The sequence below is a fragment of the Arachis ipaensis genome, chromosome B9 (genome assembly GCF_059453495.1).
Source record: "Arachis ipaensis isolate K30076 ecotype BB chromosome B9, ASM5945349v1, whole genome shotgun sequence".
Classification (NCBI taxonomy): Eukaryota; Viridiplantae; Streptophyta; class Magnoliopsida; order Fabales; family Fabaceae; genus Arachis; species Arachis ipaensis.
Genome location: NC_142444.1, coordinates 85,862,984 through 85,935,072, shown reverse-complemented (window position 1 = coordinate 85,935,072; position 72,089 = coordinate 85,862,984). Strand labels below are relative to the sequence as shown.

General features: G+C 37.1%; 4 non-coding genes across 4 annotated transcripts; 2 read left to right on the top strand and 2 right to left on the bottom strand.

The window, feature by feature from the left end:
- The first annotated feature begins 6,038 nt into the window (after positions 1–6,038).
- LOC148545315 (small nucleolar RNA R71) lies at positions 6,039–6,146 on the top strand. Its single transcript, XR_015901377.1, has one exon. It is a non-coding gene; the product is annotated as a small nucleolar RNA R71 (small nucleolar RNA).
- A 34,412-nt stretch (positions 6,147–40,558) lies between these two features.
- On the bottom strand, positions 40,559–40,667 carry LOC148545314 (small nucleolar RNA R71). Its single transcript, XR_015901764.1, has one exon. It is a non-coding gene; the product is annotated as a small nucleolar RNA R71 (small nucleolar RNA).
- Positions 40,668–55,808: 15,141 nt separating this feature from the next.
- Positions 55,809–55,916, top strand: LOC148545313 (small nucleolar RNA R71). Its single transcript, XR_015900777.1, has one exon. It is a non-coding gene; the product is annotated as a small nucleolar RNA R71 (small nucleolar RNA).
- A 7,893-nt stretch (positions 55,917–63,809) lies between these two features.
- Positions 63,810–63,913, bottom strand: LOC148545312 (small nucleolar RNA R71). The gene has a single exon (XR_015901809.1). It is a non-coding gene; the product is annotated as a small nucleolar RNA R71 (small nucleolar RNA).
- Positions 63,914–72,089: the final 8,176 nt, after the last annotated feature.

Below are 72,089 nucleotides of genomic sequence, written 5' to 3'. Positions count from 1 at the left end.
TGGGGAGTATGGATCTTCTCACTATCTCATACCAACATTTAGCTTCATGTATGAGATCCATTCTCTTCAAGTGGCTTGGAGCTCCCTCTTAGTCTCTTTTCCAGTCCTTGCCTTCAAAGCATAACCCATTTAATATCTCATCAGGATCATTCTCACCCTGTAGTCTTTCCTCAAAGCTGGGTTCTTCCTATGATATCACCCTTATCTGTAGGACTCTCATAATGGATAGCAGGCTGAAATCTACCTCAACCCCCTAACGTAGCTCTTATAGGGAGGGTTGTCCTTGCTTGATCTCATAGCATTTGCATAAAATTCCCTTATCATGACTGCACTGATGTCTGTGAGAGGTTCACATAGAAGTTCCGATCTCCTCTCTGCCTCTATTCTTCTCATGATGGGGTATTCTCCGTCTTTCAACTTGAACCCCATCTCTGGAATGACCTTCTTTGATTCCATTAGCCTATAATATCTTAATTCATGAAATTGAGACTTAAATCTCTTGGTATCATATGTTGGTGGTTCGGCTACGGCTAGTTCCTTTCCTTTCCTTCTTCTAGAACTTGATGAAGCCATAAATTAAGAAGGGAGGAAGGGGGAAGTTGGTTGAGGCACGGTTTAAGAATGTGAGAAGAAGTTGGGTATTGTGTGATGTCCTTGGGTAAGAGTGGGCTGCTGTAACGTGTTTGGGAGGAGTTTATGAATGAAACAAAGGTAAATAGATGAGGAGGTCTTATATGGAGAAAGCAAGGATATGTGAGCTCCGGAAGCATCATTGCCAATTTATAGCCAAGGCATGAAACAAAGCAAAAAGTTGGAGGATTCAGTTGAGTAGCAAGGAAATGTGAGGATTGAGCAAAGCATTGTTGAAAGTTCATGGAATGAATATCTTGGAGAAGAACTAGGCTTGAGTTGAATAGAAAAACAATAGTACTTTGCATTAATTCATGAGGAACAGCAGAGCTCCACACCTTAATCTATGGGGTGTAGAAACTCCACCGTTGAAAATACAAAAGTGATAATGGTGTTCATTGGCTTCGGCCCCAGAGGGGGAACTAGAATGACCAAGATGAAAATACAATAGTAAAAGGTCCTATTTATAGAGAACTAGTAGCCTAGTGTTACAGAAATAAGTAATTAATGCAGAAATCCTCTTCTGGGCCCACTTGGTGTGTGCTTGGGCTGAGCATTGAAGCTTTCATATGTAGAGACTTTTCTTGGAGTTAAACGCTAGCTTTTGTGCCAGTTTGGGCGTTTAACTCCAGCTTTTATACCAGTTCTGGCATTTTGACGCCAGAATTTTTATGCTAACTTGGAATGCCAGTTTGGGCCATCAAATCTTGGGTAAAGTATGAACTATTATATATTTCTGGAAAGCCAGGATGTCTACTTTCCAACGCAATTGAGAGCGCACCAATTGGGCTTCTGTAGCTCCAGAAAATCCACTTCGAGTGCAAGGAGGTCAGAATCCAACAGCATCTGCAGTCCTTTTTCAGCCTCTGAATCAGATTTTTGCTCAGGTCCCTCAATTTCAGCCAGAAAATACCTAAAATCACAGAAAAACACACAAACTCATAGTAAAGTCCAGAAATGTGATTTTTATTTAAAAACTAATAAAATTATAATAAAAAGTAACTAAAACATACTAAAAACTACTTAAAAACAATGCCAAAAAGCGTATAAATTATCTGCTCATCACAACACCAAACTTAAATTGTTGCTTGTCCCCAAGCAATTAAAAACAAAGTAGGATAAAAAGAAGAGAATATACAATGAATTCTGAAAACATCTATGAAGATCAGTCTTAATTAGATGAACGGGGCTATTAGCTTTTTGCTTCTAAACAGTTTTGGCATCTCACTTTATCCTTTGAAGTTCAGAATGATTGGCATCTATAGGAACTCAGAATTCAGATGGTGTTATTGATTCTCCTAGTTCAGTATGTTGATTCTTGAACACAGTTACTTTATGAGTCTTGGCCGTGACCCTAAGCATTTTATTTTCCAGTATTACCACCGGATACATAAATGTCATAGACACATAACTGGATGAACCTTTTCAAATTGTGACTCAGCTTTGCTAGAGTCCCCAATTAGAGGTGTCCAGAGCTGTTAAGCACACTCTTTTTGCTTTGGACCATGACTTTAACCGCTCAGTCTCAAGCTTCTCACTTGACACCTTCACGCCACAAGCACATGGTTAGGGACAGCTTAGTTTAGCCGCTTAGGCTAGGATTTTATTCCTGTAGGCCCTCCTATCCATTGATGCTCAAAGCCTTGGATCCTTTTTATTTCACCCTTGCCTTTTGGTTTAAAGGGCTATTGGCTTTTTTTGCTTGCTTTTTCTTTTTCTTTCTTTTTCTTTTTGCCATTTTTTTTCGCACAAATTTTTTTTTTTGCAAGCTTTGTATTCACTACTTTTTCTTGCTTCAAGAATCATTTTTATAATTTTTCAGATTATCAATAACATTTCTCCTTTTCCATTATTCTTTTAAGAGCCAACAATTTTAACATTCATGAACAACAAATTCAAAAATATGCATTGTTCAAGCATTCATTCAGAAAAACAAAAAGTATTGCCACCACATCAAAATAATTAATCTGTTTTAAAATTCAAAATTCATGTACTTCTTTTTTTTTCATAAAACAATTTTCATTTTAAGAAAGGTGATGGTTTCATAGGACATTCATAGCTTTAAGGCATAGACACTAAGACACTAATGATCATGTAATAAAGACACAAACATAGATAGAACATAAAGCATAATTTTCAAAAAACAGAAAAATAGGAGCAAGGAGATTAAAGAACGGGTCCACCTTAGTAATGGCGGCTTGTTCTTCCTCTTGAAGATCTTATGGAGTGCTTGAGCTCCTCAATGTCTCTTCCTTGCCTTTGTTGCTCCTCCCTCATGACTCTTTGGTCTGCTCTAATTTCACAGAGGAGGATGGAATGCTCTTGGTACTCCACCCTTAGTTGAACCGGCTTCCCTCTTGAATCTCTCTTCCATTGAGCGCCCTCTTCACAAATGTCTATGAGGACTTGGTCCAACCTTTGATCAAAGTTGACCCTTCTAGTGTAGAGGCGTGCATCTCCTTGCATCATGGGCAAGTTGAATGCCAACCGTACATTTTCCGGACTAAAATCTAAGCATTTCCCCCGGACCATTGTAAGCCAATTCCTTGGATCCGGGTTCACACTTTGATCATGGTTCTTCTTGAACCATTAAGATCCCGACTTGTTGAATGGGGTTGGTGAGAATTTCCCAACCTCATCTTCGAATCTCATGTCGAATCTCCGGATATTCACCCTTTTTGAGCTTGAAGGGGACCTCAGGGATCACCTTCTTCTTGGCCACAACTTCATAGAAGTGGTCTTGATGTACTCTTGAGATGAATCTCTCCATCTTCCATGACTCGGAGGTGGAAGCTTTTGCCTTCCCTTTCCTCTTTCTAGAGGTTTTCCCAGCCTTTGGTGCCATAAATGGTTATGGAAAAATAAAAAGCAACGCTTTTACCACACCAAACTTAGAAGGTTTGCTCATCCTCGAGCAAAAGAAGAAAGAAAAGAGTAGAAGAAGAAGAATTAGGGGAGACGTAGGGTGGTGAAAGTTTCGGCCAAGGGGGAAAAGTAGTGTTTGTGGTATATGGAAATGAAGGATTGAAGATTGGTTTATATAGGAGTGGAGAGAGGGGTAGGGTACGGCCATGTATGGGTGGGTTTGGGAGGGAAAGTGGTTAGAATTTGAATGGTGAGGTAGGTGGGGTTTTTATGATGGATGGATGTAGATTGGTGAAGAAATTATGGAGAAGAGGGTAGGATTTGATAGGTGAGGGGTTTTTGGGGAAGAGGTATTGAGGTGATTGGTGAAGGGTATTTGGGGAAGGGTGTTATGGGAAGGTGTGAAGAAGAGAGAGAGAGAAGAGGAGGTAGGTGGGGATCCTGTGGAGTCCACAGATCCTGAGGTGTCAAGGATTTCTCATCCCTGCACCATGTTGGCGTGTAAACGCCCCCTTGATTGCCAATCCTAGCGTTAAACGCCAGGTTCCTACCCATTTCTAGTGTTTAACGCCAGCTTTTCTCCCCTTTCTGGCGTTTAAACGCCAGCTCTATGCCCATTTCTGGCGTTAAACGCCCATAATGGTGCCAGATTGGGCGTTTAACGCCCATTCTGCTACCCTTACTAGCGTTTAAACGCCAGTAAGCTTCTCCTCCAGGGTGTGCTATTTTTAATACTATTTTTCATTCTGTTTTTGCTTTTTCAGTTATTTTTGTGGCTTCACATGATCATCAACCTACAGAAAACATAAAATAACAATGGAAAATAAATAGATATGATTAAATAAAATTGGGTTTCCTCCCAACAAGCACTTCTTTAATGTCAATAGCTTGACAGTGGGCTCTCATGGAGCCTCACAGATACTCAGAGCATGATGATGACCTCCCAACACTAAACTTAGAGTTTGAATGTGGGGGTTCTATTTGACTCTGCATTAAGAGAAGCTTTTCATGCTTCCTCTCCATGGTTACAGAGGGATATCCTTGAGCTTTAAACACAAGGGAGTCCTCATTTACTTGAAGGACCAATTCTCCTCTGTCAACATCAATGACAGCTTTTGCTGTGGCTATGAAGGGTCTACCAAGGATGATGGATTCATCCATACACTTCCCAGTGTCTAGGATTATAAAATCAGCAGGGATGTAGTGGCCTTCAACCTTTACCAAGACATCCTCTACAAGTCCATAAGCCTGTTTCCTTGAATTGTCTGCCATCTCTAGTGAGATTCTTGCAGCTTGTACCTCAAGGATCCCTAGCTTCTCCATCATAGAGAGTGGCATGAGGTTTATACTTGACCCTAGGTCACACAGAGCCTTCTCAAAGATCATGGTGCCTATGGTACAAGGTATTGAGAACTTTCCAGGATCCTGTCTCTTCTGAGGTAATCTCTGCCTAGTCAAGTCATCCAGTTCTTTGGTGAGCAAGGGGGTTCATCCTCCTAAGTCTCATTACCAAATAACTTGGCATTTAGCTTCATGATTACTCTAAGGTACTTAGCAACTTTCTCTTCAGTAACATCTTCATCCTCTTTAGAGGAAGAATACTCATCAGATCTCATGAATGGCAGAAGTAAGTTAAATGGAATCTCTATGGTCTCTGTATGAGCCTCAGATTCCCATGGTTCCTCATTAGGGAACTCCTTGGAGGCTAGTGGATGTCCATTGAGGTCTTCCTCAGTGGAAATCACTGCCTCTTCCTCCTCTCCAGGTTCGGCCGTGTGGGTTATGTTGATGACCTTGCACTTTCTTTTTGGATTCTCTTCTGTATTGCTTGGGAGAGTACTAGGAGGGAGTTCAGTAACTTTCTTACTCAGCTGACCCACTTGTACCTCCAAATTTCTAATGGAGGACCTTGTTTCAGTCATGAAACTTTGAAAGGTTTTAATTAGATTAGAGACTATGGTTGCTAAGTCAGAGTCGCTCTGCTTAGAATTCTCTGTCTGTTGCTGAGAAGATGATGGAAAAGGCTTGCTCTTGCTAAACCTTTTTCTTCCACCATTATTGTTGTTGAAGCCTTGTTGAGGCCTCTGTTGGTCCTTCCATGAGAGATTTGGATGATTTCTCCATGAAGGATTATAGGTGTTTCCATAGGGTTCTCCCATGTAATTCACCTCTTCCATTGCTGGATTCTCAGGATCATAAGCTTCTTCTTCAGATGAAGCTTCTTTGGTACTACCTGTTGCTACTTGCATGCCAGACAGACTCTGAGAAATCATATTGACTTGCTGAGTCAATATTTTGTTCTAAGCCAATATGGCATTCAAGGTATCAATCTCAAGAACTCCTTTCTTCTGAGTTGTCCCATTATTCACAGGATTCCTTTCAAAAGTGTACATGAATTGGTTATTTGCAACCATTTCAATGAGTTCCTGGGCTTCTGCAGGCGTCTTCTTCAGATGAAGAGATCCTCCAGTAGAGCTGTCCAATGACATCTTGGACAGTTCAGACAGACCATCATAGAAGATACCTATGATGCTCCATTCTGAAAGCATGTTAGAAGGACACCTTCTGATCAATTGCTTGTATCTTTCCCAAGCTTCATAGAGGGATTCACCTTCCTTCTGTCTGAAGGTCTGGACTTTCACTCTAAGCTTACTCAATTTTTGAGGTGGAAAGAATTTGGCCAGAAAAGCACTGACCAGCTTTTCCCAAGAGTTCAAGCTTTCCTTAGGTTGTGAATCCAACCATATTCTAACTCTGTCTCTTATAGCAAAGGGAAAAAGCATAAGCCTGTAGACCTCGGGATCAACTCCATTGGTCTTGACAGTGTCACAGATTTGCAAAAATTCAGCTAAGAACTGATGAGGATCTTCCAATGGAAGTCCATGAAACTTGCAATTCTGTTGCATTAGAGAAACTAATTGAGGCTTCAGCTCAAAATTGTTTGCTCCAATGGCAGGGATGGAGATGCTTCTCCCATAGAAGTCGGGAGTAGGTGCAGTAAAGTCACCAAGCACCTTCCTTGCATTGTTGCCATTGTTGTTATTTTTGGCTGCCATGGCTTCTTCTTGTTTGAAAATTTCTGTTAGGTCCTCTCCAGAGAGTTGTGCTTTAGCTTCTCTTAGCTTTCTCTTCAAGGTCCTTTCAGGTTCAGGATCAGCTTCAACAAGAATGCCTTTGTCCTTGCTCCTGCTCATATGAAAGAGAGGAGAAGAAAGTATGGAATCCTCTATGTCACAGTATAGAGATTCCTTGAGATGTCAGAGGAAAAGAAGAATAGAAGGAGGAGGTAGAAAGGAGAGAATTCGAACTTATAGAAAGAGGGAGTCTGAATTGCACATTGAGAAAGAGTGCTAGTCCCTTAAATAAAAGAAGGTGAGAAGGAGGAGAAGAATTTTTGAAATTAAATGTTTTTAATTAAAAGAAATTTTGAAACTTTGGTTGATGATTTTCGAAAACTAAAATTGAGAAAGTAGTTAAGTGATTTTGAAAAAGATTTTGAAATTAGAAATAAAAAAGATATGATTGAAAATCATTTTGAAAAAGATGTGGTTGAGAAGATATGATTGAGAAAATATGGTTTTAAAAAGATATGATTGACAAACAATTAAAAAGATTTTATTTATAAAATTAAAGACTTGGCTAACAAGAAATTTAAAAGATATGATTCTAAAATCCAATTATTGAACCTTTCTAAACAAGGAAGAAATATTTGAATCACATATCTGATTATTAGCAAGGATTTTCAAAAATAGTAAAAAAAAATAAAAAATGGAAAGAAATTGTTTTTGAAAAGATATGATTGAAAAGATATGCTTTGAAAAAGATTTGATTTTGAAAAAGTATGAAAATTTGAAAAAGATTTGAATTAAAAACAAAATCTTCCCTCTTGTGCCATCCTGGCGTTAAACGCCCAGAATGGTATCCATTCTGGCGTTTAACGCCCAAAATACTACCTTTTTGGGCGTTTAACGCCCAGCCAGGTACCCTGGCTGCCGTTTAAACACCAGTTTTCCTTCTTCACTGGGCGTTTTGAACGCCTTGCTTTTTCTGTAAATTCCTCTGCTGCATGTTCTGAATCTTCAATTCTCTGTATTATTGACTTGAAAAGTCATAGTTTTGAAATTTTTTTTTTGAATTTTTAATGATGAGAAACAATCAAAATGCAACTAATCATGGAAAACTAAGATCAAACAAACAATGCATGCAAGACACCAAACTTAGAAATTTTCATATTAGAGACACTAATAAATTGAGAATGCATATGAAAAACAACAAAACACACAAGACAAGAGAATTTAAAGATCAGAGCAAGGAAATCATCAAGAATAACTTGAAGATTAATGAAGAACATAATGCATATATTCGAAAAATGCAAGAAGATTAAAGACATGCAATTGACAACAAACTTAAAAATTGACACTAGACTCAAACAGGAAACATAGATTATTTTTGGTTTTATGATTTCATAAATTTTTTTGTACTTTTTTTAAAATTATTTGGAAAAGAAAATAAATATTTCAAAATTCTTAATAAGAATTCCAGGAATCATGCAATGTTAGTCTAAAGCTTCAGTCTAAAAAGATTAGACATGGCTAGCCAAGCTTCAGCAGGACATTACATACAACAGCCAAATTGATGAGAATCAATCAGCTTTTGTAATGATAAAAACATCATCTGAAACTCTAGAATTCATTCTTAAAAATTCTGAAGAATAAAAATAAAATAAAGTTACCTAATCTAACCAACAAGATGAATCGTCAGTTGTCCAAACTCGAACAATCCCCGGCAACGGCACCAAAAACTTGGTGCACGAAATTGTGATCATCAATGGTGCCAACAACTTGCTACACACAATTGTAATCTCAACTCTTTATCACAACTCCGCACAACAAACCAGCAAGTGCACTGGGTCGTCCAAGTAATAAACCTTACGTGAGTAAGGGTCGATCCCATGGAGATTATCGGCTTGAAGCAAGCTATGGTCACCTTGTAAATCTCAGTCAGGCGGATTCAAATGGTTATAGAGAATTGATAATTAAAAGATGAATAAAATATATAATAGGATAGAGATACTTATGTAATTCATTGGTGAGAATTTCAGATAAGCGTATGAAGATGCTTTGTTCCTCTTGAACCTCTGCTTTCCTATTGCCTTCATCCAATCATTCATACTCCTTTCCATGGCAAGCTTTATTTGGGCATCACCGTTGTCAATGGCTACCTCCCGTCCTCTCAGTGAAAATGCTCCAAATGCGCTGTCACCGCACGGCTAATCATCTGTCGGTTCTCAATCATGTTAGAATAGGATCCATTGATCCTTTTGCGTCTGTCACTACGCCCAACACTCGCGAGTTTGAAGCTCGTCACAATCATCCCTTCCCAGATCCTACTCAGAATACCACAGACAAGGTTTAGACTTTCTGGATCTCAGGAATGGCCGCCAATGATTCTAGCCTATACAACGAAGGTTCTAATCTTAGATTAGAAACCGAAGAGATACACATTCAAGCTTGTTTGCATGTAGAATGGAAGTGGTTGTTAGGCACGTGTTCATAGGTGAGAATGGTGATGAGTGTCACATAATCATCACATTCATCATGTTCTTGAGTACGAATGAATATCTTGGAGAAGAAATAGACTTGAGTTGAATAGAAAAACAATAGTACTTTATATTAATTCATGAGGAACAGCAGAACTCCACACCTTAATCTATGGGGTGTAGAAACTCCACCGTCGAAAATACAAAAGTGATAATGGTGTTCATTGGCTTCGGCCCCAGAGGGGGAACCAGAATGACCAAGATGAAAATACAATAGTAAAAGGTCCTACTTATAGAGAACTAGTAGCCTAGGGTTACAGAAATAAGTAATTAATGCAGAAATTCTCTTTCGGGCCCACTTGGTGTGTGCTTGGGCTGAGCATTGAAGCTTTCACATGTAGAGACTTTTCTTGGAGTTAAACGCCAGCTTTTGTGCCAGTTTGGGCATTTAACTCCAGCTTTTATGCCAGTTCTGGCATTTTGACGCCAAAATTTTTATGCTGACTTGGAACGCTGGTTTGGGCTATCAAATCTCGGGAAAAGTATGAACTATTATATATTAATGGAAAGCCCATGATGTCTACTTTCCAACGCAAATGAGAGTGCGCCAATTGGGCTTCTATAGCTCCAGAAAAGCCACTCCGAGTGCAGGGAGGTCAGAATCCAACAGCATCTGCAGTCCTTTTTCAGCCTCTGAATCAGATTTTTGCTCAAGTACCTCAATTTCTGCCAGAAAATACCTGAAATCATAGAAAAATACACAAACTCATAGTAAAGTCCAGAAATGTTATTTTTATTTAAAAAATAATAAAATTATAATAAAAAGTAACTAAAACATACTAAAAACTACTTAAAAACAATGCCAAAAAGAGTATAAATTATCCGCTCATCAGTGTTCCTCATTCGTGAATAAGCAATCATGCCTCTTAGAGATTGAACAAAATTTTGGTGAACACCAAACTTGTTTTCTTCTAAGTAATCCATATAAAATCCAATGAATATCTATCATAATTAGTATATTCATTATAAGGAACATTTTATTTGCTACCATGCTACCATAAACTCATAAAATGATGCAGTGTATCGTTTATCTATTCATGAATTTGAGCCTTTGAGTAAAATTGACTTTCTTGAAATTCATAGCATATACAGACACCAAGCTTAAGGTTTGGCTATATACTTAAACAAAATGAATGAATATATATCCCATAATAGTTCTATGATCAATTATGCATGAAAAGCTATTTTAAAGTGCCTTTATGCACACCAAACTTAGGAATCAAACATATGCTTCAAAAATGATGTGTGTAGTTATCAAATCTACTCATGAGAGCTCAAATTTATGCTAGAAGAACCATCAATTATTGAAGTTAAAACAAAAGCAAGAATATTAAATCATGGGTTGCCACCCATGGAGCGCTCTTTTATTGTCACTAGCTTGACATTAGTCCCTTGTTAGGGTGGCTGATGATTGTGGTGCCTCAGTTTGTCTTCTCTCACTATGAGCCTTCTTTCTGTATGTTGATGGTCAATCTCCACATGCTCCAGTGAAAGTATCTTGTTGACAATGTAGTAATCATCATTTTGTGGATCTGTCTCCAACTGCTGGTATATCAATCTTACTCTGTTCCCTTTTGGGAATCCTTCAGTTGGTATTCTTTTGTTCTTCTACCCTTTTGGAATTATTTTCTTACTCTTCTTTCCTTTCTTCAATTGTCCTTCTTTCTTTGTAGCAGGTTTTACGTCAGGGACCTCCTTCTCAATAATTAAATCTTCAATCCCTTCCTGTCTTCTCTTCTCACCCTTCACCTGTTCTTTACCCTCTTTTTCTTCTCCACTGTCCATCTCTTGTTTTACAAGTGAGCTGATGAGCTCTTCATTAGGTTTTTCTTTCCACTGTAACTCTTCTTCTTCAACTCTCATGCAGCTTGTTTCTTCAACAGTATGCTGTACTTCCTGGAAGACATTTAAGGTGATCTTCTCATCATTTACCCTCAAGGTCATTTCTCCTTGTTCAACATCAATGATGGCCCTTGCTGTCACCAGGAAAGGTCTTTCCAATATGATAGAATCATTCCCCTCGTCTTCTAAGTCCAGGATTACAAAGTCTGCTGGAAATATGAATTTCCCTACTCTGACCAAGAGATTTTCAATCACCCCCTTGAGAATTACCAAAGATCTATCCACTAGCTCCAATGACATCTGTGTAGGCTTCACTTTTTCTATAGATAGCCTTCTCATCATGGACAGAGGCATGAGGTTAATATTGGATCCTAAATTACACAGTGCCTTGTCAATGATTGTGTCACCAATGGTACAAGGTAAGAAGAAGCTCCCAAGGTCTTTAAGCTTTGGTGGGATGCCTTCTTGGATCACTGCACTGCACTCCTGGGTTAGGATCACTGTCTCTTTCTCATTCTAGCTCCTTTTCTTGTTAATGAGCTCTTTGAGGAATTTTGCATATAGAGGCATTTTTTCCAGAGCTTCAGCAAGTGGGATGTTGATCACTAGCTTTTTAAACACTTCTAGGAACTTGGGGAACTGTTGATCTTTAAGCTCTCTGTTAAACCTTTGAGGATATGGAATGGAGGGAGTTTATGGCTTCTCCTCCTTCCTCTGTTCATGTGATTGTTCCTCAATAGCTTGCTTTCCCTTCTTTGAAGCTTGAGGTTCCTCTTGTCCCTTGAGCTTCTCTTGGTCTTGCTTGTCTTTTTCTCCTTCTTGCTTTTTGTTGCCAACATCATTCTCCATAAGCTTCTTGTTAGTTTCTTTCTCAGCTGGCCTTTTGTCGTTTACCAAGGTTCTTCCACTCCTTAATTGGATGGCTTTGCATTCTTCCTTGGGGTTGGGAATGGTGTCACTTGGTAGTGTATTTGTTGGTCTCTCAGCCACTGTTTGCTTTGATAATTGACCAATTTGCCTCTCTAGATTCTACAGTAAAGCTTCATGGTTTTTGTTGGCCAATTCTTGGTGCTTGATCATCTTTTCCATCATCATCTCCAACTTGGAGATCCTCTGAGATTCCTGGGGTGGTTGTGGTTGATTATGTGATGTTGAGGTTGAATGATAGTTATTTTGGTAAGTGGATGAGTTGTTGGGTGGATAGTAGTTGGGTTGAGGTTGATTGTTTTGTGATTTTCTATATTGGTTTTGGTTAGTGTTTTGATGGTTTTGATGGTTTGTGTTTCTGGAATTGTTTTGGTTTGAGTTTCTTTGCCAAGGTTGCTGGTTTTGACTCTCTCCCCATTTCAGATTGGGGTGGTTTCTCCAAGATGAGTTGTAAGTGTCTCCATGGAAGTCATTTGATCCAGAACCTTGATTTTGCATGTACTGCACTTGCTCTTGCTGCTGCTCTTCATAACTTTCCTCCTGCTGTCCCCACACCACTGATGGTTGGTTAGTTGTGCTCACTGCTACAAGTTGCAATCCATCTATCCTCTTTGACATTGTTTCAATTTGCTGTTGGAGCTGCTGGTGCATGAGTTTGTTCTGAGCTAATATGGTATCAACTCCTTCAAGCTCAAATACACCCTTCTTTGGAGCTGCTTGCCTTTCAGAGGAGTAGAAATACTCATTGTTAGCCACCATGTCTATGAGATCATGTGCCTCTTGAGCAGTTTTCATCATTTGCAAAGATCCTCTTGATGAATAATCCAAAGCTTTCCTTGAAGGTAAGGACAAGCCTTCATAGAAATTCTGTAACTCCACCCATTCACTAAACATTCCTTCTTAACACCTTCTGATTAGAGCTTTGTACCTCTCCCAAGCTTCATACAATGACTCTCCTTCTTGTTGTCTGAAGGTTTGTACATCATTTTTTAGCTTGATGACTTTTTAGGGTGGATAGAATTTGGCTAGAAATTTGCTAACCAAATCATCCCAGCTGGTAATGCTCTCTTTAGGGAAGGTTTCTAACCAATGTGTGGCTTTGTCTCTCAGTAAAAATGGGAATAAAAGAAGCTTATAGATGTCAGGATTGACTCCATTAGTTTTGACAGTATCACAGATTCTCAAAAACACAAAAAGGTGTTGGTTTGGATCTTCAGTAGCACTTCCTCCATATTGACAATTGTTTTGAACCAGGGTAATTAATTGAGGCTTGAGTTTGAAGTTATTGGCATGGACATTGGGGGTTAGGATGATACTCCCACAATTCTTTGGGTTTGGGATAGTGTAAGAGGCTAATACTCTTCTCTGAGGCTAGCCATTATTGTTGGCCATACCATCAGGTGGATCTGGAATGTTATCATCCATTACTTGATCTTTCTCCTCTAATTCCTCTTCACCAATAACTCCCTTTCCTCTTGCTTCTCTTCTCAATCTTCGGAGGGCTCTCTCATCAAGGTTAAAAGATGTGGATTCACCTCCTCTTTCTCCCGATATAAAACAAAAAAAACCAGAAACCAAAAGCAATTCACTCTACTGCTAGAGTGAGGTGAATGTTAGCTTAAACAAAAACTCAAACAGTTAGTGTGCTTAGTAAAAATAAAAAGAAAATGCTTAATCTAGATTATCACCCTACTTAATCATTGTCAATCTAAATCAATCCCCAGCAACGGCGCCAAAAACGTGATGAGGGAAAAATGATTCCACACAAACTCACCGGCAAGTGTACCGGGTCACATCAAGTAGTAATTACTCACAAGAGTGAGGTCGATCCCATAGGGATTGATGGATTGAGCAATTTTAGTTAGGTGATGAATTTAGTTAAGCGAATATTTGATGATTTGAGTGATTTTGATTAACAGAAGCTAAATTGCAAGAAAATAAAAGTGCAGAAGGTAAATTGGGTAGAAAAGTAAAGTGAAGAAGAGGTAAATTGTAGAAACTTAAAGAGCAAAAAAGTAAAAGAGCTGAAACTTAAATTGCAAGAAAAGTAAATAACTGAAACTTACAGTATAAGAAACTTAAATTGCTGAATCTAAATTGCTGGAAAATGTAAATTGCTTGAAGAATAAAAGGGATTTGGGTATTGGGATTCAGAATTTAACTAGGAAATGTAATTTGCAGTAAATCAGAGAGCTATGAGATGAAGAGATTCAGCTCAGTAGCAAAATAGAAATGGAAAATTTCTTAAAGAAACAAACAGCAAGAAAACTTAGCTCAATTATAAAATTTTAAAAGAGAAATTTAAGATCGAAGAAGAGCAATGAGATCAGAAAGCAGATCTAGATCTCAATTACTCCCTTGACCAAGCAGAAAAGAAATTGCAGAAGAAAATGAAAATGAAAACAGCAAAGGAAACTTAGATCCAATTCTCAAATTCCCAAAACTATATGAAAGAAAAGCAAAGATGATTCTCAGATCAAGAATCAATGGAGCTCTTCAATCTCAATTTAATATACCAAACAAAAAAATAGAAGTTGAAGAAGAAAAGAAAATGAAATCAGAAAGCTAAACTCAAATCCAATACCCAATTTCCCAAATTCAAAACAAAATGAAAATTTAAAAGTCAGAAAACTAAAATGAGCTAAAGGTCCTTTACAAATCAAATTAACTCCTATTTATACACTTTCTATTTTGGTCTTTAAAGCTTAGAGTGGGCCTTTTGATTTTTGGATTTGAAGAAATGTGGATCCGGGTATCTTTGGTTTAAATTGGGTTGGAGACAAGCTCTAGTGGAGCGCTCCGTTGGGTTTAGTGAACTTGGCGTTCACTTAGCATTGTGTACCTTCCTCGTGCCAAGCCTTCTTGACTAGCATTCACTCTTTGAACGCTACGTTCAAATTATGAATGCTACACTTGATATTGAGCCTTCCTCCCCATGAGAAGCACGAAAATGTTGGCTATAGTGAACGTAGCGTTCACTTTGCTGCACATGGCTTCTTATGTTGCTTGGTGCGCGAGTTTGGTTCCTTGGTGCTCCCTTGTTTCCAAGCCAAAAGTCACGAGGAAGTTCACAAGAGTGAACGCTACGTTAGGACTTTTGAGCACTCCTCTTGTTGTTTTGCTTTGAGCCCAGCTTCCCTTGCTAGCAATCCACGAAAAAGGTAGAAGGAATGAACGTGGTGTTCACTATTTTAAACGCTACCCTTGTTGCTTTGCTGCACCATTTGGTGCATCTTGATTGAGCGCTCGAAAACATTCACTCAAGTGAACGCCAAGTGAACGTGGCGTTCACTTGTTTGAACGCTGTCTTTTGCTCCCTTTTGAACGCAACACTTTAATGTCATGGGCCACACTTTTAAAAGCGTCGCCTAAGATCCAAAGCGTGCTCAAACTTCAAAGTGTGTTCAAAAATTCTTCTTTCCTCTATTTGGGCTTAATTTGTGCTTTCTGCTTCTTTTCTTTTATCTTTTTACCTATCATCAATCAAACAAATACATCAAAGTCTCACCAAAATCACAAGATCTTGCCTCTTTTATAAAATCAATTAATTATAGCATAAAACTTATAATTTTGTGTAAAATAAATGATATTTGATTAATTCAAATCCCACGGAGATTGTTGGATTGAGCAAGAAATGGCTATCTTGTAGATCTTAGTCAGGCGATTAGAAAATATGGTTGTTTGTTTAAAAGCATAAATAAAATAGTAAAGAATGAAATACCAGATTGATGTGAAAACAGTGATAAAGATTCAGTTAAGGCTTCGGAGATGCTTATTTTATCCGGATTAACTTTTCTTACTGTCTAATTCAATGACGAATGATTCCGTCAATGGCAGTCATAAGTTATTAACTCATGTTCTTTCATCAAGTTAATCTCTTCTAACCCATAGCAGTCCACCATATCTGAGCAACTCATGTCCTCTCATCAAGTAAACTCATGGCTTCCTACTATGGCCGAAGGTGAAGACCTAAACAATCCACTCCCCTTCGCGATCCAACTCAAAATGCCACAGACAAGGTCAGATCTTCCGGATCAGGGAATGCTGCTTCTCTGAATCGAGCCTTAACGCCATAGAGACCTCAGTAACCCATGGTCAACTGGATTTTATGTCACTTATCCAAAGTTGCCCAGGTACGCTCTTGGAATCTGCAGTGCACTCTCTAGCTGTGGTTCAATGCTATCCGGGTTAGGACTCACACGGAACCCATGTAGAACAAGGATGAATGTCACGGTTCACCTTTAATTCATGAGATGAATGTCATGCTTCATCCATGGAATCAAACGTGTATTGGAATAGAAACAGTAGTATTATTAATCCATGAGAATTAGCAGAGCTCATAACCCTAACTTATGAGGTATAGTTGCTCATAGCTTACAGAAAATAGTGTATTCGAAAATAGGGTGGAAGAAGATGATCCTAAATAAGGGTGATCTTCTCCTATATATAATAACCTAATAACTATGAAGTACAAAAATATGATAGACTAGATTAGAGGTGCGAAAGTCCACTCTTGGGCCTACTTTGGTTGAGTGCTTGGGCTGAGCTTGGCATCCAGCTTGAGGGATGGGCATTGAACGCCCATTAGGGGGTTGATCCACACTGCCTTGTGCTTCTTGGTGGGTGTTGAACGCCCCAAAGGGGCTGATTGGGCGTTCAAGGCTAGAAAGGGGATAGTTCATGGGCGTTCAACTCCTAATATGGGCAGGCTTCTTTGAAGAAAAGTATAGACCATTATATATTTTTGGAAATATCTGAAGTTAGCCTTCCAACTCTGTTGAGAATGCGTCATTTGGACCTCTGTAGCTCTAGAAATTCCTGTTCGAGTGCATGGAGGTCAGAATCTAATAGCATCTGCTACGCTTTCCTCACCTCTGAATCAGACTTTGCCAAAACTCCTCAATTTCAGGCAGAATTTATCTGAAATCATTAGAAAACACAACAACTCAAAGTAAAATCCAAAAATATGAATTTTTCACTAAAACCTTTGAAAATATAATGAAACTTAAATAAAACATAACTAAAACAATATGAAAATGATGCAAAAGAGTGTATAAAATATCCGCTCATCATCTTCCTAGGATTATGGAGACATTTTCATCCTCTTCCTTTTCAAGAATTACAAAATCCGTTGGGAGGAATATCCGCTCATCATCTTCCATGTGCATGCTTCAAGGATTTATCTGCCATTTGTAATGCTATCCTTGTTGGTTGTTCCTCTTTGATTTATAGCTTCTTCATCATAGTCAAGGGCATTAAATTTATGCTTGCACCCAGATCACATAGGGCTTTCTCAAAGGTAGTGCTCCCAATGATACATGGAATTTGAAAGCTCCCTAGATCTGGCATCTCCCTTGGTAAGTTACTTTGAATTATGGCACTACATTCCTTGGCCAAGACCATTGTCTCATCTCCCTTTAAAGGTTTTTTCTTTGACAACAACTCCTTCATGAATTTAACATAGAGAGGAATTTTCTCCAAAACCTCAGCAGAAGGAATATTGATTTGTAACTTTCTAAAAACTTCCAAGAACTTTGAAAACTACTTGTCCTTGGTCTACTTTTGAAGCCTCTGAGGATATGGCATTTTGGTCTTGTACTCAGGTGCCTTTGGCAATGTCGGATGTGTGTCAAGAGTGACCAGAAAGGGGTTGTCTGCACGCCTAGGAGGGGATGTTCGACCTCCTCATTTTTCTCCTCCAGAGCTTCTTTTTCAACAGGCTCCTCACTAATCTTTGCCTCTAAACCTACCACTGGTCCACTTACCAAGGCGATAACCTTGCACTCCTCTCTTAGATATGGAATTGTGTTACTAGGAAGGGTATTGGTGGTTCTCTTATCAATCTCAGCAACCTTTGTGGCTATTTGGCCCATCTGAACCTCCAAGTTCCTAAGTAAAGCTTTGGTTTCCTACATAAAACTACGTTGATTCTTGGAGAGTTCAGCAACAATAGCTGCCAAGTCTGGAGCATTCAGAGTCTGAGCCTGGGGTTGTTGTGGTTGAGAGGGTTGGAACTTGTAACGACCCACAATTTTGAAAATATAAATATAAATAAGTTATAATTCATTTTAAAAATTGGAGTTCTTTATTTTAGAAACTATTTTATTATAAGTCATTAAATTAATTTTATAACTATTTGAGTTCAATTAAATTCAGATTCTTATTTATATTTTTATTATGATAAAATATTTTACATAATTAAAACTATAATTTTATTAATTTATAAATAATAAAAATTATATATATTTTTAATTTAAAAAAAATTTAGTTAAAAATATTATTATCAAGTTTGATATCCGCCGATATGAGTAAATATCGGTACTACTTCTCGGTGAACGTAACCTTGCTAATGCTTTACTGTATATCTTTTATTGTTAATGTTGCTAATGTCATTTAAATTATTAACTCATATATATTATTACTTGTGTTTTAATATATCCAGTTTTCATAAGTATCCGTTTAGGATATTTATAACTTGAATCGCTGACTCGACAGCTCCAAACTGTGACACATCCCCCTCCCTTGCCACCACATTATCACCACTTTATTCTTTTATTTCATTCAGCTAAACCAAGAGGGAAAAGAGGGGGAGAGACCGTGAGTGGGAGAAGAGAGATTCCATGGAAGCCACAAACCTTCAGCATCTGATTTCTTGATATCTGTAACTCTAATAAAAAATCTAATCTGATAAAAGTGTTTTTATCCTCCTCCTCTATACATTGGCATCACTTTTTTCGGTAGAAGTTGACGGTGACGTAGCTCCCCTTCCCCTTGAGTTTGGAGGCACAGACATTTTCTTCTTCAGCAGCTTGACCAAAAAGCTTCTCCGGAGTTTCCGTTGTTTTGATTTCATATAGAGGTAGGGTTTTGATAATTTCTCACTGATTAAATTGATATTGTATAAGTGAATTAATGTTGTGATTGATTTTTGATTGAATTTAACTGAATTTATTTTGAATTTTTGTGATACATTGATATTTATGATTAGTTTAGGATTTGGTCGATTTAAGTGTAGCCAAGAACCAAATTATTTTGATGAATTCAGGGCTGGAATGTTGTTGGTGATCAAGTGGAATTAGTGAAATTTAATGATGACATTGAGGTTTAATAAGAAATAAATTGATGACATGATTTGAGATACGAAAATGGTTTGATATTGGAAGTGTTTTGATTTTTAATTGGTTTGATTTTATAAATGTTTTGATATTAGAAATGGTTTTGATTTATTGGAAACGATTTGAAAGAGTTTGAGAAATGATTTTGATGGGACCCGGAAAGGGTGGCAAAGTCCGAGTTTTAGGGGAGATGCTGTCGAAATTTTGTTATAAAATTTAAGACTTTGTTTGAAATGTTATTTAGAAAAAAATTGGATTTGAGAAATTGTATTATTTGATTTTTGATTTATTAAGAAAATAGTTATATTTCGAGTTTAATTCATTTAAGAAAAGTATATGTTTTGAGTTCGATTTATTGAGAAAAGAATTATTTTATGACTTTAAATTATTTAAGAAAAGTATTAAGTTTTAAGGTTGATTTAAATATGAAAGGTCTTATGTTTTGAATTTGACTTAAGAATTTCATTCGGAGGAGTTTTAGTAAACTTTAAAAGTAATTGAATTTTAATTGAATGATTTTGTTTTGCGACCTCTTGGAAAAATTTAAAGAACTAGTTTTAAGGATGAAACTCGGATTGGTTTTGGTTTGAAATTGGTATGGAACTTCTGAATTATATGATTTGGTTTTGATTTGATTTAGAAACTTTATTTGATTGAATTCAATTTAAGAAAACAATGATCGTTAAGGATTTATAATGAACTTAAGAAAATGAGATTGGTTGTCACTCCCCTAAAGTCTAGAGGCCTTGTTGAGGGGTTTAACTAATAAATGGTTTTTCTTTGTCTTTGAAAGAAGAATTGGTTTAAGTGAAATTGTTTTAAAGGTTTTGGAGAATGTCACAAAGAGGTGGTTTTGGTTTTAAAAGATAAAGAGAAGATAAATCGACATGTGTGATTATGCGAATGATTGAAAGGTCACGAGAGTGTGACAGAAAGTAACTAGTTATGGTGCCGAAGTGAAAATGTTAAGCCATGGGCTTTGTATGTGAATAATTGTGCGGGGACGCCCGTAAATATGGAATGGCTTCTAGGAAAAAAGGTCACATGCTTCAACTGGAGAATCAGTGCCTGCAAGTACCTCAAGAGGTCATGTTCAACATGCTTCAGTTGGAGAATCAGCACTTGCAAGAAGTAGAAACTTGCAGAGGTTATGTCGCTGGAATGCCTTATCCGACTTGCGATTGTATTGCGTCGGGTGTAGGTCAAAACCGACAAATGAGCTCATTACCTGTGATAGTAATAGGCATGCATCATCTCTGTTTGCATATTTTGCATTTGGTTCGGTGTTGTGAATTGTTTGTGATTGCTTGAGTGTTTTTGTGATTTTCATTGCTTGTTAATTTGAACTTCTATGACTGGTTATTGTTCTGGGTCCTTGTGCTGGGCTGTGAATTAAATTGAGCTGTGATAATCCCGACTTAACTAACTACCCTGACTCTACTAAGAACTCCCCAGTTCTTACCCCCTATTTCTACCTTTTTCAGCTACAGGTGCAAAGGTTTAGTGCGGAGCTACAGGAGCATAAAAGATTATGTTAACGAGTTAAGTTGTTAGATTTTATTTTTCCCTCGTCGTTTATTGTTTTTAGTTTTTAGAGGGGCAGAATTTGCTTTTGAGAATTGTGGAATAAGTTTATGTGTTAATGTTATGTGAATATATATACCTTTATGGTTCAGTGATTTAAAATAAAGGTTTTTCATTTTCTTAATTAAAAGTTTCACTACGTATTCGCAAAGGCTCAATATTAAATAAATATAGTATGAAAATAAAAGAGTAAAGGTATGTGACACTCGAACTTTTAGTGTGATCATGAGGTGCTAAAAGTTAGAGTGTTACATTATGGTATCAGAGCAGTCCTTCATGTAGAGCCTTGGGAAATGGACTAACTATGCTTCATTGTATACTCTGAGTGTCTGTCATGCAATAGGACTTGTCTTAATTATTAGAATTTGAATTTTACATGCATGACTATCTGTTGATTAATGCTATTAGTCTACCGTTGCATACTCCACGGTATTAAGTTTGGCCAACTTAAAATTAATGGTTTATATATATGGGGACACTAATAGATTATCATAGACGAAACAAAAGTAATAGGTAATACGAATCATGAGGTTTTGGGGACGTTAGAGGTTACTTTTGAGGGTTTACTCCATTTCAAAGTATGATCTTTGTTCGTGCCGTGCAACTTAGTGCTCCATTTTCTTCTTTTATCATTTACATTGAAGTTTCTTGCTTCAGATTTTCCTTTTGGAATATGATTTGACTATATTTCAACCATTCCTTATCACTCCTGTATATCTCTGCTCGATTGTAATTCTAACTATTCACTTGATACATTTGAAACATTCATACTTGATATTGCTCATATTCCTCTTTAATAACCATGTGTTCTTTGATTTGGCTTTGAACTTGGTTTCTTATAATAATGATTCTTAAGTCTTTGAAGACGTTAGATGTTCTTTCTTGATTAGTTTGCACTAAAGCATGTACTCTTACCGTGCTACGTAATAGGCATACTATTTATTCATTTATTTTTCATCTCTTTCGTCCCTTGTTTTAATTCCTTTCGAAACCAGATTTGATTATCCATCTTTATCATTATTTGTATACTTCTTCACAAATCCTTTACCCTTCGATCTGATTTTGAATTTGTTTTGACGCAACGCATAAATTCTCAATATCTTCCTTTATTTTGTATTCCTTTGATTAAGCTTGAGTTTGTTTATGCCATGAGCAATTTCTGGATGTGACAAGCAATACGTTAGTTCAGCGAGATACGATTGTCATGAAAAACATACTGTTCTCTTCATCGAGATGGCCTAAAGGAAATAGATTACTTGTAGATGGATCCTTTCTGAACTTTTATCCTTGGCATTGCTTATATTCTCCTTCAAGCATCTTGTACCCTTTGATCTTGAGCTAGATTTGGGGCAATAATCAATCTTTAATTCTTCGAAAACATTATCATTGAGCTTGGTTATCTATATTTATGAACCTAGTAATTTAGCTTGAATTTGCTTCGACTTATTCTACTACCTTTTCTTTTATTGTTCCTATCCAAGTTCCTTTTCTCAGATTTCTCCTTAGGATACAATTTAACTCTCTTCTTGACGAATTTTGTATTTTGTGCACTCCTGTTTAATTTTGATCCTACTCATCTTCTCGAATTCTTGTAACTATTATCCATGATGTTCAACCTTTTTCTTTCTGGATTTTGGATTTCTTTGTTCAAACTTGAGCTTATTTGTTAAAATTACAAGTCTTCGGATCCTAAGTTTAATTTGCATTAAACCTATCATACAACTTCTGCACCACACTAAACTTTTTCAATCATTTTTACACTATATTATTTTCCTTATGTTTGAAAACTTAACCTGTCAAATCTTTCAGTTTATCTTTGACATAATTGAAAGAGAAGTTAGTATGAATCTTTTACATCTTGTATCAATTTTCGAGGGCGAAAATTTTTGTAAGTTGGATAAAATGTAACGACCCACAATTTTGAAAATATAAATATAAATAAGTTATAATTCATTTCATAAATTGGAGTTCTTTATTTTAGAAATTATTTTATTATAAGTCATTAAATTAATTTTGTAACTATTTGAGTTCAATTAAATTTAGATTCTTATATATATTTTTATTATGATAAAATATTTTACATAATTAAAATTATAATTTTATTAATTTATAAATAATGAAAATTATTTATATTTTTTAATTTAAGTAATTTATATTTTTAACTTAAAAACAAAGTTTAGTTAATAATATTATTATCGAGTTCGATATCCGCCGATATGAGTAAATATCGGTACTTCTCGGTGAACGTAACTTTGCTAATGCTTCACCGTATATCTTTTATTCTTAATGTTGCTAATGTCATTTATATTAGTAACTCATATATATTATTACTTGTGTTTTAATATATCCAACTTTCATAATTATCCGTTTAGGATATTTATAACTTGAATCGCGCTGACTCGACAGCTCCATACAGTGACACATGCCCCCTCCCTTGCCACCACATTATCACTACTTTATTGTTTTATTTCATTCAGCTGAACCAAGATGAAAAAGAGAGGGAGATACCGGGAGTGAGAGACGAGAGATTCCATGGAAGCCACAAACCTTCGGCGTCCAATTTCTTGAGATCCGTAACTCCAATAAAAAATCGAATCCGATAAAAGTATTCATATCCTCCTCCTCTACATATTTTCGTCACTTTTGTTCAGTAGAAGTTGACGGTGACGTAGCTCCCCTTCCCCTTGAGTTTGACCAATTGGAGTTCTAGGAGGCACAGACCTTTTAGTTCTTCACCAACTCGATCAAAAAGATTCTTCAGAGTTTTTGTTGTTTTGATTTCATATGGAGGTAGGGTTTTGATAATTTCTCACTGGTTAAATTAATATTGGATAAGTGAATTGATGTTTTGATTGATTTTTTATTGAATTTGACTGAATTTATGTTTAATTTTTGTGATATATTGATATTTGTGATTAGTTTGGGATTTGGTCGGTTTAAGTGCAGCCAAGAACCGAATTATTTTGATGAATTCAGGGCTGGGATGTTGTTGGTGATCAAGTGGAATCGGTGAAATTTGATGATAACATTGAGATTTAATAAGAAATGAATTGATGATATGATTTGAAATATGAAAATGGTTTGATTTTGGAAGCGGTTTGATTTTTAATTGGTTTGATATTATAAATGTTTTGATATTAGAAATGATTTTGATTTATTGGAAACGATTTGAAAGAGTTTGAGAAATGGTTTAGATGGGACCCAGAAAGAATGGCAAAGTTCGAGTTTTAGGGGAGATGTTGCCGAAATTTTGTTATAAAATTTAAGACTTTGTTTGAAATGTTATTTAGAAAAAGATTGGATTTGAAAAATTGAATTATTTGATTTTTGATTTATTAAGAAAATAGTTACGTTTCGAGTTTAATTCATTTACGAAAAGCATATGTTTTGAGTTCAATTTATTTAGAAAAGAATTATTTTACGACTTTAAATTATTTAAGAATAGTATTAAGTTTTAAGGTTGATTTAATTATGAAAGGACTTATGTTTTGAATTTAACTTAAGAATTTTATTCAGGGGAGTTTTAGTAAACTTTAAAAGTAATTGAATTTTAATTGAATGATTTTGTTTTGTGACCTCTTGGAAAAAGTTAAAGAATTAGTTTTGAGGATGAAACTCGGATTAGATTTGGTTTGAAATTGGTTCAGAACTTCTAAATTGTATGATTTGGTTTTGATTTGATTTAGAAACTTTATTTGATTGAATTCAATTTAAGAAAATAATGATCGTTAAGGATTTCTAATGAACTTAAGAAAATGAGATTGGTTGTCGCTTCTCTAAAGTCTATAGGCCTTGATGAGGGGTTTAACTAATAAATAATTTTTCTTTGTCTTTTGAAAGAAGAATTGGTTTAAGTGAAATTGTTTTAAAGGTTTTGGAGAATGTCACAATGATGTGGTTTTGGTTTTAAGAGAAAAATATAAGATAAATCACCACGTGTGATTATGAGAATGATTGAAAGGTCACAAGAGGGTGACGGAAAGTAAATAGTTATCGTGCCGAAGTGAAAATGTTAAGCCATGGGATTTGTATGTGAATGATTGTGCGGGGACGCCTGTAAATATGGAATGGCTTCCAGGAGAAAGGGTCACATGCTTTAGCTGGAGAATCAGCGCCTACAAGAAGTAGAAACTTGCAGAGGTTATGTCGCTGGATTGCGTCAGGTGCGGGTCGAAATCGACAGATGAGCTCATTACATGCGATAGTAATAGGCATGCATCATTCCTGTTTGCATATTTTGCATTTGGGGTTAATCTCTGATAAGCGGATATTTTATACGCTTTTTTGTATCATTTTCATATAGTTTTTAGCATGTTTTGTTTAATTTTATTAAGTTTTCTGATGTTTTAGTGTTAAATTCACATTTTTGGATTCTACTTTGAGCTTTTGTATTTTTGTGCAATTTTAGGTAATTTCTGGCTGTAATTGAGGAGCTAGAGCAAAAGTCTGATTCAGAGACAGAGCAAGCACTGCAAATGCTGTCCGGATCTGACCTCCTTGCATTCGGAAGAGCTTTTCTGGAGCTATAGAAGTTCAAATGAAGCGTGCTCAACGGCTATGGAAAGCTGACTTCCAGAGCTTTCTAGAAATAAATAATAGTTTATACTTGGCTTCAGATTTGTAGGCTCAAAACTGGCGTCCAACGCCAGCCTCCTTCCCCCTTTCAGGCGTCCAACGCCCAAAGAGGATCCCCTAGCCAGTGTTCAACACCTTAGAGGCCTCCTAGCACATGGATCTCATCAAATCTCAGCCCAAACACTAACCAAGTGGGTCCCAAAAGTGGATCTTAGCACTAAAAAGATTGTTTTACCCTTACTAGTCATTAGTTTAGTATTTAAGGGATTAGATTTATGTTATTCAGACATCATCTACCATATTTTCATTTTATCATTATATTTTCTTATCAGTATGAGTTTCTAAATCTCCTAGGTTGAGGGGAGGAGCCATGCTGAGTTCTATGAATTAATTAAAGTATTACTATTTCTCATCAATCCGTGTTTGATTTAATTTAAAGATGTATATTCGTTCTTCAACACGGTGAATGAGATGATCCATGACAATCAACTCTGTTCATCATACTGAGACCGCGTGCCTGACAACCACCCGTGTCTACTTGGGTTCGTGTAAATACGTGACTGGAAAGCATCAAACCGCTAGCTTGATTATACATCTCTCAGACGGCTAATCCACGACTTCGTTAGGGACTTCTCAAGACACCAGTTTAGCCGAATTACGGGGAGATTAGGGTGTCTGTGTTAAAGGCTAGAACCCAAAGGAGCAGCATTCTCTGATCCGGAAGATTCGACCTTGTCTGTGGCGTTTTGAGTAGGATCACCAAAGAGAATGAACTGCTAGAGCTTCACCCTCATTCAGATTGGATGACCGTGGCCATACGGCATCACTACTAGAAAAATAGTTACTATAGATGGATATTTCCAGCAGATTTTATCCCACGGAAATTCAGACGGAATTTGCGAGGAATTTTTTGTTGGAAACAAAAAAATGAATTACCATAAATTACAGACGAAAAAGAGAATCTGATGCATATTTTCAGAAAACGAAAAACGAATTCCAAATACACAAAACTAACCGGCAAGTGCACCGGGTCGTATCAGGTAATAAAACTCACGGGAGTGAGGTCGATCCCACAGGGATTGAAGGATTGAGCAATTTTAGTTTAGTGGTTGATTTAGTCAAGCGAATCAAGAGTTGATTTGAGTGGTTTGTATTCGACAGAAGCTAAATTGCATGAAATTAAAAGGGAGAAGGGTAAATTGTAGAAAATTAAAGAGCAAAGAAAGTAAATAAGCTGAATCTTAAAGAACAAGTAATGTAAATTTCAGAAACTTAGATTGCAAGAAATGTAAATTGCAGAATCTTAAAGTGCAAGAAATGTAAATGGCTTGAATGGTAAAGGGAATTGGGAAGTGGATTTGCAGAAATTAAACAAGGAACAATAAATTGCAACAAACAGGAATGTAGAAGATGGATTCAATTGAACCGGATCTTGATAAAAATGGAAATCAGCTTGGTGTAGCAACGAAACAGGGAAATTGAAATTTAAAGCTGTAGATCTCAGGACCCAAGAGACTAGATAACCAAGTCTAGATCTCGCTGCCTTCCTAGATCCAGCAAGAACAATTGCAAGGGAAATGTAAATTGCAGAGAGAATAGAAGAAGAAGCAATGAACAGAAATTGAAATTTGATTATGCATAAAATTAAACAAGATCCAAAGGTGAGATTGAAACAGAAGTTCTTCAATTCTCCACCTAAGATCCCAAGCAAGAAATGTAAAGAGTGCTCAACAAGAACCAGGAAGAAGAGAGATCAATTCTCCTCCCCAATTCTCTAGAATTCTAAAAAAAACAATTCAAAAATGTAAAGTGAGTTCTCTACTGTAAGTGTTACCAAAATTCTAAAAGGAAGCTCCCCTAAAACTTAAATCCTAAGCTATTTATACACTTTCTTCAAATGGTCTTCAAGCCTTGAATTGGGCCTTTGTTCTTGATGGAATTGGGTTGATAAAGGCCTTGGTTGATTGCTCTTGGAGTTGGAGAAAGATCCATTGTGAACCGGGTTGAAAAACATAAAAGCTTGAGTAAAAGTTTGAGTAAAAGTTTAAGGCAAACTTTTACTCAAACTTTTTATACCAGATTGCTTAAACTTGCTGCTACCAACGTTTGAGCCAAAGTTTGAGGTCAAACTTTTGCTCAAACGTTGGCCCCCTTGTAAATGTGTGTGTCGCCAACGTTTGAGCAAAAGTTTGACCTCAAACGTTGGCGCAAACTTTTTCCTCCAGGGTGTGCAAGTGTGGCGCCAACGTTTGAGCAAAAGTTTGACCTCAAACGTTGGCGCAAGCTTTTTCCTCCAAGGTATTGATTTTGTGATGCCAACGTTTGCCAAAAAGTTTGAGGTAAACGTTGATTCAAGCTTTTCTGCCAAAAGTTTGAGCTAAAGTTTGAGGTCAAACTTTTGCTCAAGCTTTTTTCCTCTGGAGTGTTTTTCAATTCTTCCAAAAGTTTGAGCTAAAGTTTGAGGCAAACTTTTGCTCAAGCTTTTTGTTCTCTCTTGCTCCTAGCCATTCCTTCTTCCTTCAACCTTCTTCAAAACTCTTTTCACCTATCATCAATCAACCAAACACATCAAAGCTTTGCTCAAAATCATGAGTTTGTTATTCTTTCATAATATATGACAATTATAGCATAGAATCTCATGAAATTGCATTAATTCATCCATGGTTGATTAAATCAAAGGAAACATGGAAATTTACCCAATTGGCTTGCTTATGGCTCAAGAAAGTGCATAAATCAATTGAAAACAAAAGAAAAAGGCTAGTGAAACTAGGCTAAGATGACTTGTCATCACAACACCAAACTTAAAGCTTGCTTGTCCCCAAGCAAGAAAAGAATTATGCTCAAAGGTTCTTTCAATCAGAATGGATTTGAAAAATTACATGTACTATCCTGTGAGTGAAGTGATCAAGTGACAGTGTGGTGAACTCTAAATTATATGCTCATGCAAGGGCTTCAGTGCTTACTAGTCCCCACATATTGGAAGTCTTAGGTCTTAGGACTTTCATCCAAATGGTATCATGGAGATCTCTTTATATGTAATCACCTTGAAGCAGCTAATAGTTTTTGTGCTTTGGCCTTGACTCTAAGTGTCATGTCTCAAAGCGGCTCTTTAGATAAACTTTCAATCAATACTCCTAAACCAGTTGGTTTTAAGGTATTAGGTGTTAAAGCACCCCTAAGGATTTACTTGCTCAAGCCTCTTTCTTTGACACAATTCAACCACAAGCATTTACTAGGATAACAACTCTTTGAGTTTTTGTTTCTCTTTTCTTTTCTGCCTAGTAATTGATGCTCAGAGCCTTGGGCCATGTTCTTTCATTTTTTTTTTGTATTTTCTTTCTTTTGTTTGCTGCTTCTTGGATCAATAAATGTTTGAGAATCTCCACAACACTTCTTTGAACTCTATGTCCCGCCTATGAGCTCCCATGCAAGTTTTCATAAGCATGCAACCTCAATACATAATTATACAACTAGAACCACCACTTCTCCTAATCTTTTGCTTGCCTTAAAATTGTTTAATTCCTCAATCCTTCTTTTCAAAGAACTTTCATGTGATGCATTTTTTTGAAAAATTGAGTGCAAACAAGTTTTGGAGAGTATGATGTTGTAAATGATCAAGCATCTTGCTTATTAAATTTTAGAAAAAAAAAACCATACTAAACAGACAGATAATCAGGGAAACAAAACCACTCTCAATCATAACAGTGTTTGATGTAATATAATCACTTAACAATACAACCTTTTGGAGTTCGCTTGCTTTACTCCTCATCATCATCATCACTGATCCACACATTCCTCTTTCATCTCTTTGGTTGATGATGCTTAATCCTTCCAAAAACTTGTATGGACCTATGCAATGATATTAAGAGTTGCTTGTTCCCCAAGCACTTAGAAACAATGATTAGCATGCATGATTTATTTATGGGCTTTTGTACTTACTTTGGTGTGGGAACACCAAACTTAGTACCTTGCCAATGGTTCTTGTTCATCAAACTAACCAGATGTGAAACTCTTTTTCTTTGCTAAAAGTAGTAAAACTGAAAACTAGGAAACAACAGAATAGTTAACTAGTTTATCTAAATGCTTGAAGCTAACATTATGCAGAAAGTGAGAATGCATTTTATGATGAAATTTTGGTGGAACACCAAACTTAGAATCCTTCATTCTCCCTTAAATTGTTTTGGTGTGAAACACCAAACTTAGCTCCTTATAATATAGATGAAGTTAATTAACCTTTTTATTAAAATAACTATGGAAAGAAAACTACCTCAGGTTGGGTTGCCTCCCAACAAGCGCTCTTTTATTGTCATTAGCTTGACATCCTTCATCTTCTGATCATGTAAGTTGAGGCTTCTGTTGCCTTTGGTTTCCCCCTCTCACCGTGGGCTTTTCCTTGATGATTGTTTCTTTTCCCGTAGCCTTCTCACTTTTTTCCATAACTGCTTTCCCTTTCATCCCAGCAGCTTTTTCACTGTTCTTTGGGTCATCTTCAGTGGCCCTTAGAGATATATTTGCCTCTCTCTCGCCCAATTCAGCAAGGTTTTGAACCAGTTGTTCCATTTGCCTTTCAACTCTTCTGAGTGATGCCTCTTGGTTCCTGCTTATCATCTCTTGATTTTTCCTTATTTCTTCCTGCTCTATTGTTATCATTTCTTGAACTTTCATGAATCTTTCCATCATCATTTCTAGAATATAGAGTCTTTGGGAGTTTAGAATCAGTTGTGGTTGTGTCAACTGTGATGGTTGATGAGAGTCATTTTGGGCGAGTGGTGAGATAGGACGGGGTTGGAAGTGTGTGTATTGGGATGGTGTGTGATGATTGTTGTTGTGGGGGTGGTTTTTATGTTGGTTTTTGAAGTAGGGGTTGTTACAATTAAAGTCCCTTGGTTTTTTATTTTGGTTTTCAACCCCTCTCCAGTTAGATTGAGTTCTCCAGGGTGGGTTGTACACATCATTCTGAGTCCTACGTTGGAACATGCTTGAGGAGCTGTCTGGAGAGCATGATCGCTCATGACTTGGTTGCTCATAGTTAATTACTCCAGAACCTTTTTCAGGTTGATTCCAACAATGGGAATTTTGAGGTGAGTTCTGTGCATTTGCCACAGCATGTTGCAGTTCATCTACTTTTCTGTTAATCAGCTCCAATTGTTGCTTAAGCTGTTGATGTATCTGCTCGCTTTGGGCCATGATTGCGCGAATACCTTCAATTTCCTTCTCTTGTGCGAATGGTTGCACTCCTGCCTCTGGTTTAACAGTTCTTTGAGGTGGCTTCAGCTTGACTAGGAGTTCACTCATTAGTTCTTCCCATCCGATGATGTTTCCTTGTGGGAAAGCTTCAAACCATTGAGCAATGTCGTTCATGGTGATGAGTGGTTGCTTGTCATCTAAGGTGGGGATATCGCTCCCATGATTACTGGCATTCATTGAGTTCCCTTCCATGGTCTGCATAATCACATACAGTTCAAATGAAGATAGAGTATATTTATGCCAGGATATGATTAAAGGGTTAGTTAACGCAATGTGTCAAACAGTTGGTAAACTTGAGAGATTAAAGATCGAAAATCACTTCTCTCGTTGATTTATCAAGCTATGAGAATCATACTCAGCAAGTTAAACCAAGAGAACTTCACTCTATTGCTAAAGTGAGGTTTCAATTAGGTCAGGTAAAAATTCAAACAGTTAGTGTGTCAGTCAAAAATTAGAGAAACAGAAAAGAAAAAGTGCTTGATCTAGATCTCCACTTCACGTAATCATTGTCAATCTATTTCAATCCCCGGCAACGGCGCCAAAAACTTGATGCGTATTTTCGGAAAACGAAAAACGAATTCCAAATACACAAAACTAACCGGCAAGTGCACCGGGTCGTATCAAGTAATAAAACTCACGGGAGTGAGGTCGATCCCACAGGGATTGAAGGATTGAGCAATTTTAGTTTAGTGGTTGATTTAGTCAAGCGAATCAAGAGTTGATTTGAGTGGTTTGTATTCGACAGAAGCTAAATTGCATGAAATTAAAAGGGAGAAGGGTAAATTGCAGAAAATTAAAGAGCAAAGAAAGTAAATAAGCTGAATCTTAAAGAACAAGTAATGTAAATTTTAGAAACTTAGATTGCAAGAAATGTAAATTGCAGAATCTTAAAGTGCAAGAAATGTAAATGGCTTGAATGGTAAAGGGAATTGGGAAGTGGATTTGCAGAAATTAAACAAGGAACAATAAATTGCAACAAACAGGAATGTAGAAGATGGATTCAATTGAACTGGATCTTGACAAAAATGGAAATCAGCTTGGTGTAGCAACGAAACAGGGAAATTGAAATTTAAAGCTGTAGATCTCAGGACCCAAGAGACTAGATAACCAAGTCTAGATCTCGATGCCTTCCTAGATCCAGCAAGAACAATTGCAAGGGAAATGTAAATTGCAGAGAGAATAGAAGAAGAAGCAATGAACAGAAATTGAAATTTGATTATGCATAAAATTAAACAAGATCCAAAGGTGAGATTGAAACAGAAGTTCTTTAATTCTCCACCTAAGATCCCAAGCAAGAAAAGTAAAGAGTGCTCAACAAGAACCAGGAAGAACAGAGATCAATTCTCCTCCCCAATTCTCTAGAATTCTAAAAAAAACAATTCAAAAATGTAAAGTGAGTTCTCTACTGTAAGTGTTACGAAAATTCTAAAAGGAAGCTCCCCTAAAACTTAAATCCTAAGCTATTTATACACTTTCTTCAAATGGTCTTCATGCCTTGAATTGGGCCTTTGTTCTTGATGGAATTGGGTTGATAAAGGCCTTGGTTGATTGCTCTTGGAGTTGGAGAAAGATCCATTGTGAACCGGGTTGAAAAACATAAAAGCTTGAGTAAAAGTTTGAGTAAAAGTTTGAGGCAAACTTTTACTCAAACTTTTTATACCAGATTGCTTAAACTTGTTGCTACCAACGTTTGAGCCAAAGTTTGAGGTCAAACTTTTGCTCAAACGTTGGCCCCCTTGTAAATGTGTGTGTCGCCAACGTTTGAGCAAAAGTTTGACCTCAAATGTTGGCGCAAGCTTTTTCCTCCAGGGTGTGCAAGTGTGGCGCCAACGTTTGAGCTAAAGTTTGACCTCAAACGTTGGCGCAAGCTTTTTCCTCCAAGGTATTGATTTTGTGATGCCAACGTTTGCCAAAAAGTTTGAGGCAAACGTTGGCTCAAGCTTTTCTCCCAAAAGTTTGAACTAAAGTTTGAGGTCAAACTTTTGCTCAAGCTTTTTTCCTCTGGAGTGTTTTTCAATTCTTCCAAAAGTTTGAGCTAAAGTTTGAGGCAAACTTTTGCTCAAGATTTTTGTTCTCTCTTGCTCCTAGTCATTCCTTCTTCCTTCAACCTTCTTCAAAACTCTTTTCACCTATCATCAATCAACCAAACACATCAAAGCTTTGCTCAAAATCATGAGTTTGTTATTCTTTCATAATATATGACAATTATATCATAGAATCTCATGAAATTGCATTAATTCATCCATGGTTGATTAAATCAAAGGAAACATGGAAATCTACCCAATTGGCTTGCTTATGGCTCAAGAAAGTGCATAAATCAATTGAAAACAAAAGAAAAAGGCTAGTGAAACTAGGCTAAGATGACTTGTCATCAGAATCCGTCGATAATTCTGTCAAGAAAATTAATTTTTTTCGTGAAAAATGATTACCAATGAAAAATTCATCTATAATTAAATGAATAAAAATACTGTGTTTTAATAAATTATTACAGACAAAAAATCTGTCTGTAATTTAAAATATGGGAAAGTCTAGGGGGCCAGCAAATTTATTAAAATCTAGCCAGCACTTAGCCAGCAAAAAATGAGTGATTCTCCACCATTAGATGAAATCTCACACCATTAAATAGACTATTGATAACTAATTGATAACTACAACTCACAAAATCTGCTTGCCCTTAGCACTCTTCTTAAAATATTCCATTGGAAATGTTAATATTCTGCGTTTATGATGGTTGTGGTCAAGTTTGTGCCCAAGCTCCATTCATTCACAGCACACAAATCAAACCAGCTAAACCTAGCATTGCCCACAGTGCCACCGCCGATTAGCTGCTTCTTCTCTTTTCCTCACCCACAGCGCCACCACCAGCCACCCTAACTGCGGCAGCTACCTTCTCCTTCTTCTCCTCTTCTTTAAACACTGAACAAGTAGAACACAGCTCCTGTCTCTCTTGTTCTTTCTCGTTTGCAGAACAAAGCAAGCTCAAGCTCCACCACCGCCGTGCCTCTCTCTCTCCTTTTATCTCCCTCAGTTCTGGCTCGCATATCTTCTCAGCGCTATAGCCATCATCTCCTACGGTCAATGCCGCGGTTCTACTTCTCTCTTTCCCCCTGTTTGAACCGTAGAGACCTGGGCATCCATCTTTCCCTCTGCCCTGTTTTGATTGTCTCTGCTTCCAGTTTTTGGTTTCAAAATTTTTTTAATTTCTGTTGAGTTCAATTAATTTTGTTTAGTTAGTTTGATTTTAGTAATTAGTTTAGTTAGATTTGTTTTCTGATTAATAGATTTTTAGGTTGTTAAAATAGGATTAGATTAGGTTTTGATTTTGAATAGCTGAGAAATGTTTAAATTGATAATTTGGATTGCTGAACATTGTTAATATGAGCTTGATGAATGCTATCGTTGTCTAGAACAGAAATTTAATTCAGTTAATGGCTTCTTCTCTGGTAATGCTTCTTCTCGGTAGTTTTATGTTTGAAGTATTAGCAGAATTTTCATTTCACTTATTTGATTATTTGATTTGTGTTTGTGATTTTGTGACTATGTGTGTCCCATGAATGGTGAATTTGTTCCCCTTTGGCCAAAGTAGTTTTGTTCCCCCGATGCTGGTAATTTATTGCTTGTAATGTTTTAATATATATTAGAGAGTAAAAAATATGTGAGGTTTTTTCAATGTGCAGTGTATTCTTGACCAAAAGCATGCATAAGTTGTTCTTCCTTGTGGAATGCTTCTTTCAATTATGTGAACCTGTATTGCTGTTGGTGAAATGGGTGGAGTGAAGACTACTGTATGCCGGTTACTAAGTGCCTATTTGTAGTTGAAGTTACATATTTTGAACTATCATAAGCATACAGAAACATCTGACTTCATCGGGGTATATATTTTCCCCCTTCAATTTATTTAGTTTTTAGGACACTTGAGCTCAAATACTATTATTAGCTGTGGTGCTAACTAGAATAATGTCTTCCAGGGTGCCGTCCTCTAAGAGAGAGATCTAGACTGATTTCTAACTATAAAGAGATCGTTGAACAACTGAAGAAGCTAGAGGGATTTAGATACTTTCCTGAAAAGCCCATGAGTGCTATTTTTCTATTATTGTTAACCACTTGGCTCAGATGATAAATTTCAAAGTTTTGTTTTAATTATGTAGTAAGAGACCTGAGACCTAGTTTTGCTGTATTCACATTGTTTTCTGCAATAGTTTTATTTTCTATACCCATTTTTCTTAATCCAAGTCATTTGTAGCATAAATATTGATTTCTTGTTCTCTTCTATAGTTAGTTTCTTCTAACATAGAGCAAGCTGCCTCAACCCTTGATATGCTTAATGGCATGATAAGGAAATATAAAGAAGGTCAAACTCAGATTCCTGATGTTAGCAGGGATGATCTTTGTGCTTTTGAGCAGTTAAAGTTTGAGCTCGATGTCTTGCACAAGAAGTGGCAGAGCATATTTAAATGGCAGGATGGTCCACTTGTAAAAGCAATGAGAAGGGGTGATCTCTTTCTTGTTGATGAGATATCTTTGGCTGATGATAGTGTACTTGAGAGACTGAATAGTGTGTTGGAGCTAGAAAGGACGCTAGTAAGTTAACTCATACTGATATTCTGTTTTTAACTTCCTTTTAGACTCATGATGTATCAAGTAGCACCACCTTTTTCTTTATATAGGATTGATGATCACTGTTTTCTGTTCCCTACAAAGAAAATTAGGTGTGTTTGGTTTGTGTTTTCATTTTCAGTATTTTCTATTTTTAGAATTTTGTGAAAATAAAAGATACCTCTCTAAGGCTTTACTAAATGAGCTTGAAGGCATTGCGCTAAGAAGGTACCTCTCTAAGCCTTTACTGTTACAGGATACAAATTTAGATATGTAGATATTTAATATTTGGTTTATTTGATTTATTTACAGAATTTCCAAGCTTAAAAATGCGGGAAACGTAAAGGAAGATTATCGTGTAAGGCTCCTGGAAGTTGTTAATGATATGATAAGTTTTTTTGAGGTATATTATCTTGATATATACAGTTAATTTTGTTAATGGTGTTTATGCCTTTTTTTCTCCAATCAATTCCATCAGATCAGACTTATATATAGTGTTATTTAGCTTGTATTCATTTCATAACTTTTCTTTTCAGTGGTTCCACCAATTACATCCTAGCAGAAGGCTTACTGTGAGAGATCTCATTTCTTGGGTTGACTTTTTGGATGTAATAGAAGAAAACTGAGGTCCTGAATATGCACTTCTTCATGGAATCTTTCTTGTGTTGTTTGATGGATTAAGTCTAGGTATAGCTTGCCACTTATTTTATGCATTCAACTTTCTCTGATTTCTCATTCAAATATATTATTGCCATATTGAATATTTTTGTGCTGCTTCTTTTCTTTTAATGTCTCTGCTGTTGTTTGACTTTTATCCTTTTAGAAATTCCATCTAGTATGACAAGCCTTGAGGGGTTATTTTTTTTTTTATGTTGGTCTCATTTTAATCTCTTAATATGTTCTTATCTGTATAATTGAAGTTCCTTTCGGTTATAATGCAATGCTGATCCATGGATGCTATTATATATTTGAGTTGTTTACTGCTAGTTCATGACCTTCATTATTAAACATTTCTTTTTCCGCTACTGTTACACTGTTTGATCGATTACATTCCACCAGTGTTTGGATAAATCTGAAGATGGAAAGTTGAAGATATACTTGCGAAGTCATCATGTTGCAGCTGTTCTTGAATTTTGCAAGGTATGGTGGATGATGTATATTCTAGCAGTGTTTATTCAATTGTTATGAAATAAATATTATATTTGTATTGCTTGAAAATAGATGTTAAATTGGATTTTACACTTTCTATACCAATGATGAGAAACGGCTGGTTGTTCAAGTAGTATCCTCTGTTGTTTAAAAAATGATCTACTTTCCTTGTCAAGTGTTCTTGTTTTGGAATTTCTGAAATGATTGTGCAAGATTACTTTCCCTGTGACTTCGACTTGGACCAAAAAGCCAAAATACACTTTCCCATCATTGTTTTATTTTATTGTAAATCCCTCTTGAAGGAAGCATTAGTGTGTTTTACTTGACAATGAATTGCTTTAAAATACATTTTTAAGAACAATTCAATGGATTATTATTTACTAATTCTTTTGTGGATTTTGTTGGCTAATGTAACTTTTAAAGTGCCTAATTATGGAAATAGTTTTCTCTTAAAGTGCTTAAGCAAGTGGCCTTACTGCTTGCTGTGTTGCTGTTCCATGAGTTTAGTATAATCAACAACAGTCAATCTTTTGTGGCTTAGATCAGATTTAACGTGTGATATAATGGATTAATATAGCTAATGCTTGGTTTTCTTTCCTCAGATTTTTTATGATGCTTTTCTGTATTTCTTGATTTGGCTTTTATTTTTATATTTTTTGAATTTCATCCAGGTGTTTGAGTTCCTGGAGGATCTATCCACCAGTTTAACTAAGTTAGCCATGAAGGAACTTGATACATTGAAGAATTTGAAGGTTTGTTCAAGCTTGGTATATGCTTTTTGTCTGAATTTATATCTCCATTAACAGATTTGGTGTGATCATTTCAGAAGAGGGAGGAAGGGGAATTCCCATTTGGAATTGAGGACCTGCTGTATTATGTAAAACGGGTTGAAGACCAGAATTATGATCTTGACTTCGGCGAGCTCAATTAATATTTACCAATAAGTTTAGTTCTATCTGGGATCTTCAAACTTCTTCAAGATATATTTGGTAATTTTACATCTGACAATTTGTCTATCCTTATGTTATTATTGCCTTGACCATCAGACATCAGACATCCAGTTCATGTGGAATTAACTGGAAACGAATTTCGGAAAATAAAAAGTATTAGCTATCAAGTTTTCAATAATGTTTTTAAAGTAGTTCATTCATGGGTATCCATTTGTTTGACTTAATTAACCACTTGAATGGTTATGTAATTTTTCTCAAACTAAAATAACCTTCTTTGGATCTCCCAATTTTTTAAAATTTCTATTTAGTAAATAACTACTAAATATACATTGAGACTCTTTTTTCTGTGCAGGTTTAAGGTTTGAGGAAATAGCAGGAGCTGATGTTTGGCATTCTGATGTTCGAGTGTTTTTAGTACTTGACTTAGGTTCTAGTGAAATCTTAGGTTACTGCTACCTTGCTTTGTTTTCAAGGTTGATACTTTTAACTACTTAAAATTATAGTTGTGCATTGTTTGTTGTTTGATAATCTGTTGAAGAAATTAATATTCTGGGGTACATAGAAATTAATATTCTAGAGTGATTATACGAATGTTTCTGAGACATGGATGTAATTTTTACTCCATATGTATGTATAACTGTACATTATTGAATGAGTTGAATTATATGCAAAGAAATATTATATAGATAATCTATTTTTCATATACCTCAAAGGAAAATATATATATATATATATATATATATATATAAGTTGAGTTGAGTTTTTTTATATTTATTTTGTATGAAAATTATTTATTTTGCAATGAAAAAATCTAAAAAAAATCTATTTTATCTTCCTGAAGGATTTACAGACAAATTTTTTGTCTGTATTCAGAGTTTGGAATGGTATTCTAAGGCTCAAATTACCGACGGAAAATGTGTCGGAAATATGTTTCTAATTACTGATAGAAAATCTGTCTCTAATTACCGATGGAAAATCCGTCGGAAAGTTTGACGCCCAAGGGAAATGGAGGGCAGAATTTACCCAGGGAAAATTTGTCTGTAACTAATAAAAATCCATCGGTAAATTACTGACGAAAAAAATCTGTCGGTAAATAATTTCCGATGAGGCTTTTACAGAAGGACGAAATCCGTCGGTAACCAAAAATTCGTTTGTAATAAAGACGAAATCTGTCTGTAAATCTGTCTGTATTAAGCAATTTTCTAGTTGTACGTTTGATCTGAAGCGGAGGAGATTAATGATTGCGGCCATACGGCATTGATCACATACCGCCTGCCGTAGAAGAAATCATTCATAAGCAAATGAGACAATAATACCAGAGTTAATTCAGAAAGACAAAGCAACTCCAACCCTTAACCATCTTCTTATCACTGGTTACATTTAAATTCACAAAGTATTTTATACATTATTCCTCATATGCATTCAAACCAACAACTTCTTGATTTCGCCTTACTAAGACCTGCAAGATAACCATAGCTTGCTTCAAACCACAATCCTCGTGGGATCGACCCTGACTCACTCAGGTATTACTTAGACGACCCAGTGCACTTGCTGGTACAGCTGTATGAAATGTGGGGATTCATGAACCAAGTTTATGGGGCCGTTGCAGGGGATTGTTCGAGTTTGGACAACTGATGGATTATCTTATTCCCTAGATCAGGTATTTTACTTTATGTTGTTTGGGTCTTTTATTTTTATTTTTCTTCTTCCTTATTTTCGAAAAAAAAATTCAAAAACTTTTTCAAAAATATTTTTCTTTTCTTTGTTTAATCTTTGTTTTTGGTTTGAGTCTTTTATTCTTGTTGAGTTTTTTTTTTGATTTCTTTAAGTCTTTCTTTCTAAAAATTTTTAAAATTAGTATCTTTTGTTTAAATCTTGTGTCAATCTTTAAGTTTCGTGTCTTATGTTTTTCTTTATAGTTTTCAAAAATCTTGTGTTTGGATTTCAAAATTTTTAAGTTTGGTGTCTTTTGCATGTTCTTGTGCTCTTTAAGTTCTTTGAGTTTTGTTCTTGGTGTTCCTTTTAATCTTCAAAGTGTTCTTGTGTTTTCTTTTTGTTTTGATCTTAAATTTTTTAAGTTTGGTGTCCCTTTGTGTTTTTCTTTAAATTTTCGCACACTAGGAGTCTTTAGATCTAAAAATTTTAAGTTGTGTCTTTTACTTGTTTTTCTCTTTCTTCGTTAATTTCAAAAATTAAAAAATATCTTTTCTTATCTTTTATTCAATTTTTCGAAATTTTTAATTAAAAATTCAGATTTTAATTTCAAAATTTTTATCTTATCTTATCTTAGTTTTAAATTTCAAAATTCAAATATCTTCAAAATAAAAAAAAATCTTATCTTTTTCAAAATCTTATCTTATCTTTTTATCTTTCTTCAAAATTCAAAATGTTTTTATCTTATCTTATTTCAAAATTCAAACTTTAAAATCAAATCTTTTTCAAAAATCAAATTTCAAATTTTATCTTTTTCAAATCTTTTTAATTTCTCATCTTATCTTTTCTTATCTTTTCTAATTTCAAATTTTAATTTCAAATCTCTTACCTTAATTTCAAATCTTTTCATAATTAGTTATGTTTTCTCTCTCTTCTTTTCCAAAATTTCCTAACTAATTCCTCCCTCTTCTTATTTTCGAAAATTCTATTCTTCTTCTCTCTCTTCTATTTTCAAAATTTATTAACTAAATTTCAATTCTTTTTAATTTATTAACTTCAATTTTTGAAAATAATAAATAAATAAAACAAAAAAATATTTTAATTCTTATTTATCTTTTTCTGTTTCTGATTCTTCTCCTATTTACTTCTATTTATTCGAAATCTTCTCCTCTCTCATCTTCCATCTTCACTTTTCTATCTTCCTCTTCTTTCTTCACATTTCACAGGGAGTCCTCTGTTCTTGAACATAGAGCTCCCATTTTTTTTCACTCTTGTTTCTTCTTTTCTTGTTTATGACCTGGAATAGGGATAAAGAACCCCTTTTTAATCTTGATCCTGAACCTGAAAGGACTTTAAGGAGGAGCTTACAACAAATTAAAGCACAACACTCCGGTAGAAACCTTTTCGAAAATTTTGAACAAAAAATTGAAGACATGGCCGAACCTGAGGGAGATGCAAGAAAGGTTCTTGGTGACTTCACCATGCATACATTTGACTTTTATGACAGAAGCATCTCTGTACCTGCCATCGGAGCTAACAACTTTGAGCTTAAACTTCAGTTAGTCTCTCTTCTGCAACAAAATTACAAATTCTATGGACTTCCAATGGAAGATCCACATCAGTTCTTAGCTGAATTATTGCGAATCTGTGATACTGTTAAGACCAATGGAATGAATCCTAAAGTCTATAAATTTATGCTATTTCCCTTTGCTGTAAGAGACAAAGCTAAGATATGGTTTGATTCTCAACCAAAAGAGAGCCTAGACACTTGGGAAAAGCTGGTTAATGCTTTTCTGGCTAGATTCTTTTCCCCTCAAAGGATGAGCAAAATTAGATTGGAAGTTCAAACCTTCAGACAAAGAGAAGGTGAATCCCTCTATGAAGCTTGGGAAAGATACAAGAAACTGATCAAGATATGTCCTCCTGACATGCTCTAAGAATGGTCTATGATAGGCATGTTCTATGATGGTCTGTCTGAGATGTCCAAAATATTATTGGACAGCTTTGCAGGTGGATCACTCCACTTGAAGAAAACGCCTGCAGAAGCAAGAGAACTCATTGAGATGGTTACAAACAACCAATTCATGTACACTTTTGAGAGAAATCCTATGAAAAATGGGATCCCTCAAAGGAAAGGAGTTCTTGAAGTTGATACTCTGAATGCCATATCAGCTCAGAACAAGATCTTGACCCAGTAGGTCAATATGATCTCTCAGTATTTGACTGGAATGCAAACTGTAGCTGGCAATACTCAGGAAGCTTCTTCTGAAGTGGAAGCTTATGATCCTGTTCGACCCACCATGGAGGAGGTGAATTACATGGGAGAACACTATGGAAACACCTACAACCCTTCATGGAGGAATCATCCTAAGCTTTCATAGAAGGATCAACAGAAGCCTCAGCAAGGCTTTAATAATAATCAAGGTGGAAGGAATCAGAATAGGTTCAACAACAGACCACCATTCCCATCTTCTCAAGAACATATGGAAACCCCTAAGCAGAGCCTCTCTGACTTAGTCACTCTGGTTTCCAGCCTCTCCAAGACCACTCATAGTTTCATGAGTAAGAGGATCCCTGAGACTCCTCCTGACACTCTTCCAAGCAACACTGAGGTGAACCCAAGAGAAGAGTGCAAGCCCATCACGATTGAGGCAGAGGCCAAATCAGGAGAGGTTGGGAAGGCATTGAACACCAATGAGGAAGCCGTCACTGGGCGTTCAATGCCCATCCTGGCAGCAGTGCTGGCATTGAACGCCAGCCATGGAGCACTAGCTGGGTGTTCAATGCCCAAATAGATAGGGGGAGCTGGTGTTGAATGCCAGCCAGGACATCTATGCTGGGAATTTAACGCCCACAATGGTAAGGGAAATGGCATTTAACGCCAGTAAGGGTGCACAACATGGGCGTTTAACGCCCAAAGAGCCATCGGAGCTGGCGTTGAACGTCAATAAAAGCACACCCTCTGAGTGCTCAATACCCACTCAATAAATCCCTATCCAAGAACTAAAGGAAGCCAAGGCTCACATAAAGACCATAGAGGTTCCTTTGCATGCACTTTTGCAATGTGGTACACAGAAATCGTGATTCACACTTTTCACATCTCTGCACAACTAACCAGCAAGTGCACTGGGTCGTCCAAGTAATAAACCTTACGTGAGTAAGGGTCGATCCCATGGATATTGTCGGCTTGAAGCAAGCTATGGTCATCTTGTAAATCTCAGTCAAGCAGATTCAAATGGTTATGAGGTTTTGATAATTAAAATACAAATAAAACAAAATAAAATAAAGTTACTTATGTAATTCATTGGTTGAAATTTCAGATAAGCGTCTGGAGATGCTTTGTTGCTTCTGAACCTCTGCTTTCCTACTGTCTTCTTCCAATCATGCGTGCTCCCTTCCATGGCAAGCTATAAGATCCTCTCAGTGAAAATGGTCCTCTACGGTTTCTGCACGGCTAATCAACTGTCGGATTTCTCGTCTCGGATGAAAAATACCAGGCACAGCTACCGCATGGCTAATCATCTGTCGGTTTCTGCTAGCATCGGAATAGAATCCATTGATCCTTTTGCACACTGTCACTACGCCCAACATTCGCAGGTTTGAAGCTCGTCACATTCATCCCTTCCCGGATCCTACTCGGAATACCACAGACAAGGTTTAGACTTTTCGGATCCCAGGAATGGCTGCCAATAATTCTAGCTTATACCACGAAGATACTAATCTCACGGACTCGGTCCGTGTATTAGATATCCAAGAGAATATACTCCGGCTGTTGTCCGATGACTACGTTGAACATCATGTAGACTGCTTTGTGGTTGTCAGGCACGCAGATCTTGGCTAAGCGAGTAACGAAGATTGGGTGATTGTCACGGGTCACCCCTTCATTCTGACTTAACTGAATTAAGTACGAGAGTATATCTTGGAGAAGAATTAGGTGTGAATTGAATAGAAAAACAATAGTACTTGCATTAATTCATGAAGAACAGCAGAGCTCCACACCTTAATCTATGGGGTGTAGAAACTCCACCGTTGAAAATACATAAGTGAAAAAGGTCTAAGCATGGCCGAATGGCCAGCCTCCAAAACGTGAACAATGGTCTCAGCTCCAAAGTTTGAAAAATGGATACGAATACAATAGTAAAAAGTGCTATTTATACTAAACTAGTTACTAGGGATTACAGAAAATGAGTAACTAAGTGCAGATAGTGCAGAAATCCACTTCCGGGGCCCACTTGGTGTGTGCTTTGGTTGATTTTTGCAGAAATGTGATTTTTGCATAAAAACTAATAAAAATATAATAAAAAGTAACTAAAACATACTAAAAACTATGTAAAAACAATGCCAAAAAGGGTATAAATTATCCGCTCATCACAACACCAAACTTAAATTGTTGCTTGTCCCCAAGCAACTAAAAACAAAATAGGATAAAAAGAAGAGAAAATACAATAAATTCCAAACTTATCAATGAACTTAGTTCCAATTAGATGAGCGGGGCTAGTAGCTTTTTTGCTTCTCAACAGTTTTGGCATCTCACTTTATCCTTTAAAGTTCAGAATGATTGGCATCCATAGGAACTTAGAATTCAGATAGTGTTATTGATTCTCTTAGTTCAATATGTTGATTCTTGAACACAGCTACTTTATGAGTCTTGGCCGTGACCCTAAGCATTTTGTTTTCCAGTATTACCACCGGATACATAAATCCCACAGACACATAAATGGGTGAACCTTTTCAGATTGTGACTCAGCTTTTCTAGAGTCCTCAGTTAGAGGTGCCCAAAGCTCTTAAGCACACTCTTTTTGCTTCGGACCACGACTTTAACCGCTCAGTCTCAAGCTTTTCACTTGACACCTTCACGCCACAAGCACATGGTTAGGGACAGCTTGATTTAGCCGCTTAGGCTAGGATTTTATTCCTATGGGCCCTCCTATCCATTAATGCTCAAAGGGCTATTGGTTTTGGTTTAAAGGGCTATTGACTTTTTCTGCTGGTTTTTTCTTTTTTCTTTCTTTTTTTTTGTTTTTTTTTCGCAAGCTTTGTCTATTCATTGCTTTTTCTTGCTTCAAGAATCAATTTTATGATTTTTCAGATTATCAATAGCATTTCTCTTTTTTCTTTATTCTTTCAAGAGCCAACAATTTTAATATTCCTAAACAACAAATTCAAAAATATGCACTGTTCAAGCATTCATTCAGAAAATAAAAGGTATTGCCACCACATCAAAATAATTAAGCTAATTTCAAGATAGAATTCGAAATTCATGTACTTCTTGTTCTTTTGCAATTAAAAACATTTTTCATTTAAGAAAGGTGAAGGATTCATAGGACATTCATAGGTTTAAGACATAGACACTTAAACACTAATGATCACGTAATAAAGAAACAAACATAGACAAAACATAAAGCATATAATTCGAAAAATAGAAAAATAAAAACAAGAAAATTAATGAACTGGTCCACCTTAGTGATGGCGGCTAGTTCTTCCTCTTGAAGATCTTATGGAGTGCTTGAGCTCCTCTATGTCTCTTCCTTGCCTTTGTTGCTCCTCCCTCATGGCTCTTTGGTCCTCTCTGATTTCATTAAGGATAATGGAGTGCTCTTGGTGCTCCATCCTTAGTTGCCCCATGTTGGAACTCAATTCTCCTAAGGAGGTGTTGATTTGCTCCCAATAGTTTTGTGGAGGAAAGTGCATCCCTTGAGGCATCTCAGGGATTTCTTGATGAGGAATTTTCTCATGCTCTTGTTGAGGTCCATGAGTGGGCTCTCTTGTTTGCTCCATCCTCTTCTTAGTGATGGGCTTGTCTCCTTCAATGAGGATGTCTTCCTCTATGACAATTCCAGCTGAATTGCATAGGTTACAGATGAGATGAGGGAAGGCTAACCTTGCCAAAGTGGAGGGCTTGTCCGCTACCTTGTAGAGTTCTAGAGGTATGATCTCATGAACTTCTACTTCCTCTCCAATCATGATACTATGGATCATGATAGCCCGGTCTATTGTATCTTCAGACCAGTTGCTAGTAGGAATGATAGAGCGTTGGATGAACTCCAATCATCCCCTAGCCACGGGCTTGAGGTCAAGCCTTCTTAGTTGAATCGGCTTGCCTCTTGAGTCTCTCTTCCATTGAGCTCTTTCCACACAAATGTCCCTAAGGACTTGGTCCAACCTTTGATCAAAGTTGACCCTTCTAGTGAAAGGATGAGGATCTCCTCTCATCATTGGAAAATTAAATGCCAACCTCAAATTTTTCGGACTGAAATCCAAGTAATTCCCCCGAACCATTGTGAGCCAATTCTTTGGGTTCAGGTTCATACTTTGATCATGGTTCTTAGTGATCCATGCATTGGCATAGAACTCTTGAACAATTAAGATTCCGACTTGTTGGATTGGGTTGGTGAGAGCTTTCTAACCTCTTCTTTGAGTCTCACGTCGGATCTCCGGATATTCACCCTTTTTGAGCATGAAGGGGACTTCGGGAATCACTTTTTTCTTGCCCACAACTTCATAGAAATGGTCTTGATGGACCTTTGAGATGAATCTTTCCATCTCCCATGACTCGGAGGTGAAAGCAATTGCCTTTCCTTTCCTCTTTCTAGAGGTTTCTCCGGCCTTAGGTGCCATTAATGGTTATGGAAAAATAGAAAAGCAGAGATTTTTCCACACCAAACTTAAAAGGTTTGCTTGTCCTCGAGCAAAAGAAGAAAGAAAGGAGTAGAAGAAGAAGAAATGGAGGAGATGGAGGGGGTGATGGTTTCGGCCAAGGGAGAAAGAGGTGTTTGTGATGTGTGAACATGAAGGTAGTGAGGAGGGGTATTTATAGGGTAGGAGAGAGAGGGAATTCGGTCATGAAGGGGTGGGTTTGGGAGGGAAATGGTTTGAATTTGAATGGTGAGGTAGGTTGGGTTTATGATGGATGGATGTGAGTGGTGAAGAGGATATAAGGAAGAGGGTAGGATTTGTTGGGTGAAGGGTATTTGGGGAAGAGTTATTGATGGGATTGGTCAACGATATTTGGGGAAGAGTGTTATGGAAAGGTGTGAAGAGGAGAGAAGAAGAGGTGGGGTAGGTGGGGATCCTGTGGGGTCCACAGATCCTGAGGTGTCATAGAATTCTGCTCCCTGCACCATTCTGGCGATCAAACGCCCTCCGTGTGCCAATTCTGGCGTTAAACACCAACTCTGCTACCTTTCCTGGTGTTAAACACCAGTCTACTGCCCCTTTCTGGCGTTAAACGCCAGTCTGTCTACCATTTCTGGCGTTTAACGCCAGCCAGATGCCAGACAACCTTTTTTGGCATTAAACACCAAGAGTGCTACCCATTCTGGCATTTAATGCCTAGAATGCTGCCAGGCTTAATGCCCATTCTGCTATCCTTACTGGTGTTTAAACGCCAGTAAGCCTTTTGATGATCGGACTTTTCTGTGGTATAGAATTTCTCAAATAAATTCTCGTTGCAATATAGTTTCTAAACTAACAATAGTCCTTTCAATAAAAATTTTGAGTTGTCACATGTAACAAACCCCAAATAAAAATTAATCGAAGTATTTGAACTCCGGGTCGTCTCACAAGGAATTGCAATAAAGTGCTCAATTATTGGCTATAAAGGGGTAAGCGGTTTTAATTTTGTGTTTTGGCAAGAAAAAAAATGGCAAGAAAAGTAAATGAACAATGAACTAACAAAGGAGATGGAAAAGAACTCTTGGCTAGACATAGGTAATTTGGATCACCATCCTTGTCTACAAACCATATATTGACAATTATGAGGAACCAAGCTCATTAAGTCTACTTCCAAAAGTCTTAAGTACGTAATATCTACTCCTAGACTTGAATTACATCAAATGGCTTTGATCACATCAACCCATAATTCCAACCTATCTACTAATTAGATTAGTAGTGGGTTGGTGTCAATGAGTATCAAATTGATCACCAAGGGTTCTCAAATCACCAATTCATTGAGACCCAATGACTCCAGGTCACTCAATTCCCTTAGCCTAGGCCAAGACTCAAGAGAACTACTCAAAAACTAAAGGAAACATTTTAACAAACACCTAGAGTGCAAGGAAAGTAAACATCACAAAATTTTAGAATTAATGAAACCCATAACTACCACAAGCAAGAAATCAATAATAACAACTAAGATAAGCAATAAAAGATCATGGAAACATAAAATTGCATTAGAGAAAATTAAGATCCAATAATGGTTCATCAACATAAAGGAGAGCAAAATAAGAAATTAACAAGAGAAACTAAGAAGATTAAGACAATAGAACACTAAAATATAATGAGAATTAAAATCAAAATAAGAATTGAAAGAGAAATTTGAGAGTGATTAACCTAACTTTACCCTAATTGCTATCCTAAATCTAGAGAGAGGAGAGAGCCTCTCTCTCTAGAATTCTACCCTAAAACATGATGAAAACTAAACTATGACTACTTGGTTCATTCCCCTCTCAATCCTTGGGTTCAATAACATCAAAAATGAGTTGGATTGGGCCCAAAATGAGCTACAAATCGCTGGTCACAATTTCACTTTTAATGGGCCATGTGCAGCATCGGCGCGCACGCATACATGGCACGTGCGCGCCCCTGAACGCGAAGCAATATATGGCAAATTTTTACATCATTTCGAAGCCCCGGATGTTAGCTTTCCAACACAACTAAAACCGCCTCATTTGGATCTCTGTAGCTCAAGTTATGGTCGATTGAGTGCGAAGAGGTCAGGCTTGACAGCTTTACGGTTCCTTCATTTCTTCATGAGTTCTCCCACTTTGCATGCTTTTCTCCTCACTTCTTCCATCAAATACTTGCCTTATAAACCTGAAATCACTCAAAAAATATATCAAGGTATCAAATGGAATTAAAGTGAGTTAAACTTAGCTATTTTAAGGCCTAAAAAGCATGTTTTCACATTTAAGCAGAAATCAAGGGAGAATTACAAAACCATGCTATTTCATTGAATAAATGTGAGAAAAGTTGATAAAACCACCCAAATTAAGCACAAGATAAACCACAAAATCGGGGTTTATCTAATCTCCCCACACTTAAACCAAGCATGTCCTCATGCTAAGAATAAAGAAGGACAAGAAAGGGGTATGAACATTTATTCAATGCAAATAAACTATATAAACCTATCTACATGCATGTAACTAACTGCAAAATGATTCTACCTACTTGGTTAAAAGTAAATCAATCTCCAAGAACATATATAAGCAAGTAGGGCTAAGATCATATGATGATTCATGAATCCTACTAATTCAAATATCAAAATGAAGTTCAAATATACTTACAAGAAAAGAGCTCATGAAAGTCGGGAACAAGGAATTGAGTATCGAACCCTCACCGGATGTGTATCCGCTCTAGTCGCTCTAGTGTATGGGGTCGATCACTCAATTCTCTTCTAATCATGCTTTCTATGATTTGTTTTTCATCTAACAATCAACAATTATTCAATGCATGCATACACTCATTATAAGGGCTTGTTCATAGGTTGTAATGGGGCTAGGGTAAAGGTAGGGATGCATATGGTCAAGTGAGCTTGAAATTTGTATCTTTGATTAGCCTAAGCTCTCACCTAACACATATAACAACCTATACAATTCTAATACAATGCCTAGCTACCCATGATTCCCACTTTTTCACATACTCATGCATTCTCTTTAATTCACATTCCATATGCATTGATTTTTATTGAACTTTACTTTGGGGTATTTTTGTCTCCTTTTTATTTCTTTTTCTATATATATTATTTTTTTTCTTTATCATTTTTTTTCTAAAGTATATACAAACATATCAATGCATATGGTTTTACATATGGTGCATGAATATGTACCCAATTCCCAATATTTTTAACAAAAATAAAAATTACACTTTTACCTCAACCAATGTCCCAAGTTTCCCATACGCAAATGATATATACCCTCACTAGCCTAAGATAATCAAAGATCCAAATTAAGGGACATTTATTATTTTTTACTTAGGGGTAGTGATGTGCTAACATTAAGAACAAAAGGGATTAATTAGGCTCAAAATTGGCTAACAATGGTTGATGAAGGGTAGGCTATTTGGGTAAGTGAGCTAAATGAAATGATGGCCTCAATCATATAAATGCATGTATACATGGAATAATGGGCATAAAGAATCAAACAAATCACAGATTACAATCATAGAAAGAGAATGATACACACAAAAATAGAAAATAAGTGGTTATAAGATGTAACCACACAATTAGGCTCAAAACTCACATGCTTGTGTTCTTAGCTCAAAAACCATGTTCCAAAATAAATTCTTCAAGCAAGTTCACAAAAAAATTTTTTTTTTTCAAATTGGTAGGGTACCCTAAAAACATTTTTTCTTGGAAAAGAAATCATCACCCTAACCAAGTAGTCCTAACATAAAAAGAAGTGGTAAGGTATGTACAAATTCTAATAACATGCAACCTATCATGCAATGCAACAGCTAACTAGCAAAGAAAATCAAGAATTGGTGTTGAAAAAGGAAATTGTTACCCATGGAGATCGGTCGGACGACCTCCCCACACTTAGAAATTTGCACCGTCCTCAGTGCATGCAAAGAAGAACAATGTGGATGGGTTGCTACAATTGATGAGCTCCTTCAAAAGGTTGTGCGGGTGAACTTGTTTGTTGCCCCATTTGAAGCTTTTCCATTCCTTTCCTTCTTGGTGGCCAACCTCAAAAGAGAGAAAAAGAAAGAAACTTAAGCCTACAACAAAGATATGAAAGCAATAAGAACATAGGCAGGGGCTAATGCCAAATAAAAGTATGGTTCTCAAATACATGGTAGCTACAACATATAAGTGAGAAAATAATTCAAGCAAAGGCATATTAACTAATACTTGATGCAAGGGTAAAGTCAAAGCATAAGTACATGACATGAAGAGCATGTTGCATCAAGTTTAATGAATAATTGACACAAACAAGATTAGTGATAAGCATGAGAGCATTTGGTCCCATCCTAACTCACTGATGATGAGGTATAAAAACAAGGGGTCATGAGTCAGGAAGGACTAAAGCACTAATCTTGTATGTAGAGCAAATATTACAATTAATGTCAAACAAGTCACAAAGCATCAAGATTAACCAAGAAATTCTCAACAATTGAATATAAGAATCCAACACCATTATTAAAATAAGAAACTTAGAAAAGAAAATAAGAACAAGTTATAAAAAACAAAATTAAAATGCAATAAATGAAAATAAGCAAATGCAATAAAAGAAATTGGAAGAAATTTTTTTTTCCGATGCAGACGCGTCACACACGCTTCCGCGCCAATGCGCAATTTGGCCAAAGGACGCGAACGCACCGTGTACGCTTACGCGCAGATGTGAAGATGGCGATCGACGCGTACGCGTCATGCACGCTTGCGCGTGGGTTGCAGTTACAGAATAGGCACAAACTGGGCATGACTCTCTGGTTTTAGGATGGGGGTGGGATTTTTTTGCATCCACGCGTACGCGTACGTGGCGCGTTCACGTGGATGGTCGAAAATGCCTGAGGCGCGCGCACGCGCGGGTTGGTGCTCTATTTTTCAAAAATTTTTTTCAAGTTCTTGCACCAAACCAAGCATTCTAAACCTCCAAACAGCTACGCAAAACACATTAAAACCTTATTTAACATATCAAACTACCAAATAAACTCAATAAACTACTCTAAATATGAATTTAAACTAATGCTAACAATATTTACAAAAGAGAAAATGAAAAGATATTACCATGGTGGGGTGTCTCCCACCTAGCACTTTTGTTTATTGTCCTTAAGTTGGACTTATGGGGAGCTCCTCTTAAGGCGGCTTGTGCTTGAAGCTATCCTTGAACGTCCACCAATGCTTGAATCTCCAATAAGCTCTAGTCTTCAAAGATGATAACTCCAAGCCTTGATGGAGTTCCACACAAACCATGGGCTCCCAAATTTGATTCTTCTTGTGCGATCCGGGATCCCACACTTTGTTTTGACACCCATCTTCAAATTGATCATCATGATTCCAATTGGGTGGCATGACCATAGAATTCTCAATTGAGCACCCAAACATTCTCCTAGACCCATGCAATTTGGTTTTACACCAACCATTGCCATTCAACTTCGAGCATGCAACCATCATGAACTTAGAGTGATGTTTCCAACCACTACACAACTCTCTCCTACTCTTAACTCCACAAAGAGCTCTAAGTTGACTATCATTTTCAAGAAAACCATATTCAAGTGAGAAAGTAAAGCTTAAGGATAAAAATTTTACCCACTTGAATGTTGTGTAGGATGGTGACTTAGGAAGGGGGACCTCTCCACACTTGGACAATGCGAGGTCTACTCCCTTGTGCTCTTTCTTGACTACCTCCACCTCTTGGCAAGCTTCTTCAATTTCAACCTCTTCCTCTTGGTAGCTTCCTTCCAATTCAATCTCTTCTTCATTGCTTACTAAGGGCATGGGAGGTTGTGCATCATCTTCTTTGATCTCAATTTCGAGCCCAATTGGAGAGGATTCAATTGTAGATAGGAACTCCTCAATGATTGAATCCATCTCTTGATCAACCTCTTCAAAGTTTTCCACCATGATATGCCTTGGAGGTTGTACACCCTCCTCAACATCAACATCAAGCATCTTGGAAGAGGACTCTCTAATTCTACATTCCCATGGACTTCCAACATCTCCTATGTTTTCAACCACTCCTTCTGGCTCAATTGTCTTAACTTCCTCCCCTTGTGACAATTCTTGCTTCAACTCCTCTTCTTCACCTTGAAGCTCTAAGCTCACTCCCTCACTATGCTCCTTAATTGCTTTTCCATATTCAACAACGGGAGTTCCTTGATCGCATAGGCTTAGGCAGGAGGAGACCATATTGTTAACGGCTTCCGCTAGGATAGCCATCTTGGCTTCTAGCTCCTTAAACTCCTTTTGGTTCTCTTCTTGCCTTCGAATGTAAGAGCTAACACATTCTTGGAGAGAATCATCCATTGGAGGTGGTGTGGAAAAAGAAGGTTCATTGTTTGGGAGGAAAGTTTTATAATTGGAAGTTGGTCATCTTGGTAAGGGTATGGAGGTGGTGTATATTGAGGTGGTTCTTGAGAGTAATTGTGTTGGAATTGGTGGTTCTATGTATGGTTCATATGGTTCATAAGGTGGTTGGTATGGTGGATAAGGATTAGGATCATAATGAGGTGTTTGGTGGTAGGGGGCTTGTGAGTAAGGTGGTTCAAAACCATGTTGAGGGGGTGGTTCATAGGCATATGGTGGTGGTTGTTGACAATTACAATAAGGGTCACCACATCCATTAGATTGATATGCATTAGGATTAGGATTATACCTATAAGAATCCGGAGGAGGTTGTTGCCAAGAAGGGTGATCACTCCTTTGGGGCTCCTCCCACCTTTGATTGTTCCATCCTTGATGCATATTGTCATTATAGTTCCCATTTCCTACAACATAATTTGAACCAAACTCATAGCCAAAGTGAGGATGAGAATTCATAATAGCAAATAAAAACAAAAGCTACAAAAATAAGCAACAAGTCCTAAGCCTAACAAAAACTAACAAATAAGCAAAAGGCAAACATATTCACAATATTTACAATAGCCAATAATGTAACACCATTGCAACTCCCCCGCAACGGTGCCATTTTGATGATCGGACTTTTGTGTGGTATAGAATTTTTCAAATAAATTCTCGTTGCAATGTAGTTTCTAAACCAACAATAGTCATTTTAATAAAAAATTTGAGTTGTCACATGTAACAAATCCCAAATGAAAATTAACCGAAGTATTTGAATTCCGGGTCGTCTCACAAGGAATTGCAATGAAGTGCTCAATTATTGGCTATAAAGGGGTAAGAGGTTTTAATTTTGGGTTTTGGCAAGAAAATAAATGGCAAGAAAAGTAAATAAACAATGAACTAACAAAAGAGATGGAAAAGAACTCTTGGCTAGACATAGGTAATTGAGATCACCATCCTTGTCTACAAACTATATATTGACAATTATGAGGAACCAAGCTCATTAAGTCTACTTCCAAAGTCTTAAGTACGTAATATCTACTCCTAGACTTGAAGTACGTCAAATGGCTTTGATCACATCAACCCATAAGTTCCAACCTATCTACTAATTAGATTAGTAGTGGGTTGGTGTCAATGAGTATCAAATTGATCACCAAGGGTTCTCAAATCACCAATTCATTGAGACCCAATGACTCAAGGTCACTCAATTCCCTTAGCATAGGCCAAGAGTCAAGAGAACTACTCAAAAACTAAAGGAAAAATTTTAACAAACACCTAGAGTGCAAGGAAAGTAAACATCATAAAATGCTAGAATTAATGAAACCCATAACTACCACAAGCAAGAAATCGATAATAACAACTAAAATAAGCAATAAAAGAGCATGGAAACATAAAATTGCATTACAGAAAATTAAGATCCAACAATGGTTCATCAACATAAAGGAGAGCAAAATAAGAAATTAACAAGAGAAACTAAGAAGATTAAGACAATAGAACACTAAAATATAATGAGAATTAAAATCAAAACAAGAATTGAAAGAGAAATTTGAGAGTGATTAACCTAACTTTACCCTAATTGCTATCCTAAATCTAGAGAGAGGAGAGAGCCTCTCTCTCTAGAATTCTACCCTAAAACATGATGAAAACTAAACTATGACTACTTGGTTCATTTCCCCCTCAATCCTTGGGTTCAATAGCATTAGAAATGAGTTGGATTGGGCCCAAAATGACCTACAAATCGCTGGTCACGATTTCACTTTTAATGGGCCATGTGCAGCATCGGCATGCATGCGTACATGGCGCGTGTGTGCCCCTGAACGCAAAGCAACATATAGCAAATTTTACATCATTTTGAAGCCCCGGATGTTAGCTTTCAAACGCAACTACGCCTCATTTGGACATCTGTAGCTCACGTTATGGTCGATTGAGTGCGAAGAGGTCAGACTTGATAGCTTTACGGTACCTTCATTTCTTCATGAGTTCTCCCACTTTGCATGCTTTTCTCCTCACTTCTTCTATCCAATACTTGCCTTATGAACCTAAAATCACTCAACAAACATATCAAGGCATCAAATGGAGTTACAGTGAGTTAAATTTAGCTATTTTAAGGCCTAAAAAGCATGTTTTCACATTTAAGCACAAATCAAGGGAGAATTACAAAAAAATGCTATTTCATTGAATAAATGTGAGAAAAGTTGATAAAACCACCGAAATTAATCACAAGATAAACCACAAAATCGGGGTTTATCACCTCTCCTCCAGGGTGTGCTATTTTTGATGATGTTTTAGATTTTGCTTTAATTCTGCAGTTGTTTTTATGACTTCACATGATCATCAACCTAAAGAAAACATAAAATGATAATGGAATATAAATAAATATAGTTAAATAACATTGGGTTGCCACCCAACAAGCGCTTCTTTAATGTCAATAGCTTGACAGTGAGCTCTTAAAGAGCTTCAAAGAGACTCAGAGCTTAATGGTGGCCTCCCAACACCAAACCTAGAAGTTGAGTGTGGGGGCTCTGTATTGAGAGAAGCTTTTCATGCTTCCTCTCCATGGTTACAGAAGAAGATCCTTGAGCCTTAAACACAAGGTAGTCCTCATTCAATTGAAGGACTAACTCTCCTCTGTCCACATCAATCACAGCTCTTGCTGTGGCTAGGAAGGGTCTTCCAAGGATGATGGATTCATCCTCATCCTTCCCAGTGTCTAGGATTATGAAGTTAGCAGGGAGGTAAAAGCCTTCAACCTTCACTAAGACATCCTCTACAAGTCCATAAGCCTGTTTTCTTGAATTGTCTGCCATCTCTAGTGAGATTCTTACAGATTGTATCTCAAAGATCCCTAGTTTCTCCATTACAGAGAGTGGCATGAGGTTTATACTTAAACCAAGGTCACACAGAGCCTTCTTAAAGGTCATGGTGCCTATGGTACAAGGTATTAAGAACTTTTCGGGATCCAGTTTCTTCTGAGGTAATTTCTGTTGAGCCAGTGTATTTAGTTCATTGATGAGCAATGGAGGTTCATCCTCTCAAGTCTCATTACCAAATAACTTGGCATTCAGCTTCATGATTGCTCCTAGATACTGAGCAACTTGCTCTTCAGTAATATCTTCATCCTCTTCAGAGAAAGAATACTCATCCGAGATCATGAATGGCAACAGTAAGTTCAGTAGAATCTCTATGGTCTCTGTATGAGCCTCAGATTCTTTTGGTTCCTCATTAGGGAACTCCTTAGTGGCCAGTGGACGTCCATTGAGGTCTTCCTCAATGGAAATCATTGCCTTTCCCTCCTCTACAGGTTCGGCCATGTTGGACGTGTTGATGGCCTTGCACTCTCTTTTTGGATTCTCTTTTGTATTGCTTGGGAGAGTACTAGGAGGGATTTCAGTAACTCTTTTACTCAACTAACCCACTTGTGCCTCTAAATTTCTAATGGAGGACCTTGTTTCAGTCATGAAACTGTGAGTGGTCTTTCTTAGATTAGAGATTATGGTTGCTAAGTCAGAGAGGCTCTGCTTAGAATTCTCTGTTTGATACTCAGTAGATGATGGAAAAGGCTTGCTATTGGTAAACCTATTTCTCCCACCATTGTTATTATTGAAGCTTTGATTAGGCTTCTACTGATCCTTCCATGAGAAATTAGGATGATTCCTCCATGAAGAATTATAGGTGTTTTCATAGGGTTCTCCCATGTAATTCACCTCTCCCATTGCAGGATTCTCAGGGTCATAAGCTTTTCCTTTAGAGGAGGCTTCTTTAGCACTGCCGGATGCAGCTTGCATTCCAGTCAAATTCTAAAAAATCATATTAACTTGCTGAGTCAATATTTTATTCTGAGCCAATATGGTATTCAGAGTATCAATCTCAAGAATTCCTTTCTTCTGAGTTGTCCCATTATTCATAGGATTTCTTTCAGAAGTGTACATGAACTGGTTATTTGCAACCATTTCAATGAGTTCCTGGGATTCTGCAGGTGTCTTCTTCAGATGAAGAGATCCACCAGCAGAGTGATCCAAGGACATCTTGGACAATTCAGATTGACCATCATAGAATATACATAGGATGCTCCATTCTAAAAGCATGTCAAAAGGACAACTTCTGATCAATTGCTTGTATCTTTCCCAAGCTTCATAGAGGGATTCACCTTCCTTCTGTCTGAAGGTTTGGACTTCCACTCTAAGCTTGCTCAACTTTTGAGGTGGAAAAAATTTGGCCAAGAAAGCATTGACCAACTTTTCCCAAGAGTTCAGGCTTTCTTTAGGTTGTGAGTCCAACCACATCCTAGCTCTGTTTCTTACAGCAAAGGGGAAAAGCATAAGCCTGTAGACCTCAGGATTAACCCCATTAGTCTTAATAGTGTCACAGATTTGCAAGAATTCAGCTAAAAACTGATGAGGATCTTCCAATGGAAGTCCATGAAACTTGCAATTCTGTTGCATTAGAGAAACTAATTGAGGCTTAAGATCAAAGTTGTTTGCTCCAATTGCAGGAATTGAGATGCTTCTTCCATAGAAGTCAGAAGTGGGTGCAGTAAAGTCACCAAGCATCTTCCTTGCATCTCCACCATTGTTGTTATTTTCGGCTGCCATAACTTCTTCTTTTCAAAAATTTCTGTAAGGTCCTCTCTAGAGTTTTGTGCTTTAGCTTCTCTTAGTTTCCTCTTCAGAGTCCTTTCAGGTTCAGGATTAGCTTCAACAAGAATGTTCTTATCCTTGTTCCTGCTCATATGAAAAAGAAGAGAATAGAAAAGAATAGGAATCCTCTATGTCACAGTATAGAGATTCCTTTATGTGAGTAGAAGAATAGAAGAAATAGAATGAAGAAGGGAGAAGAAGAATTCGAACACAGAGAGAGGGAGAGGGTTCGAATTATAAGAAGAAGAGAAGTGTTAGTAAATAAATAAATAAATAGAAAGAGATGAGAGAGAGAGAGTATTCGAAAATTAATTCAAAAGAAAATAAAAATATTTTTGTTTTTATTTTAATTATTAGTTAGAATTCGAATTTAAGAAGGAAAATAAAATAAGATTAGAATTTAAAATAATTAGTTAATTAAAAAGAATTTTGAAACAGAGGTTAGTGATTTTCGAAAATAAGAGAGAGAGAAAAGTAGTTAGGTGGTTTTGAAAAGGATAAGAAATAGTAAACTTTTAAATCAAACAAAAAGTCAAGTAGTTAATTGAAAAAGATTTGAAAATCAATTTTGAAAAGATAAGAAGTTAGAAAAAGATTTTGAAATTAAGTTTTGAAAAAGATATGATTGAAATTTATTTTGAAAAAGATTTGAAAAAGAAATTTAGAAAGATTTGATTTTGAAAATTAAAGTTGATTACTTGACTAACAAGAAACCAAAAGATATGATTCTAGAATTTAAAGATTGAACCTTTCTTAATAGGCAAGTAACAACTTGAAATTTTTAAATCAAAATACTAATTGTTAGCAATAATTTTGAAAATATGAAATAAAAATAAGAAAAAGATTTTGAAATTTTTTTTTGAAGAATTTTCGAAAAACATGAAAGAAAAATGAAAAAGATTTGATTTTGAAAAAGATTTGAAAAGATAGAATTTTTAAATTGAAATTTTGGCTTGACTAACAAGAAACAACTAAATTTTAAAAAATTTTTGACTAAGTCAACCCAAAATTTTGAAATTTATGAGTGAAATAAGGGAAAGATCTTATTTTTTATTTTTTTTTTGAATTAATGAAGAAAGAGAAAAACACAACAATGACACAAAACATAAGAAATTAAGATCAAAACAAATAATACATGCAATAACACTTTGAATGTCAAGATGAACACCAAGAACACTTTGAAGATCATGATGAACATCAAGAACATATTTTTGAAAATTTTTAAGAAAAGAAAGACATGCAAGACACACAACTTAGAAATTTTTAAACTTTAGACACTAATAATTTGAAAATGCACAAGAAAAACAAGAAAAGACACACAACAAGAAAGTTACAAGATTAAACACAGAGAATCATCAAGAACAACTTGAAGAACAAACAAGAACACAATGCATATATTTTTGAAAATTTAAAAGCATACAATTGACACCAAACTTAAAATTTGACACTAGACTCAAACAAGAACACAAAATTTTTGGTTTTTTATGATTTATTAATTTTTTTATTTTGTATTTTTCAAAAATTATTTTAGAAAAGGAAAATAAAGAAATTCAAAATTTTTAATAAGAATTCCAGGATTCATGTAATGTTAGTCTAAAGCTCTAGTCCAAAAGAATTAGACATGGCCAATGGCCAGCCAGGCTTTAGCATAGAATTATAATTGAGAATCCCAAAGCTCATGCAATGTGATTCTAAAGCTCCGGTCCAAAAGAATTAGACATGGCCAAGTGGCCAGCCAAGCTTTAACATAACACATATAAGCATGTCCTTTTTACAATGGAAGGTGGAAACCTCGGTCCAAAAGATTAGACATGGCTTAACAGCCAGCCAGGTTTCACCATATCTCATGAAGCTCTAGAATTCATTCTTAAAAATTCTGAAGAACATTTTATTATTATTTTTTAATTTTTCAAAAAATAAAAAATAAAAAGTTTAAACATAAAATAAAATTACCCAATCTAAGCAACAAGATGAACCATCAGTTGTCCAAACTTGAACAATCCCCGGCAACGGCGCCAAAAACTTGGTGCACGAAAATCGTGATTCACACTTTTCAGATCTCCGCACAACTAACCAGCAAGTGCACTGGGTCGTCCAAATAATAAACCTTACGTGATTAAGGGTCGATCCCACGGAGATTGTCAGCTTGAAGCAAGCTATGGTCATCTTGTAAATCTCAGTCAGGCGGATTCAAATGGTTATGAGGTTTTGATAATTAAAATATAAATAAAACATAAAATAAAATAAAGTTACTTATGTAATTCATTGGTGGGAATTTCAGATAAGCATCTGGAGATGCTTTGTTGCTTCTGAACCTCTGCTTTCCTACTGCCTTCTTCCAATCATGCGTGCTCCATTCCACGGCAAGCTATAAGATCCTCTCAGGAAAATGGTCCTCTTCGGTTTCTACACGGCTAATCAACTGTCAGATTTCTCGTCTCGGATGAAAAATACCAGGCACAGCTACCGCATGGCTAATCATCTGTCGGTTCCCGCTAGCGTCGTAATAGAATACATTGATCCTTTTGCACACTGTCACTGCGCCCAACATTCGCAGGTTTGAAGCTCGTCATAGTCATCCCTTCCCGTATCCTACTCGGAATACCACAGACAAGGTTTAGACTTTCCGGATCCCATGAATGGCTGCCAATAATTCTAGCCTATACCACAAAGATACTAATTTCACGGACTCGGTCCGTGTATTAGATATCCAAGAGAATATTGTAACGACCCAATTTCTGGTACGTCATGATCATACTAGAAACTGAGTGCTACCAACTTGTCTTCCTAATTATTATCTATTATTTATTATATGAGCATAATTCGTTGTTAAAAGCGTAGTTATTTTGTGAGATTTTTTTTTTTGGAAAAAGTTTGGATTAATAAATAGAATTATTCATAATCAATTCACAACTGATAACAGATAAAACAATTATAAACAACCACACATAAATACATCACAAGCAGTCAACAACATTCAGTGATCCAGCCTTTAATTAAGTATAGACTTTTAGTTAGGACACCCCTAGATATAGCTAGATAATTACTACATATATATACATATAACATCCCAGGTCCTAACCTGTTCAAGAGGTCCCTAAGCTGGCACCTAGGCTAGCCTAAACTCTATACTCACCTAGTCCCTCTAAACTACTAAAGCGAGGGAAAGTACGTTCTATGTCTTCAAAACTCAAGTCAGGTGGAATGTCATCAAAAGATGGAACATTACCTACTACTCCTCTGCACGATCAACATTGCCATATGACGTCTCTCTAGTACCTCATCAAGTAGCAACACAACAGGAGTCTCGTACATAGGATTTAGGTTAAAGTGCGCATACGAACGGGGTGCAGACGTTGGCTGGTCTCACAGTATATACATATAAATAGAGAACGAGATTTACCCTAGACTCAGAAGACTACCTAGAGCGGAATCCTTTTTGCGAATGATCGTCAGTGAGCTACGGAAGGGTACTCATGCTTCCATCTGAAGGGGGAAAGGAGAGAGAAGGGGTAAGAACTAGGGAGTTCTTAGTAGGGCCGGGGTTATTAGTTACGTTCATTAATTCCATGTTGTTTAGCAGATAAATAGCAGAATACCAAGAAGCAGTAGACAGAAGAAACAGATAAATAGAGAAAATAGAGAAAACAAAAAGCAAAACACAAACAAAAGAATACAAGAAAACAAAACACAGATACAGAGAATAGAATGAAAACAAAGAAGGCATACATTCAAACAACAATCATAACAGAGGAAATGCGCAACCAAATATGATGCATGTCTAGCCCTAGTGCAGGTAATGAGCTCATCTGTCGGTTTTTACCCGCTCCCGACGTAACCCGAAGCAGCTGAAACAAGTATGGCTTTCCAGTTGGCTATACCCCTGTGTACAGGAAATAACTCCTCTGCCACCACAAGGTCCACTGCACGTAGGAAATAACACATCTGCCATTGCAGGGATGTATGCCGACACACCTTCTGTATACAGGAAATAACCCCTCTGCCACTACAGAAATGGAACAGGTGGTCACGGTACTTCTGTAGCAGGAAATAACCCCTCTACCTTACAGAAATAAAATATGGATCTGTACCACAGGAAAGCGTTCTCAGTGGTCGCACCACTATTTATCTGACTGCCTCAATACAACAGATGAACAAACAAATAATTCTGGAGTTGCCTGATGCCAAGGCATCATAGGCTAGTTTCACTAGCATTTTTCTGTTAGTTTTAGTTGTTTTATGCATTTTCTTGAGCTTAAAGTAACCAAAATTGGTTAAATGAAGAACAAAGTAATGAACCATCCAAACAATATGATTTTGATGCAAATTCCATGAGTTTTAGTTATATTACTTAAATGCTATGAATGGAAGATTTCTCATGAAATTTTGCAAGACTTTGATGCAATTGTTTGGATGATTTCAGGGAAGAAGAGGCTAAGCAAGGAAGCAACAAAATCAATAAAGGAAGCTTGAATATCACATGTGGAGTTTAAGTTCCAGTTTAAGCCTAAACTGGAGCTTAAACGCCAAAATCATGAAGGATAAGAAATGCTGGGATTGAAGTTTAACCTCCAGTTTGACCTCAAACTGGAGGTTAAACGCCAGAATGAAAAGCCTCACTTAAGGAGCATTCCACGTTTAACCTCCAGTTTGACCTCAAACTGGAGGTTAAACGCCAGAATGAGTATGCCACCCAGGGAGGAGTTCCACGTTTAACCTCCAGTTTGACCTCAAACTGGGGGTTAAACGCCAGAACCAGGAAGAGTACCAGGGAGCCATTCCACGTTTAAGCTCCAGTTTGACTCAAACTGGAGCTTAAACGTGTTCGACAGCTTTTCTACTCCAGGGTTGCTCTCTCCATTTCCATGTTTAACCTCCAGTTTGACCTCAAACTGGAGGTTAAACGTGTTCGACACCTCCAGGGCCACCATTCTAAGCTTCCACGTTTAACCTCCAGTTTGACCTCAAACTGGAGGTTAAACGTGTTCGACCTCCAGTATGCCTCCACCCTTTTCCACGTTTAACCTCCAGTTTAACCTCAAACTGGAGGTTAAACGTGTTCGACCTCCAGGGCTGCCTTTCCTATCTCCACGTTTAAGCTTCAGTTTAACCTTAAACTGAAGCTTAAACGTGTTCGACTACATGACTCTCCAGGGCTACCTTCTTCCATTTCCACGTTTAAGCTTCAGTTTAACCTTAACTGAAGCTTAAACGTGCTTCTACAAAAGGCCTCACTGGAAGTGTCTGGCGTTTAAGCTGCAGTTTAAGCTTAAACTACAACTTAAACGCCACTCTTGGAAAAGGTTTCTGGGCCAAAAATATTGTGATTTAAGTTAGTCTTTGAGCACAAATATTAACTTAAACTTACTTTGGTATGAAACCCAATTGAATATCATGGTTTATGGGATTGGGCCTGAAGGATTGATGAGTTTGAAATCTCAATTTATTGAGTCATGTGTCATTATTTGATTATCACTAAGTTGGCTCAATAAATGTTACAGGATTTGGATCAACAACCTCATCAAGGTTATGGATCATAAACCCAAGGCAAAAGGAAAGCAAGGAGAGGCCTCAAAGCCCAAGAAGCACAACTGAAGCTCAATATAGAAAGTGTATAAATAGGATAGAAGTTAAGTTAGAGAGGACTTTTTACTTTCACTTTTAGCTAGTTTTCCTTTTCTTTGTAATTGAATTCAGAGCTATGATTCACTAAACCCCCTTTCATTGGGTTAGGGAGCTCTATTGTAATTCAATGAATCAATAATAGTTTATCTTCTTCTTCAATCTTTTCTCTTGAATTTTGTTAGAAAGCTTCTCGATCTAATTCCATTGAGTAGTTGTCTTGGGAAAGAAACTACTCATACTTGGAATCCTTCGGAGCCTTGGGAAAGGAATGGAGGATTCATGCTAGAGAAGCTTTCTCACAGTGGATTGGATTGGGGTTTGGATGGATATTGTGACATGTAATCCTACCAAATTGTGGTTCATGAAATTGTGTGGTATAATCAGTGATCAAGCATCATCTCTTCTTATGAACATTTAAACCAAGGGATTGGGAATTTGTTTGTTTTTAGAGAGCATTGGTGAGCCAAGGAATTGGGATCCAATCATATAAGATTGCCAAGCAAAATTCAATGAACGCATTGGTTGAGGAAGAGATAAACATGTTTTGATTCGGAGATCTCAATATCTCCTATAACCCAATGAATTCCCCAATTCTGATTTCCACTTTCTCTTTACGTTCTGCTACTCAATTCATGCAATCACCCCCATTCCCTTTTAATTTCAGCAATTTAGTTTCTGCTCTTTAATTCATGCAATTTAAGATTCCGCCATTTCAATTTCTTGTCATTTACTTTTCCCGCCACTTTTACATTCTGCAATACTCATCTCAATCTTGATTCCGCTCAACTAGAACACACTTCTAATCCGAATTGCTCACTCAACCAATCCTTGTGGGATTCGACCTCACTCTATTGTGAGTTTTTACTTGACGATAACCGGTGCACTTGCCGGAAGGAATTTTGCCGATCGTGCAATTTCCTAAATCGTAGCATAACTAGTTTATGTGCATCAAGTTTATGGCGCCGTTGCCGGGGATTGGTTTTCGATTGACAATTCTCAAATTGGAAGCTAACTAGATTGAGCAATTTTCTCTTGCTTTGTTAATTCTGTTCAAGATACTTGTTGAATTTTAATTTCTGCACTTGGTTACATGCTTTCCTTCTTTATGCCTTTAAATTCATGCAACTAACTCACTGACTCACTAACTGTTTGAATTAATTCCTCAATTGAGCTAACCATACTCTTCCATTAACCAAGAGTATTTCACTTGTTGTGTTTGAGCTGTGTTCTTGTATGACAGGTAGGAGAGGAGAGACATCAACTCCTCCATATACCGAACCAGAGAGGACCCTTCATAGACTTAGAAGGGAAGCAAGAGGGAAGAGAGTAGTGGGAGAAGAGGAATCTGAAGGAGAATCTGAGGACAATTTTGAGGAAGCTTTAGATCTCAACATGGATAGAGAAGCTCACAACCATGAGAGAGCTGATGGAAACGATGCCATCCCTGAGAGGAGGGTTCTTAGTTCATACATAAACCCAACCTCTGGGAATTATGGTAGTAGCATCCAGAAACCACCCATTCAGGCCAACAATTTTGAGCTCAAGCCACAGCTAATATCACTTGTGGAAAATCATTGTTCCTTTGGAGGAAGTGCTAATGAAGACCCAAACCAACATCTCACAAAATTCCTGAGAATTTGTGACACTGTGAAGTCCAATGGAGTCCAGGAAGATGCCTATAAACTGCTTTTGTTCCCATTTTCACTTAGGGACAAAGCAGCTAAGTGGCTGGAATCATTCCCAAGGGGGAGTCTAACAACATGGGATGAGGTGGAAAGCAAGTTTCTGGCACGTTTCTACCCTCCACAAAAGGTCAATAGGCTTCGATCTGAGGTTCAGACTTTTAGACAACAAGATGGTGAAACTCTCTACGAGGCATGGGAGAGATTCAAGGACTTGACAAGGAAATGCCCACCAAACATGTTCCATGATTGGGTGCAACTGCACATCTTCTATGATGGGCTCTCTTATGAATCAAGGAAGGCTGTAGACCATTCATCAGGAGGTTCATTGAACAGGAAAAAGACTGTGGAAGAAGCCATTGAAGTGATCGAGACAGTGGCTGAGAATGAGTACTACTATGCATCAGAAAGGCACAACACTAAGGGAGTCATGGAGCTGAACCATGTTGATACAATTCTAGCCCAAAACAAGGTGTTTGCCAAGCAACTAGCAGAGCTTACCAGGCAAATAGAAACAAAGCAAGTGGCTGCAATACACACACAAGATCAAGAGGAGGTAGGCATTGAAGGAGGTGATTGGGATGAGGTTAACTATGTGGGAAACCAACAAAGGCAATCATATGATCCACATTCCAACACTTACAACCCAGGCTGGAGAAACCACCCAAACTTTGGGTGGGGAAACCAACAAACCCAACCACAAAACCACAAACCTTACAACCACAACCAACATAACAATTCCACATGCCAAAACTCCAACCAAAGATCATACCAAGCCACACAAAACACTTACCCCCAACCATCATATCATGGCCAAAATAATCAACATACCCAACCTAATCCGAACCAACAATTTCAAGATCAATTAAACCGGATAGAAGGAATGATGGCAACCATGAGTCAAGACATAGTTGAATTGAAGAGCTTCAGGGATGATGTGAGAACTACCTTAAGAAACCATGGTGAAAAACTCAAAAGGATGGAATCTCAAGTAGGAGAGCTATCTCAACAGGCACCCAAATCAACTGCAGTATTCCCCAGTGACACAGAAAAGAATCCCAAAGGGGAACAAAAGAGAGTAAGATGGGAAGAATGCAAAGCCATCACCATAATGAAGGAAGTCTCAGAAGAAGAAGGAATCAGGCCCTCAGAGCAGGAACCAGAAATCTTGAAGGAAGGTGTGGAAGAAGTTAAGCAAGAAGGTGGAACTGAGCAAGCCAAGGAACTGTAAAAAGGCATGATGGAAATATACCAACCAAAAGCACCATTTCCTGAGAGGTTAGGAGGAGGTGAAAAAAGGAAAACCTACTCAAGGTTTCTAGAGACATTTAACTCTCTTCATGTCAATATTCCCTTTCTTGAGATTCTTCATCAAATGCCCACACACATCAAGTATTTAAAGGAATTGTTAAGCAAAAAAAGAGTTTTGAAGGGAGGACAAACAGTAACAATGAACAAAGAATGCAGTGCTCTCATCAAGAAGGACACACTCTCTAAGAAAACGGACCCAGGAAGTTTTCATATCCCTTGCATCATAGGGGAAACAAAAATTGACAGAGGATTCTGTGATCTAGGAGCTAGCATAAATGTGATGCCTCTAACTCTTATGAAGAGGCTACAACTGAATGAGGTGAGATCCACTGATGTAATCATACAACTGGCTGACAAAACTCAGAAGCAAGCTGAAGGGGTAGTTGAAAATGTGCTGGTGAAAGTGGGGGATTATTATTTCCCCACAGACTTTGTCATTGTGGACATGGAGGAAAGCTACTTACACCCTATCATTCTGGGCAGACCATTTCTAGCCACTACTAGAGCGCTCATAGATGTAGAACAAGGAGAGCTAATTCTGAGAATACATGATGAACAGCTCATTTTCAAAGTCTTCAAACCTGCATCTGAGCCTGAACCAGAACCTGAAAAGCCTAAAGATGATAGTAGCCATCCGTGTTTGGAGGAAAGTAATCCAGCAGCTGAGACTCTAAAACAGTCATTGGAAGGCAAACAAGAGTTGCAAGAGTTAGAGCCACAAGAATCAGTGGAAACAGATCAGAAGGATCCTCCTGACATAAAGGTCAATGAAGAAATCCTCAAGAGAAAGGGAAGAGTGATAGGGAGATTGCCAAGAGGATGGAGAAACAAGAAAATTCCCACTGAAGGTTTTTCTCCGGGAGATAACGTGATATCAAGTCATTATCTGCCAATCCCACCTGGCCTCAAAACCATTCCTTCCCAGCTCCCTCAAGTGTTCACAATCAGGAAAGTTCTTTCTATGGAACATTTAGAGGTCATGAATGAATCAAGTGGGGACGTTTTCATAATGAGAGGAGATGACGTCAAGCACTACAATCCACCCTAACAAGGGACAACCGTCAAGCTAGTGACGTTAAAGAAGCGCTTCATGGGAGGCAACCCATGTTTTTAGTATCCTTAATCTTTAGTGCTTTGCTTTACATCTAATAAAGCATGGTTTCTTATGCATGAACTTGAATCCTCAGGACAACTATTGATTAAGTGCACTAAACCTTGCATGTAAATTACAATTGGTCTCTAAGTTTGGTGTGCCTGATGGCACTCCCAAATCTTACTCAAATTGAATTCCATCTTTCATTCAAGGTGCACAACCAAACATTAAGTTTGGTGTTCTTTTTGAACACAGTTTATGAAAAGCAAGAAGTTCCTCTGGATTTCAAAATTCATGACAAGTATACCATTCACATGTTTTAATACTTTGGTTTCAATTACTTAGGGTAGTAACTTTGTTTAGAATCAAAGAGCCAAGGTGACTATGATTTATTAGAATTATGCACACTCATTAAGGACAACCAATATGGATTTCATGTCATCAGGAGACTTAACCAAACACTAAGTTTGGTGTCCAAATAATAAGTGTGCATACATGTAGAAGTCACGGCTATAAGCTCATAAAGACAAGCATTGATTTACATGTGCAAATACTATTCATAATTCACATGGACCGAAAAATGATAGCAAATTTGTTTGTTTGTGCAGGTACAAAAGAAAAGACAAAAATGGAGGAAAAAGACAAAGGGAGGTACGTGCTTGGTCAAAAAGAAAATTCACAAATCTTTGAAACTAACACATGGGAAAAGGAAGTTCTGCAAGAAAAGAAAGCTACATGTACAACCTAATGCACCCAGAATACTTCCAAGAAAATGAAAAGCAAATCGTCCTTATCCATAATTCATATATTTACCATCAAGCCACCCTTCACAAACCACCCTAGCCGTCCATTTTTCACTCATGGGCACTATAAAGAACCACTTGGGGAACGAGTCCCACACCACCAATTCTCCTCCATACACATTTTCCTTCATCATAGCATAACTATCTCTTGCCGAAAACAACCTCACCACACTTCCAACAACACTTCTTGCTTCACCTTGTCAACTTTAGCTTGTCACTTACCAAAACTAAAGAATCAATGGCAGCTTCATCTAGCCACAAAAGAAGAAAGGACAAACAGCCAATGGAGGAAAACAGGGAATTCGATGCATGGAGATACAGATCAGTGTTCCATGAGATTCAAGCCGAATGGATGAGACCTAAAACGGTACTAGCTGAGGTCCCCTTTGACCTTGAAAAGGATGAGTTCCCAGGTGTTTGGGAAAAGATCAAAAAGAGGAAGTGGGAGCTCCTAACTAAGCCAATCACTAGAATCAACATCAACTTGGTGAAGGAGTTTTATGCAAATGCAGTAAGGGAGGATCAAACCAAGAACCCCACATACAAAAGCTATGTGAGAGGGGTGGAAGTTGACTTCAGTCCCAAAGCAATCATGAAAACTCTTGGCCTGAAAAACATACATTTCAGCCAAGCAAGTTATGAAGAAAGGATGATAGGAGAACCTGACTATACAACTATTGCTGAAGACCTTTGTGCCATCAGAGCTGAATGGGTGAGAAAAACAAGAGGGGCTCCAAGAGTCTTGAGAAGGGGAGACCTAACACCTGAAGCTAAAGGGTGGTATGCAATAGTTAGGAGATCCATCCTACCCACTGCAAACTCTTCGGAAATAGTCCCTAAAAGAGCCATCTTGCTACATTGCATTATGGTTGGAGGAGAGATCAAAGTTCATAAACTCATTGCTGAACAGATACAAGAGTTTAGTGAGAAAAGTGACCCTGAATCCTGGCTTCACTTCCCTAGCACTATCATTAGACTATGCATCGATGCCCAAGTACCACTTGAGGATGAAAGACCTAATTGGCTATATCCTGGACTGGCCATAACTGCACACAGAATGACTCTTGGCCCAACTCCTCCAAGACATACAAGAAGAAGAAATGAAGAAGGGCAACAAGGGGAAGCCGAGCAAGAAGCAGAACAAGAAAGACAGGAAGGAGAAGATAGAGAAGAAGAGCAAGAAGAGCAAGCAACTCCTGAAAGAAGACAACGAATTCCCAGAGACCCCATGGATATGAGCAGAATGCAGGAAATCATGGAAGGAATGTCTCAACAATACATGAGGTCTCAGGAGAGACAAGAGGACTTTCATCTAAAAATGATGGATATGCAAAGGAACTTTGAATCAAGATTCTTCGATCTGCAAAGGGAACAAAATTTACACTTACAGGAATCCTTCAGCCACATATGCCAACACCAAGACGCCAATGTCTTGGCAATCAAGGAAGCCACCACTTTACAGAATGCAAGATACTCAGTCCAAGCTGATTACAACATCAGTTCGCAAATCAAGCTTAACTACATAGGGGAACATCTACACAAGATGGACCCAGCATTCCCAGCTTATGATGAGTATTTCAAAGGGAGGAAAGAAGGAGAAATAAACAAGGCAATGATCCTTGAAAAAGGAGTGGAAGAAACGATGAAAAAGGCTGGATTCTGGAAAAAGCTCATAAGAAAAGACAAAGGAAGCACAAGTGGTCAAAAAGAGGCAGGAAGCAAGAAGAAGCAGGATCCCAAGAATTAAGAAGAACCAAGCAATAAATAAGAGGTGGTCTCGTTCCTTAATAATCAAATGATAATTGGTGAATTGTCTTTATGAACGTGTTTTCATCATAAGTCATTTAAGTGTTATGTGGAGTTTTTTTTTTATGAGTCGTTTTTTTTTAGTATGTGTGTTTGTTAATTGCTTTGAATAAAGTGAATGCCTAGATGTTTGGATATAACTTCACCTTCTTAAACAAGTGTGTGCCATGCTTGTTCTGTTTCCAAAAATAAAAGAAAAAGTTTGAACAAAAGTAACTTGGCTAAATTAGTAACAAATCAAGTAGAATTAAGTGGTGGTATGCATGCTTGATTGTTTAGTCAGATCACTAAAATTAGAGTGTAGAATTAGCATTTTTTATGTAGAAAGTGAAAATTGTCTATGGATCTTGATGAATAAATGTCTTTGGCCATAAAAAAAAAAAGAAAGAAAAAGAAAAAGAAAAAGCCACGGAAAAAGGCAACCAAAAAGCAAAAAAAATTGAGAAAATAAGCTAGGTACCAATGGTTTGAACTTCTGAGACAAATGCCTGTGGTGTTTATGTATTAAGGATATGCTTGGATGAATAGGTTCTGAGGAGTGTTTCAACACTTGGTAACTTGGGTTAACTAACCCGGGATTATCAACCAAAAGTCCATTATCAAGAGCAACCTAAATACAAAACATTTAGTCACACAAAGAGGTGCTGGGCACCAATGTCTCAAGAAGAAATGTGAACTAAAATGCCTAAAGTGGATATGTGTAGTGCACTGATAAGAAAAAGAAAATGCCAAAGGCTTGTGCAACACATGACACTAAGCAAACAAGGAGCAAAAGAAGCTCTAAGAAAAAGAAAAGAAAAACAAAGAAAAGAAAAGTGCCAAAGACATAAGAATAACAAGAGGCCATAACAATGTTTGATGGATGCAATGAAAAAGTGATAATCCTACCTGATAAGTATGAAAAAGTGATGCTGCAACTTTCTGCATAAAACCCTTCTGATGAACTTCAAATGCTTGCTAATATAGCCAATGTAATTGCTTTCTGTTTCATACTTTCTTCTCAAATAACTCAGGACTTGCTTAGGGACAAGCAAGTATTAAGTTTGGTGTTGTGATGCCAAGGCATCATAGGCTAGTTTCACTAGCATTTTTCTGTTAGTTTTAGTTGTTTTATGCATTTTCTTGAGCTTAAAGTAACCAAAATTGGTTAAATGAAGAACAAAGTAATGAACCATCCAAACAATATGATTTTGATGCAAATTCCATGAGTTTTAGTTATATTACTTAAATGCTATGAATGGAAGATTTCTCATGAAATTTTGCAAGACTTTGATGCAATTGTTTGGATGATTTCAGGGAAGAAGAGGCTAAGCAAGGAAGCAACAAAATCAATAAAGGAAGCTTGAATATCACATGTGGAGTTTAAGTTCCAGTTTAAGCCTAAACTGGAGCTTAAACGCCAAAATCATGAAGGATAAGAAATGCTGGGATTGAAGTTTAACCTCCAGTTTGACCTCAAACTGGAGGTTAAACGCCAGAATGAAAAGCCTCACTTAAGGAGCATTCCACGTTTAACCTCCAGTTTGACCTCAAACTGGAGGTTAAACGCCAGAATGAGTATGCCACCCAGGGAGGAGTTCCACGTTTAACCTCCAGTTTGACCTCAAACTGGGGGTTAAACGCCAGAACCAGGAAGAGTACCAGGGAGCCATTCCACGTTTAAGCTCCAGTTTGACTCAAACTGGAGCTTAAACGTGTTCGACAGCTTTTCTACTCCAGGGTTGCTCTCTCCATTTCCATGTTTAACCTCCAGTTTGACCTCAAACTGGAGGTTAAACGTGTTCGACACCTCCAGGGCCACCATTCTAAGCTTCCACGTTTAACCTCCAGTTTGACCTCAAACTGGAGGTTAAACGTGTTCGACCTCCAGTATGCCTCCACCCTTTTCCACGTTTAACCTCCAGTTTAACCTCAAACTGGAGGTTAAACGTGTTCGACCTCCAGGGCTGCCTTTCCTATCTCCACGTTTAAGCTTCAGTTTAACCTTAAACTGAAGCTTAAACGTGTTCGACTACATGACTCTCCAGGGCTACCTTCTTCCATTTCCACGTTTAAGCTTCAGTTTAACCTTAACTGAAGCTTAAACGTGCTTCTACAAAAGGCCTCACTGGAAGTGTCTGGCGTTTAAGCTGCAGTTTAAGCTTAAACTACAACTTAAACGCCACTCTTGGAAAAGGTTTCTGGGCCAAAAATATTGTGATTTAAGTTAGTCTTTGAGCACAAATATTAACTTAAACTTACTTTGGTATGAAACCCAATTGAATATCATGGTTTATGGGATTGGGCCTGAAGGATTGATGAGTTTGAAATCTCAATTTATTGAGTCATGTGTCATTATTTGATTATCACTAAGTTGGCTCAATAAATGTTACAGGATTTGGATCAACAACCTCATCAAGGTTATGGATCATAAACCCAAGGCAAAAGGAAAGCAAGGAGAGGCCTCAAAGCCCAAGAAGCACAACTGAAGCTCAATATAGAAAGTGTATAAATAGGATAGAAGTTAAGTTAGAGAGGACTTTTTACTTTCACTTTTAGCTAGTTTTCCTTTTCTTTGTAATTGAATTCAGAGCTATGATTCACTAAACCCCCTTTCATTGGGTTAGGGAGCTCTATTGTAATTCAATGAATCAATAATAGTTTATCTTCTTCTTCAATCTTTTCTCTTGAATTTTGTTAGAAAGCTTCTCGATCTAATTCCATTGAGTAGTTGTCTTGGGAAAGAAACTACTCATACTTGGAATCCTTCGGAGCCTTGGGAAAGGAATGGAGGATTCATGCTAGAGAAGCTTTCTCACAGTGGATTGGATTGGGGTTTGGATGGATATTGTGACATGTAATCCTACCAAATTGTGGTTCATGAAATTGTGTGGTATAATCAGTGATCAAGCATCATCTCTTCTTATGAACATTTAAACCAAGGGATTGGGAATTTGTTTGTTTTTAGAGAGCATTGGTGAGCCAAGGAATTGGGATCCAATCATATAAGATTGCCAAGCAAAATTCAATGAACGCATTGGTTGAGGAAGAGATAAACATGTTTTGATTCGGAGATCTCAATATCTCCTATAACCCAATGAATTCCCCAATTCTGATTTCCACTTTCTCTTTACGTTCTGCTACTCAATTCATGCAATCACCCCCATTCCCTTTTAATTTCAGCAATTTAGTTTCTGCTCTTTAATTCATGCAATTTAAGATTCCGCCATTTCAATTTCTTGTCATTTACTTTTCCCGCCACTTTTACATTCCGCAATACTCATCTCAATCTTGATTCCGCTCAACTAGAACACACTTCTAATCCGAATTGCTCACTCAACCAATCCTTGTGGGATTCGACCTCACTCTATTGTGAGTTTTTACTTGACGATAACCGGTGCACTTGCCGGAAGGAATTTTGCCG